The 69,346-nt window shown below is 39.8% G+C and overlaps 2 protein-coding genes and 1 non-coding gene across 3 annotated transcripts; 1 reads left to right on the top strand and 2 right to left on the bottom strand.

Annotated features, from left to right (window-relative positions):
- The first annotated feature begins 18,828 nt into the window (after positions 1–18,828).
- Positions 18,829–21,447, top strand: LOC104235304 (uncharacterized). The gene is made up of 3 exons (XM_009789039.2): positions 18,829–19,159; positions 20,864–20,976; positions 21,060–21,447. Exons 1-3 carry the CDS (start codon positions 18,894–18,896, stop codon positions 21,188–21,190), a joined length of 510 nt encoding a protein of 169 aa, XP_009787341.1. The 5' UTR covers positions 18,829–18,893; the 3' UTR covers positions 21,191–21,447.
- A 160-nt stretch (positions 21,448–21,607) lies between these two features.
- On the bottom strand, positions 21,608–28,674 carry LOC104235305 (cyclin-C1-2-like). The gene is made up of 10 exons (XM_009789040.2): positions 28,535–28,674; positions 28,341–28,447; positions 25,391–25,430; positions 24,830–24,874; positions 23,862–23,980; positions 23,626–23,740; positions 23,149–23,193; positions 22,851–22,998; positions 22,168–22,265; positions 21,608–22,071 (listed from the first exon to the last, which is right to left on the bottom strand). The coding sequence occupies exons 1-10, from the start codon at positions 28,564–28,566 to the stop codon at positions 22,065–22,067; spliced, it is 756 nt and encodes a 251-aa protein (XP_009787342.1). The 5' UTR covers positions 28,567–28,674; the 3' UTR covers positions 21,608–22,064.
- Positions 28,675–58,116: 29,442 nt separating this feature from the next.
- On the bottom strand, positions 58,117–58,223 carry LOC138872254 (small nucleolar RNA R71). The gene has a single exon (XR_011400721.1). It is a non-coding gene; the product is annotated as a small nucleolar RNA R71 (small nucleolar RNA).
- Between the last annotated feature and the right edge of the window lie 11,123 nt (positions 58,224–69,346).

The following is a 69,346-nucleotide window of genomic DNA, read 5'->3' as shown; positions in this document are numbered from 1 at the left end:
AGGGATAGTCAGTTGTATGCCAAGTTTTTGAAGTGAGAGTTCTGGTTGAGTTCGGTTGCATACCTGGGTCATGTTGTATTAGCAGAGGGTATTCAGGTTGATCCGAAGAAGATTGAGGCAGTCAAGAACTGGCCTAGACCAGCATCAGCTGCAGAGATCCGGAGTTTCTTGGGATTGGCAGGCTACTATCGTCGGTTTGTGGATGGGTTTTTATCTATCGCAACCCCGATGACCAGGTTAACCCAGAAGGGTGCCCAGTTCAGGTGGTTAGATGAGTATGAGGCGAGCTTTGAGAAGCTCAAGACAGCTCTGACTATGACACCAGTGTTGGTTCTGCCCACAGGTTCAGGGCCTTATACAGTTTATTGTGATGCATCTCGTATTGGACTTGGTGCGACGTTGATGCAAGATGGCAAGGTCATTGCCTATGCTTCGCGGCAGTTGAAGATTCATAAAAAGAACTATCTGGTTCATGATTTGGAGTTAGCAGCCATTGTTCACACGTTGAAGATTTGGAGGCATTATCTGTATGGCGTGGCATGTGAGGTGTTCATGGATCACAAGAGTCTGCAGTATTTGTTCAAGCAAAAGGAGCTAAATTTGAGGCAGAGAAGGTGGTTGGAGCTATTAAAGGACTATGATATCACCATCTTATATCATCCGGGAAAGGCCAATGTGGTGGCCGATGCTTTGAGTAGGAAGTCAGTTAGTATGGGCAGTCTTGCTTATATTCCGGTCAGTGAGAGACCGCTTGCTTTGGATGTTCATGCTTTGGCCAACTAGTTCGTGAGGTTGGATGTTTCTGAGTCCAACGGTGTGTTAGCTTGCACAGTCGCTCGTTCTTCTTTATTGGAGCGTATCCGAGATCGGCAGTATGATGATCCTCATTTGTGTATCCTCAGGCACGGTGCAACACGGAGGTGCCAAGCAGGTTACCTTAGGAGATGATGGAGTTTTGAGGTTGCAGGGTCGAGTTTATGTGCCTAATGTGGATGGGCTTCGAGAGTTGATTTTAGAGAAGGCCCATAGTTCCCAGTACTCTATTCATCTGGGTGCCGCGAAGATGTATCAAGATTTGAGGCATCATTATTGGTGAAGAATAATGAAGAAGGACATCGTTGCATATGTGGCTCGATGTTTGAATTGTCAGCAGGTTAAGTACGAGCATCAGAAACCTAGTGGTTAGTTCTAGAAGTTTGAGATTCCTGAGTGGAATTGGGAATGTATCACTATGGACTTTGTTGTTGGACTCCCACGTACTCATAGGAAGTTCAATGCAGTGTGGGTTATTGTTGATAGGTTGACCAAGTCAGCACATTTCATTCCTGTGGCAGTCTCCTACTCTTCCGAGAGGTTAGTTGAGATCTATATCCGGGAGATTGTTCGTCTTCATAGTGTGCCTGAGTCTATCATTTCGGATCAAGGTACGCAGTTTACCTCCCATTTTTGGAGAGCAGTTCAGCGAGAATTGGGCACATGGGTTGAGTTGAGCACAACGTTTCATCCTCAGACGAACGGGCAGTCCGAGCGGACTATTCAGATTTTAGAGGATATGCTCTGAGCTTGTGTCATTGACTTTGGAGGCTCATGGGATCAGTTTTTGCCTTTAGCAGAGTTTGCCTATAACAACAGCTACCAGTCGAGTATCTAGATGGCTCCTTATGAGGCTTTGCATGGTAGGTGGTGATGGTCGTCGGTTGGATGGTTTGAGCCGGGAGAGGCTCAGTTGTTGGGTACGGATCTAGTACAGGATGCCTTGGACAAGGTCAGGATTATTCAGGATAGGCTTTGTACAGCTTAGTCCAGGCAAAAGAGTTATGCTGACCGCAAGGTTCATGGTTTGGCATTCATGGTCGGTGAGCGAGTATTGCTTCGCGTGTCGCCTATAAAGGGCGTGATGAGGTTTGGGAAGAAGGGAAAGCTTAGCCCTAGGTTTATTGGCCCGTTTGAGATTCTCGATCGAGTGGGAGAGGTGGCTTATAGACTTGCGTTGCCGCCGAGCCTATCAGTCGTGCATCCAGTGTTTCATGTATCCATGCTTTGGAAGTATCACGGCGATCCATCTCACGTGTTAGATTTCAGCACTGTCCAGTTGGACAAGGACTTGTCTTATGAGGAGAAGCCGGTAGCTATTCTAGACCGGCAGGTTCGTCAGTTGAGATCGAAGATTTTTCCTTCTGTTCGTGTTTAGTGGAGATGTCAGCCCGCTGAGGCATCGACCTGGGAGTCCGAGTCCGATATGCGGAGCCGTTATCCCCATCTTTTCCTTGAATCAGGTACTTCCTTCTTCTGTCAGTTCGAGGACGAACGGTTTTTTTAGAGGTGGAGGATGTGACTTGGGCGTATGCCCGGAATCGAATTTCGAGGTCCCAAGCCCGAGAAATGAATTTTTGAAAGAAATTGTTTTCCGAAATTATTTATGAGTTTTGGAAATGAAATATGTTTAAAACTTGATGGTATAGGGCCAGTATTTTGGTTCCGGCGCCTGGTACAGGTATTATATGTGATTTAAGATAAGTCTGTGAAATTTGGTAAGAAACGAACTTGAAATGATATGAATCGGACCTTATTTGAGGAAATTGGGAAATTTGAAGTTCTTAAGAAATTTCATGATTTTGATGCTAAATTCATAGTTGTTGATGTTATTTTAGTAATTTGAATGCACGAGCGAGTCCGTATGATATTTTTAGGTTAGTGTGCATGTTTGGTTTGGAGCCCCAAGGGCTCGGGTGAGTTTTGGATAGGCCACGGGGTGGATTTTGGACTTGAGAAATTGCAGATTTCAGCTGATGCATTGCAGGCCTGCAGGCTTCGCATTTGCGAAGCCTGGCTCGCAATTGTGAGTTCACAAATGCGAAGGCTATGTCGCAAATGCGAAAATAGCCCAGGCCATCCTACCTCGCAAATGCGAGGGATTTATCGCAAATGCGATCCCCCCCCCCCTAGTTTTTGCCAGTTGTCGCAAATGCGACATATTGTTCGCAATTCCCACTTTGCAAATGCAAACTTAGCAGAAGTTTGGGTTCGCAATTGCTAACCCTGGTCGCAATTGCGACATCTGCAACCTGCAATTTTATAACTTAGCCGAAAATCTTTCATTTTTCACACTCTTTCAAAACCAAAACATTCTTGCACGATTTTTCAAAGACAACTCTTCTTCCAAATCGATTGTAAGTCAATTTTAACTCATTTTATTCAATTATTAACATCTTTTCACATGATTTCAACTCAAAATCAATGATTTTCATGGGGAAATTGGGTGTTTTGGGTAGAACCTAGGTTTTCAAAAATTGGGGATTTGGACCTCGATTTGAGGTCTGATTTCAAAATAAATTATATATTTGGGTTTGGGGGAATGGGTAATCGGGTTTTGGTCCGAACCTCGGATTTTGACCATGTGAGCCCGAGGGCGATTTTTGACTTTTTGAGTAAAACTTTGGAAAACTTATTTTCATACATTAGCATTGATTCATTTAGCGTTTATTGATGTAATTAAGTAACTTGTGGCTAGATACGAGCAAATTGGTGGTGGAATCAAGAGGTAAAGCGATAATTGAGACTTGAATTATGTTCGTGGCATCGAGGTAAGTGTTTGGTCTAACCTTAGCTTGAGGGATTAGGAGTCGTGTCTTATTTGCTACGTGGTAACTGTGGAGTACGATGTATAGGCATGGTGACGAGTATCTATACGTCAGTGTCAAGCATGCCCGTGAGTCTTGTATTGTAATTGTTATGACACGTTGTGGTTTATTGCATTTCATGTGAGGATTATCACTATTGTTCCCTTGTTGGGATGTTATTATCATTATTGTTCCCTTACCGGGATGTTATTATCATTATTGTTCCCTTTCTGGGATGTTAATTGTCATATTATTGTTCCCTTGCCGGGATATTTGTTTTGATATTATTGTTCCATTACCGGGATGTTGTTATATTGCTCTTGTTCCCTTGCCGGGATTCTTTTGTGATTGTTGTTTATTTGTAAATAGGATCGGGTGGCACACCGCCACGAAAATATATAAAATGGGAGCGGGTTGCACGCATGCAACAAGATATATGAAATAGGAGCGGGTTGCACGCCTGCAACAAGATATATGAAATGGGAGCAGGTTGCATGCCTGCAAGATATATGAAATGGGAGAGGGTTGCACACCTGCAACGTGATATATGAAATGGGAGTGGGTTGCACATCTACAATGAGATATGTGAAATGGGAGCGGGTTTCACCCCGGCAACGAGATATATGAAATGGGAGCAGGTTGCACGCCTGCAACGAGATATATGAAATGGGATCAGGTTGCACGCCTGCAACGAGATACATGAAATGGGATCGGGTTGCACGCCTGCAACAAGATGTGAAATGAAAGTTAGTTCTTCATTTGTTTTCCTTATCCTTGTTAATAATTGGATTTTGGTTTCTTTATATTTCTCTTGATATTCTGTTGTTATCTGTTATTCCCCGAAGCATGTTTTTTCCCTCCCATCTTTACCTGTAACTATCTGCTTTATATTTCCGCTGTATATGATTTAACTGCACGAGTTTATTAGGTAGTCTGGTCCTAGTCTCGTCACTACTTCGTCGAGGTTAGGCTAGAACTTACCAGCATATGGGGTCGGTTGTGCTGATACTACACTCTGCACTGTGTGCAGATACTGATACTGGAGCGCTTGGACTACAGTGAGGGTGCTGTCTTCAGTCCATACAGGCGACCCGAGGTAGTCCTACAGATGTCCGCGGGCCTTGGCGTCACCTCCTATCTTTCCTTATCCTGTTTCCTTTACTTATTTCAGAAATAGTGTATCTTTTATCTTTCAGACTTTGTATGTAGTATTTCTTAGACCGTCTGTGAAACGGTGACACCAGTTTTGGGTTGTCGATGTTCAAGCAGTTGTATTGGATACATATTCAGATAGTTCATTGCTTTTCTTCTGCTTATTATAAATTCCGTTGTCTACACGTAATTGCTTTAAAATTGTTAATGAATATAAAATGGGTAAAAAGGTAATTGGTTCAAACAGTCGGCTTGCCTAGCTCACATTAGTAGGCGCCATCACAACTCCCGAGGGTGGGAAATCTGGGTCGTGACATTCATATCCTAAAATTTCAATTTATAAACTAAAATTTCAATATATAAACTAAAAGTCTAATTCATATCCTAAAATTTCAATTCATACACAAAATTTTTAATTCATATCCTAAAGGTTCAACTCATATCCTAAAATTTTAATTCATATCCGCAAAATTTCAACTCATATCCAAAAATTCCAATTTATAAACTAAAATTACAATACATAAACTAAAAGTTCAATTCTTATCCTAAAATTTCAATTCATAAACTAAAATTTCAATTCATATCCTAAACCCTAAATTCTAACTAAACTATCAAGATAATACAAAGTATAATTCAAATATAACTAAACTAAATTCAACACTAATTAAACTAATTAGTTAATAAAATTAATTAACAAAACTAATTAAAACAAGACCTAAACCCTAATCCTCAATAAAATACAATGTTCAAAGAATTGATACACTAATTGAAACAATAAACTACAATACATCAAATGTTGTAACACACACACTAGAAATAACAAAGATTGAAGGTTATAATTCTAACTTTGGTTTTTTTTAGGATGAGAAGGAGAGAGAGGGGCAGCAGTGGTGGTGGGCGGCAAGGCGGCAGCGAGCAAGGGGGCAGTGGTGGCGCGGGGTGGGGGATGGGATTTGGGTGAGTGAAATAGAGAAGGAGAGGGAAAGAGAGAGTTGGGGAAATTTTGAGGAAGGAAATAAGAGAAATGGGGGAAAACCCGTTTTTGTCTCTAGAATTAGGAAAAGCGACCAACTTTGGTCGCTATTTTTGGTCTGTAAATAAATTTTGACCGTTTGACCAAAAATAGCGACCAACATTGGTCGCTATTTACAAAAAAATTAAATTGAAAATAGCGACCAAAGTTGGCCGCTATTTAAAAAAAATTATTTTTTTTCTTTTTTGGTTTTTAAATATTATAAGCTATAAAAAATTATTTTTAGCTATAAATATTTAATTTAATTAACTAAAAATATTATAAATAATTATTAACTATGTAATTACTTTTAATAGATTATAATAACATCTATGTAAAGTAATTTTTTAAGTTATATTTAAGTATATGAGTAATTCCATACACATGCATAAACTATATTGTAATTTATGATCAATCTTATACATTACTACGTACGAATAATTAATGAATTGATAAACCAATATAATATTGTTTTATTAATTGATATAATAGTATTCATTATTTGTATTATAACAGAGTTAATGAATTACATTCATTCATCACTAGGTTATAAGTCGATGAATCAATTATAACATATTAATTGATATAAGCCGAGACGTTTTGTTTTTAATATTCAATGATGCATCTGAGTAGGTTGCAAGTCAATGAATCAATTTACAAGTGTATAAATCCCTAAAATAACCCGACCATGTGTTACTAGCATTATATATATATATAGACACAAACATGCAGACACTTCACTGTAATACTATAACGTATATATAACTTGTTATAGTATATGTTAGTGTGTGTATATCTATAAAACACACACTTCGTGCTGTTTTAACTACATATATAGCATGTTATAGTATATGATACTGTATTCATTATTTGTATTATAACAAAGTTAATGAATTACATTCATGTATATTTGATGAAAAATTATATATATTAATTAAGATTTTAACAAGTCTATCAATCCCTAAAAGAAGGTTCTTTTAGGGATTGATTGACTTGTCAAGATCCTAATTAGTATATATAATTTTTCATCAAATATATCTGTGTGTAAATTGATTCATTGACTTATAACCTACTCAGATGCATCGTTGAATATTTATCCGTGTGTGAATATATATATATATATATATAAACATGAAGCGCTAGGAAAACATGGTCGGGTTATTTTAGGGATTTATACACTTGTAAATTGATTCATCGACTTATAACCTACTCAGATGCATCATTGAATATTAAAAACAAAACGTCTCGACTTATATCTATCTATCTCTCTCTCTCTCTCTCTCTCTATTTATATATATAACACGCTTCATTGTACAATTTTAACTACAAATATAGTATGTAGAGTATATTTTAGTGTATATTCATCTCTTATATTACAAAAGTGTTAACGGATTACATTTATATTATTTAGATAGTAAATATAAAAGTGATTTTTAATTTTGACCAATGTTGACCTGAAAAGAGACCAACTTTGGTCGCTAATTATCTAGAAATTAAAATTAGCGACCAAAGTTGGTCGCTAAATTTAAATCAGATTTATTTATATTTTATATAATATTTAAAATAATTGTAATTGTTAAACGTTAGAGCTGGGTCCCAGATTAGCGACCAAAGTTGGTCTCTATCTGCTTCCCTTTTGTAAGCGACCAATTTTGGTCGCTAATTTTAAATTATATTTATTTATATTTTATAATTTTTTTAAATAATAATATAATTATTAAAATTTTATAACTGGGTCTCAGATTAGCGACCAAAGTTGATCTCTATCTGCTTCCCCTTTCGTAAGCGACCAACTTTGGTCGCTAATTTTAAATTATATTTATTTATATTTTGTAATTTTTTTAAAATAAAAATATAATTAATAAAATTTTATAACTGGGTCTCACTTTAGCGACCAAAGTTGGTCGCTAATTTCAATATTTCTTTGACCAAGCAAGTGTGACCTGTCCGGTCAACATTTTGACCACATTATCGACCAAAAAGCGACCAACCTTGGTCGCTAATGTATTTAGAATAATTATTTAATAATTTTCTCCAATTTAGCGACCAACTTTAGTCGCTTTTCTTGACAGACCAATTTTGGTCGCAAATTGTTAGTCATTTTTTTCCGGATTTTTAATAGTGTCTCCCCTCAATCTTTTGCATTCTTCATTGGTTTTCAAAAGCAAAACGTATGCATTTTTGTGTGTTTTGCTCCGCCAATTGAGTTCGCCGAAGTTCTGTGATTTGAAGTGCCACTATCACAGAATAGTTATTCCGTTCTATCCTGGGAGGAATTAATTGTAACCTTAAGCAACTATGAGGGGATTAAATTCCTTAAGGACACACAAGGAAATTGCGGGCTCGGAATTTTTTCTGTTTTGTTTTCTTTAACTAACGATTTTCTAGTTTTCTGATTTTGAATACGGTGTACTAACAAGCTTAGGGAATTTAATATTCTGTATTCATCTTACTTTCTAGTTTGGGAGACTAAAATCATACTGATTTTCTGCTCCCGTTTTGGATATTAAAATCTTCGGATTTTCTACTCCAGTTTGAGATTAAAGTCTTTGTGACTTTCTACTCAATTCGAGATATAAAAACTCGGTTGTTTGTACTCGGTTTGAAGATATAAAAACTTCACCGAGATACTACAAAATGACAACAATTACAGAACAACAAAATGGTTCTGTTGGAATGACTACTACTGCAATGGCTACGACGTCTTCAAGTCGCACAACACCTGCACCGACGATGACATCGACAGAAAAGCCCAAATTTTTTTCGGCATGGACTTCAAATGCTGGCAGTAGAAAATGTTCTTCTACCTGACCATACTCAGACTGCAGCACTTTATTAGCAAGGACGTTCCAGTCTTGGGAGAAGAGACTCCGGTTAATGAGCGATTTGTGGTCACGGAGACATGAAAACATTCTGACTTCTTGTGCAAAAATTATATATTGAGTTGTTTGGAAGATGGCGTGTACAACGTTTACAGTGTCATGGAGACTTCGAAAAAATTGTGGAACGCTTTTGAAAAGAAGTACAAGATGGAAGATGCTGGACTAAAAAAATTTGTTGCCACAAAATTCTTGGACTTTAAAATGGTTGACAGTAGGTCTGTCATAACTCAAGTTCAAGAATTACAAGTCATCATTCATGACCTCCTTGCCGAAGGTATAAATCGAATCAATATTAAAAATATTGATTATATTATTAATCCTAAATTTATGATTGTAGGTATGGTCATAAATGAAGTATTTCAAGTTGCGGCATTTATTTAAAAGTTGCCTCCGATTTGGAAGGACTTTAAAAACTACTTGAAACATAAGCGCAAGGAGATGACATTGGAAGACCTTATTGTTTGCCTAAGGATTAGATAGGACAACAAGGCTGCAGAAAAGAAGTCTCGTGGGAATTCAACAATAACGGGAGCAAATATTATTGAGGAAGCTTCAACGAGTAAAAAAAGAAAGAAGTCGTCTGGACCAAAGAATTACCTAAGCAAAAAGAAGTTCAAAGGTAATTGCTACAACTGTGGAAAGGTTGGACACAAGGCTGCTGAACGCCTTGCACCAAAGAAGGACAAGAAGAAAAGTCAAGCAAAATGATTGAGAAGAATGATGAAATAGACAATTTATGTTCCATGCTTTCAGAATGCAACCTAGTCGGAAATCCTAGAGAATGGTGGATTAATTCGGGAGCAACTCTTCATGTTTGTGCTAACAAGGAGTTGTTTACTTCTTATGCTCCGCTTGACCCAACGAGACAGTATGGCAAATTCTGCTATTGCAAAAGTTGAAGGAACGAGCAAGATAGCTTTGAACATGACTTCTGGCGAGATTGTGACTCTAAATGATGTCCTTCATGTTCCTGAAATACGGAAGAATTTAGTCTCGACGTCACTTCTAGTCAAGAATAGCTTTAAGTGTGTTTTTGTTTCCGACAAGGTTGTAGTTAGTAAGAATGGAATGTATGTAAGATAAGTTACCTTAGTGATGGTATTTTCAAACTTAATGTAATTGCCATTGATATGAATAAAATTTCAGCTGCTTCTTACTTGCTTGAGTCAAATAATTTATGGCATGAACATTTAGGCCATGTCAACTTCAAACTTTGCGAAAAATGATTAATTTAGAAGTATTACTTAAGTTTGAATGCAATAACTCGAATTATCAAATATGTGTGAGTCAAAGTATGTTAAGCATCCTTATAAGTCAGCTGAAAGGAATTCAAATCCTTTAGACTTAATTCACACAGATATTTGCGACATGTAATCAATACCATCTCGCGGTGGGAAAAAGTATTTCATAACTTTTATTGACGACAGTACTAGATATTGCTATATTTACTTACTTAATAATAAAGATAAAGCAATCGATGCATTCAAGCAATACAAAAATGAAGTTGAAACTCAACTAAACAAAAAGATAAAAATGATAAGAAGTGATAGGGGCGGCGAATATGAATCTCCTTTTAAAGAAATATGTTTGAAAAATGGCATTATTCACCAAACAATTGCTACTTACTTACCGCAATCTAATGGAATTGCGGAAAGAAAGAATAGAACGTTAAAGGAGATGATGAATGCCTTGCTAATAAGTTTTGGTTTACCTCAAAACTTGTGGGTGAGGGAAGCTATTCTTACAGCTAACCAAATACTGAATCGAGTTCTCCATAGCAAAATACAATCCATTCCATATGAAAAATGGAAAAGGAAGAAAACTCAACTTGAAATATTTTAAAGTGTGGGGGTGTTTCGCTAAAGTGTAAGTTCCTAAAACCAAAAGGGTAAAGATTGGACAAAAAACCGGTGATTGCATTTTTGTAGGATATGCAACAAATAGTAAGTCATATCGTTTTTTGGCTCATAAATCAGAAAATCCCGACATTAATATTAATACGGTAATTGAATCGGATAATATTGAATTCTTTGAGAATATTTATCCGTATAAAATAGAATGTGAGTCGTCTAATGAAAAATCTAAGCGACTTCGGGAAGAAGCAAAGGAAAGTACTTTTGATGAGAAAAATCCAAGACGTAGTAAACGTCAAAGGACAACTACTTCCTTTGGACCAGATTTTCTAGCATTCTTATTGGACAATAAGCCTCAAACGTTCAAAGAAGCAATGTCTTTCTCGAAAGCACAATATTGGAAAGAGGCAGTCAATAGTGAGATATAATCCAAATTAAGTAATCATACTTGGGAATTGGTTAATCTTCCTCCGGGAAATAAACCTTTGGGTTCTAAATGGATTTTCAAAAGGAAAATGAAAGTTGATGGTACTATTGACAAATATAAGGCAAGATTAGTTATTAAAGGGTTTATACAACGACAATGTCTTGATTACTTTGACACATACTTGCCGGTAACAAGGATTAAATCTATCCGGGTGTTAATAGTGTTAGCCATCATATATGGCCTTCAAATCCATCATATGGACGTAAAAACAGCCTTCTTAAATGGAGATTTGGAGGAAGAAATCTATATAGAACAACCTGAAGGGTTTGTGGTTCCCGAAAAAGAAAAGAAGGTGGGTCGACTTGTTATGTCACTTTACGGCCTAAAACAAGCACCAAAACAATGGCATGCGAAATTTGACCAAACAATGTTATCAAATGATTTCAAGATCAATGAGTGTGACAAATGTATTGACATTAAGAATACTCCAAATCAAATAGCCATTGTTTGTTTATATGTGGATGATATGTTGATAATGAGTCACGACATTGCTAACATAAATGCTACTAAGCGCATGCTTACTAGTAAGTTTGATATGAAAGACTTAGGAGTTACCGATTTAATTTTGGAAATTAAGATCCTTCATAATCCTCAAGGTCTAGCTTTGTCTCAATCTCATTATATTAAAATGGTTCTTGAAAAGTTCAAATATATGAACTTTAAAGAAGCAAAAATGCCAATTGATTTAAACCATACTCTTGTAAAGAATAAATGTCAAAGCAAATCTCAATTGGAATATGCTCGAGTGTTGGGAAGTTTGATGTACATTAAGAATTATACACGACCTGATATAGCTTGTGCAATAAGTAAGCTTAGTCGATACACAAGTAATCCCAACCAAGCTCATTGGATAGCAATGAAACGAGTTTTGGGCTATTTGAAATATACTCAAGACTATGCATTGCATTACAATAATTATCCCGCAGTTATTGAGGGATATAATGATGCAAATTGGATCACCGGATCAACAAAATCAAAATCCACAAGTGGATACATTTTTACCATTGGTGGAGGAATAGTGTCTTGGAAGTCGTCCAAATAGACATGCATCACTCGCTCTACAATGGAGTATGAGTTTATTGCTTTAGACAAGGATGGTGAAGAAGCTGTATGGCTCCGGAATTTCTTAGAAGACATTCCATTTTGGCCCAAATCTTTGGCACCTATATGCATACATTGCGACAGTTAAGCAGCAATAGGAAGGGCTGGGAGCATTATGTATAACGGGAAATCTCGTCATATTCGACAAAGGCATAATACCGTTAGACAACTACTCTATAGTGGAATTATCATAATTGACTATGTGTGACGACCCGACCCGTCGTCTTATGAGTTACCGCCTCGTTTTCCCCATTTCCTATTTCTTTATGCTTCATTATCAGTGTTGGGTGTGAACGAGTTGATTTGGATTGGTTTTAGTAGGAAATGAGACACTTAGTTTCTTTAAGGAAGGTTATTTTGGAAAAGTCAACCGGACGTTGACTTATGTGTTAGAGGGCTCAGATTTGAATCCCGATGATTCAGTTAGCTTCGGGGGATGATTTGTGACTTAGGAGTGTGATCGAAAGTAATTTTGGAGGTCCGGTGTAGAATTAGGCTTGAATTGGCGAAATTAGTATTTTGGCAAATTCTGGTTGATAGGTGAGATTTTGATCCGAGAGTCGGAATAGAATTCCGAGAGTTGCTGTAGCTTCGTTAGGTGATTTGGGATAATGTTGTTGAATGGTCGGGCTTGCCTAGAAGTGTGTTGGGCGCCATCATGACTGGGGTTGGGGTCGTGACAAGTTGGTATCAGAGCCTAGGTTAATTGGTCTCACGAGTCATGAGCCGGTTTAGTAGAGTCTCGCGGATCGGTACGAAGATGTTTGTATTTATCCTCAAGAGGCTGCAGAACCTTTAGGAAAACTTCACATTCTTGAATTCTTATCGTGCGTCCTTGATTCATCTTGAAAAGAAACTTTTGAAATTCCTTCCACGCGTTCGTATGCACGCATGGGCGCTCAGTATCAGATGTGCCTCGATGGCTTGTGATTCCCCGATCGAGGGGCGAGGTGTTATCTCTGTGAGTTTATGGTGGGCCAGTCTAGAGGACTTGAGGTTGGATCTTTGCCTATGGCGGGAGCGCCGAGGTGCTGATTGTGTGAACAAGTGTTTTTGAACTTATATGTTCGGTAGTGTCCCTGTTAGTGGAAATGATGGTTGTGGCTATGTGATGAGTATGTTAGTACTGCGAGGCGTATCTATATGATTTGGAAGCGACGAGAAGGGTCTGCTGAATGATGGAAAAACTAATAGATGCTTGAAGTCCATCGTGATTCAAGTTATAGCCCGAGTTATGGGCGTGTGAAGAATCTTTTCATGTCTCCTAGTTGGGAGTGAAGTAAATTTCATGTTGCGGTATGAGTACAGACTCAGGAAGATCAAGTGACTACGTAATGCTTATGGCGGTGGAAGGTATGCAGAAATGTTAGTTGGGGGCAAAACAGGTGGGTCATCTCCTGCGGGGTGTTCTAAAGTTGTGTTATCCTTATGTTATCTATTAGAAAACCTCAATTGCAAGTGAATAAAATGTGTTGAAATCTAAATTGGATCGCCTAGAGAGTGGGCTTAACTGTTGTGTGAGTGAATGCGAGATTTGCAGAAGAGTTAAATATTCTAAATGATTTGTGTTTCCACAAGCTTATGAAGGATCGAGTTTAATCTCAATATGGTATTGAGGCAACAATGGAGTATATGCGTTATGAGTATAGTATGTTGTGATCTATGGCTTCGAGCCAAGTTGGGGAGCTTGCTATTGGTTAGCGGATTGTGCGGTTATGTACTATGTTAGTTCTGATTTGATGCATGCTAGTGAATCAGTTCTGGTTGTGGAAATTGGGCCGAGAATGGCACGAGTGAAGGAAATTTTTTGACAAGATGTCATGAGCTCGAATGAGCAGGAGATAAGTTTCGATGTTTACGGTAAGTTGGTATTGTCTTCAGCGTCACCTAAGATCAGTGTTTTGTAAAAAGGGTTTTGCGTCCTGGTTAATAATTCTTGATCGCTCTTTAGCGTTAGTGCGACCGATGGTTTGGATGTACGCTCCAGATATTGTTGTGGTAGGTTGTGGGAGTGTGTCCCACGGGAAGATTATATAAGTGTGGCATGTGATCACTTGATTGATTAAAGATGTAAACCAAATATGAAGTTTGCAACAATGTGATGTTGAGTATTGTTTTCTATATGCTATTTTGTATGCCTTGCTTCCTGTTTTCTAAGGAAAGTCCATATTAGTGCGTGGGATTGGTAATTCCTTCCAGAGTTCGTTTTCTTTTTTTGTATCGCGTTCGAATTGGTAGCCTGTTGGCATATTGGGGCATCATATGCGGCTTTTGATTATGTCTGTGGTGGCTTATTGCCTGAGCAGTTCGTAATGGGTGAGACAAGATCATTGAATTCGAGATCAGTGCAATCTAAGTATATGAAGTAAATTAAGGGGTTAAGACCATTGTTTGGTTCAGAATGAGGTGATAGTTCTTGACAGAAGTATAGACCCAATGAATTTTTGATTCGGCAGTGTTATGAATTTATACAGATCTCATCCATCGTATCGGTATTGCAAGAATTTGAACAAGACCTATGTATGTCATGCTGAGCATGGGATGTGTAATGATTTTTCTTCTAGATGGGATCAATGGAAGTTCTTGACTTGTTGAGTACGTAAATGTTCATGGTTCGGAAAAGAGGTGAAGTCCTCATGTTACCTTAGGATGGTATGGTATATGTGATATGTTGTGAAGGGTTAAGATTTGCGTGTGTAGGGTTACAGTTCAGTTCTGAATGGAAATTCATAACATTCTTAGGCGGTACGGGCAGCTTTAGGTGATTAGAGAAATGAGCTTCAGATGATTAGGGTGAATGATCTTCAGATGATTAAGGAAATGGTATTGCTAATTGGAAGTGATTTGATGAGAGTATATGTCTCAGAAAAAGGTAATGTGATTAAACTGATGATATTTTGGTAGTATTGTGGCATGTTCTTGGTGGGTCCATTGGTGGTATTCGGGTTTGCTTGGTAGCACAGGGAAATTTTGAGTATCTATCGTGGAATGATTGGGTATCAAAGGTGTGCATGTATTCGCACGGTGGAAACTGGAATCAGGTGTGATGATTTGTGTGCTATATAGAGTTGGAGACTGGGAGTTCTTATGTACAGGCTAGGTTGTGGTGGTGGATCATGTGTATTCGGCACCGTTTAGCGGAAATCAGGATTTGGAGGCTCGAGTGGATATTTGTTTGCTGGTATGTTAGATTTTGGATGTGATGTCGGAATTCAGACTGGTTGTCTTAATGTTGAGTGATTTTGAACTATTGCACTACGGGCAATACCGAAAATGCCACGGGTTGAGTGATGAAGTGCATTGGATTATGTTATAGCAGAATGGTTTATATTTCAAAGGACCAGCGGACGGTTGGGAAGGATTGCTTTCTTAATTGGGCATTCGTGATGGATGTCAGTTCAAAGGTTGCTATCATTAATTCAGTTCTAGTGTTGGGGGACTTTTCAGATGAGTTTCATATGGCTAGGCATATCACCCGGCGAGGTTGTTGATTTCGGTATTAATTTGGTGCCGGGCACCGGATTGTCTGGCTCCGATAGGAGTTGTAGTAGTGGAAGTCGAGCGGGATGAGTAATTGGGAGTTGCTCGGTGAATAACGTACCAGTTATATTCTATCAGGTTTGCGTGGTGTGTGTTATTTGTTTCACCATGGGTGTAATGATTTGCTTTGGCTCCAGACATCAATTGAGCATGGTTGTTGATTTCAAGCATAGTGACTTGAGGTGTTTCCTGTGGAGTAGTATTTGGATAGGAACGCGCGTTGCAGCAAAGCTGTGTGGAAATATGACATTGCGGGTCAAATTTGTGTGTCCTGTTTCTATGATGTGAGACAGGGTCTCAGCCTTGTGTTGTGGCAGTACTGGTGAGTTTGAGGTACAACTCTCTCAGTTGAGTCATTTTCATGAATTGAGTATGTTCGGACCGTTTCTTATTGGTGCATGTATTATGCAAGTTGTGGCTTAGGCATGTATTGATGTGTCACGTCACCTGAGTAGTGTGTTTGGTCAGAAGAGATCGTTGAAATCATTAATGAATGCGAACGGATTCGATTTCAGTATGTGTGATGGGTAAATATTGAGGTTCGGTTCAAAATTTGCTATGGTAATTACCAGGAGAGAAATGACTTCATGAATGGTTGACATAGGAAATGGTTATGATTTATTGCGTGTTTCCTTTATCATTGGCAGTATGTGAAAGTGTTGGAATGAGGCTTTAGTTGTTAAGAGGTTTCCTATCGATATTCGATTATTATGTGCAGCTACTGTGAATAGAAATTATCATTTCGAGTGTTTGAGTTATGTGGTATATCAGATAATTGCACCTGATGTTGCAGGTATGGGTTATTACAGCGGGTTCGGGCTTATTCTGAGTATGGATGTGAAGTTCTAATCTTGTGTATGATTTCGGAAGGTGCAGTGTGGTTCTATGGTTTATGGACTAGATGGATTGTGAAATTTCAGCTATGTTGTGTTATCGGACCTATGCGAGATAGGGTAGTGTGGGATCACCCACGGGTATATTCTTGGTAAAGTCGTTCAGCTATTGGTTGGCTTCTAGGACAACTCTGGGTACGCTCGAGGACGAGCGTTTGTTTAAGTTGGAGAGGATGTGACGACCCGACCCGTCGTCTCGTGAGTTACCGCCCCGTTTTTCCCATTTCCTATTTCTTTATGCTTCATTATCAGTGTTGGGTGTGAACGAGTTGATTTGGATTTGTTTTAGTAGGAAATGAGACACTTAGTCTCTTTAAGGAAGATTTGTTTTGGAAAAGTCAACTGGACGTTGACTTATGTGTTAGAGGGATCAGATTTGAATCCCGATGATTCGGTTAGCTTCGAGGGATGATTGTGACTTAGGAGTGTGATCGGAAGTAATTTTGGAGGCCCGGTGTAGAATTAGGCTTGAATTGGCGAAGTTAGTATTTTGGAAAATTCCGGTTGATAGGTGAGATTTTGATCCGAGAGCCGGAATGGAATTTTGAGAGTTGCTGTAGCTTTGTTAGGTGATTTGAGATAATGTTGTTGAATGGTCGGGCTTGCCTAGCAGTGTGTTGGGCGCCATCATGACCGGGGTTGGGGTCGTGACACTATGTAAAGTCAAAAGATAATGTATCGGATTCGCTTACAAAAGGCCTACCTAGAGAGGCAGTTGAAAAGTCATGAAAGGGAATAAGGCTATGGCCGAGGACAAGTCACTGTGACGGTAACTCTACCTAGAAGACTGGAGATACCAAGATCTAGGTTCAAGGAGATCAAACAAAGTCATTAGTGACGGTTTAATATTGTCAAATAAAATTTTGGTCCATTCTCATGATGAAAACAATGTTTAGTACCAAGGATAAAGTGTTAGGGCTTTTTAATGGTTTCTAAGGATGATACGGGGTATATCATATAGTGTATCTACGGGATAACACGTTTAGAAATCACCTATGTAAGTGTGAAGTATAAGCTGCTTCAAGGAGAATTCTGTAAGGCCAGTTCTCTAAGCACTTATGAACCAGGTGCTGTTCATGGTTGAAAAGAACACAACAATGAGAACCAAAGATGGTTTAAGGGTTGATTATGTGACTTATGATTGTCTAGGCATACACCAAAGTTCGGCGGTTCAAAGATATTATATCTACCGATTGACCGAGTATATCCGACATAAGTTCACTACGAAAAGTTCAAAGGGAAACATACTTATCCAGATACGATTAATCCTTACTTGCGAATCACACAGTTTTTTTCATGCATATTTATTTCAGATAGCCATTCCGCATTCATGTGGGGGATTGTTGGGTTTTGTTAGTAATAACAAAAGAGGTGTGAATGGAAAATAGCGGGAAAAGAAATGGAGGGAAATAAAATTTTGAATTAATTCACTTTACTAATGCACTTTGTCCCTCATTGGAAGAAGGAAAGAAAATCTTTGTGCTTATATAGAGAAACACATCTTCTAGCTCTTAAAGAGTTAAGAAGAGGTAGTGCCTCGCACCGTCATCATTGTCGCTCACTCGGCTCGGCTTCGGCTTCGGATTTGGTCAATTGACTCTCCCCTCATCTTCTGCATTCTTCATTGGTTTTCAAAAGCAAAACGTAATGTTGGTTATGCTCCAGCATTGTTCCTAGTTGGTTTAGATTAACTAGGTTCTAGGGAGGTTAGGTTTTATGTCCCCCTCCTTGTTGTACTAATTTTCCTTTGAGTTATTAATATACAAGGTAGGGGTCTAGGACAAACCCCCCCACCACCACATGAGATGAAATCCTGGGTGGATGGATTGAATTAAAAAAACGAAGCATATTTGGTGATTTGCTCCGCCATTTGAGTTCGCCGAAGTTCTGTGATTTGAAGTGCCGCTATCACAGAATAGTTATTCCGTTCTATCCTGGGAGGAATTAATCTGTAACCTTGGAAAAATTCTCAGGGGATTAAATTCCTTAAGAACATACAAGGAAATTGTGGGCTTGAAATTTTTTCTGTTTTATTTTCTTTAACTAACGATTTTCTAGTTTTATGGTTTTGAATACATGTACTAACACTATTTACAGATTAGTACTTATTTTGTCCTAAAATTTTAAACTATAAATCTTAACTTCAGGACAATCCGGAAAATTTGAACTGAAAAACTGAAATTGAGGACACACGACACACTGACTAGTTCTTAAATAGCAGCACTTTAGAGTGGCTGCCTAGTGTCATTTCTACCAGTATATTTGGGCTTTGATTGTGTAGCCCAGCCATGGGGCCCAATACCATGACCCGAAATAAGGAAGAAGCCGAGCGGAGTACAGCCCCAAGCCATTAATGGAGAAAAATTCTTCAGTCGGTGGCGAGCCATGGAGTCATCATCCGCTTCATCATCATCATCATCATCATCATCATCATCATCACTTTCAGATATTACATAGTTGTCCATTACACAGCCACATGTTGCAACGGAACAATCATGTTCCAACATGCCCACTTTTCACTCCTTATCCGCAAAACCCAGAACACTTTTCACCTGCTATATTGCCGGACGATTTGAACCCGCAGCTTTCTGAGCCTAATGAAAATTTTACTGACTCGAGGTAACTTTTCCCCTATGTCCTTTTGTTCTTCAATGATGAATTTAATGCTTCGTTGTTCTCTGATTGAAATTGAGCTAATCTGAAGATTGAATTTTTTGCACGGCATGAAATTAAGTTGTCTACATGTTTCTAATGGTGCTCGTGAAGCAGTAGTTGCTACACATTGTACTTCGATTTTGTGATTATCTTTGTAATGCCATCCTTATTTGTTGAGAATAATTCCATTTATTAATTCCTAGTGTTTTTACCTGCTTTAATCATGATTTTCTGCATAAAACAAGTTTTAACATGAGTACTACTGTATATGCAATGTTGTTTAGAGACTGGAAGTTGGGATGTTTCATGGCCACCTTTTGTAGGAAGAGTCTACAAGTGTAGGATACATTTTTCTCCAAACATAGAATTTTTCTACTAGTCTATGGGAAGGACCAATTTTTTTTTGCAGCTGCAATTAAGTGGTGCTTCAGTGATAGTAATGGTAATGTAACAATACATTTAGGTAACTTAGATGGAATTTTTCTACTAGTGTATGGGAAGAACCAATATTTTTGCAGCTGTAATTAACTGGTGCTTCAGTGATAGTGATGGTATTGTAACAATACATGTAGGTGACTTAAATGTTCGTCGATGTGCAAATTTGATCATCTAACATAAGTACTCACTCTTTCTGATTCTTTTTTTTTTTTCTAATAAGCAAGAAAAGAACTATAATCTTCTGTTAGTTAATGTTATCATAAGCTTATGTTTGCTTACCCACTGACAGAGAACCTCTGCCACCCTAGGGTGCAGGATGTTAACCTTTTGATGGTGCACTATTTTGTACTATTATCTTCTTTTTTTTTTTAACCTCAGTAGCTAATGTCAGTTAGAGAGCAGTTAGATGCAACAAACAGTTTGTTTTTGTGGAGATCTCAGATGAAAAAAGAGGAGATATGTAGGAGCATCAACTGCTCCCTCCAGCCATATGCATCACACGTCTGCCTTCAAACTGTGCTTGCTGTCTTCCCCCTCTGGCTTCCCCCCGTTCCTCTTCCATTGTCCTGAAGAGTCTTTCCACTTGTCCCTTTCCACTCCCATACCCAATTTCTTGGCTCAGGACCACATCCGCTCTATCACCCGCTAAATCATTCTTCTTTATGTATAAACTCTCCTGGAGTCCTACATCGTCCTACAGAATGCAGCCATCTCCAAGCGAACTTAATTTTCTCCTCCCCTTAATAGAACATCTTAAAGTCCATTCTAAGTTTCAAAAAGTTCTATCAACTTCAGAATTGCACATGCTCAGGGTGGCTGCATATGGTAATCTTGAGTTGATTTGGGCTGAATATGGTGATTGACTATCAAGCAAGAGGTGCATGTGTGTAAACTATGCTGCCGAATAGTTATATCTGTTCAAACCTCTGTTATCTTAAGAAAATCTTGAAGAAGGGGAGTTTGTCCATCCTAAACACTGAGAAGTACTACCTGATCCAACTTTTCTGTGTCTTCAGTTTTATTCATGAAAAAGGGGTGAAGGTTTTTTGAATCAAGTAGGTGTTGTAGACAATGAGCCTAAACCTCACTGGCATCAGTGGCACGATCCCTTTCTTGTATCCATTTAGAACTTCGATTTTGAGATGTTAATGTTGTCTTAGAGCTGTCAATTTCAAGGCTTTTAGTTTCACCCTGTAGTTTTTAACTAGTTCTGTCGCTTTTCATCTGAAGAATGATGCAAGACGAAGACCAGGATTTAGAAGATGAAGAGGACGAGCCCATGTTTGTCCTTACAGATGAATGGAGGGATTTCTTTGCTAAATCTGAAGCTAAAAGGAGACTAGGTGATGATTATACCCCTTCTCTTTTAGCTGTTCTACTTGCGTTAGAGGTAATTAGTTGACTAATGTATTTGATTGATATGCAGCAAAAAAGCAAGCTAAGAAGAAAGTGAAGAGTAAGAACGCTGATGGGAACCCACCAGCACCAGCGACTGATTGTAAAGTGAAGATCGAATCTGCTGTATGTCCAGAGGTCAAGTCCGAGAATGAGCAATGAAAAAGGCCTTCCATTATGATGCACATTACATACAACCGGGATAAGCCTTTTTGTAGTTTTTAGAGTAAACGTCAAGATATTTTGATTCTAAGTCTCAAGAATTGTGTCTTGCCTTGAGAAAATGTTTAATTTTGACTATCACCTGGAGAGGCAGCCCGAAGCTGATGTAATAAGCATTTCCCGATTGTATCATCCTTGTAATTGTGCCTTTTAAGGAAATATTATCATGACTTCCTTGATTGAGGTACCTTTTCATATTTCTTGTTAGTTGCAGTTGCTGTCCTCCCAGAGCTATTTACAAATTTTTGCTTAGTTTTTAGTTATCCACAATAGTAAAACAACAGAGCAAGCAAGCCACCTTTTCTTCCAGGTATTTTTTTAACTTCAAAATATGGCAAGATTATGAATAGCTGAGTCTCTGAAAAGGTGCCGAACTTTACATTAGTAAATGCAAAGGAACTTAAGATATCATACAGCTCAAGCAACACACATTACTGAGTTTAATATTTTCATGCCTTTTACCTTAAGGTGGCGTTGCATCAAATTCAACTTATTCCTATTACATGTGGTTGCTGGTCCAAAGCAGCCGCACCTTCTTTCCTTTTCGTCTCCTCGAGAAATCATGCAGGGGTGAGTTTTGGGCGGATTTTGTGAGTTCCACTTAACCCATTGCTTCCACCTCAACTATGTCTACATATGAAAAAAAAAAAAAAAAAGGCAGCCCGACACACAATAAGATCACACTAATTTTGGACCCACTGAATTTGTCTCTGTAATCAAGCTTGTCATTTAACAACGCCGATGCTTGACTTCCCACTCTTGAATCTCTTAATTGGAAGTTGCATTGGAAGCTGTTGGCCATTGTGCAAATTGTTTAACACCTGGGTCGAAAAAAGAAAACAAGTTTTACATAAGAGACCTCAAGACAACAAAGTTGAGATAACGGGAGGCTAGATCACTGCCACAGTATCAACTACCTTCCAGCTAACTTGCTCATTGCAGCATTTACCCTCTCATCTGAGATCGATTTATGGCTGTCATAAAAATCTAGTATCTCCATTGCTATATTTTTCACCTGTCAACATTGAGAAATTGGTTAAACGATGATGCTAGGAAGAAACTTCATCTAGGATAGTCAATCTCCAAGCTGTTTAAACTCGTCGGAACATGGCAGGTTGTTTGAGCAACAATCTGATTATTATATCATGAATCAGTGCCTTTGAGACATTTTGCATCACTCACCTAAACACCAGATGTAAATCATTTTGACGTGTGACAGATCAAGTTTTATTTAACCATAGACTATCTTATCAACCTGTTTTACCACCCACATTTGACATAACGAAGTACATATGACATGAAGCAAGTTCTAGGAGTTGAGAAAATCCTAAAACAATATAGAACAAAATCAATCCTCTCTTATCTTCTTTATGGTGACAAAAGTACATCTCTACATGACAAGTAAATTATGAAAACTTGGGTAGAAAATAATGTCAATTCACATACCAAGAAAAAACAAAATAAGATAATGTCATGTCAAGCTAAAGGTTATCCGTATCAACTTTGTAATATAGGAATCTGATTTTTAAGAGATAGTCTACGGCGGTCTTTCCTGGTTATATTTCAAAACACAGGCACAGATTTGAGTTTGCATACATACCACATTCATATCAACTCGAAGCTCCTCAAACCAGGCAGTAGTTTCTTTATCTTTCAGCACACTTGCAATATATATGCAGGCTAAAGCAATCAAATGTGGCGGATGTATGAGAATTAGGTCCATCTTATAGGTGTCATTTACAAGTCCCCTGGAATTTAAGTAGAATTCCAGACTTATCAAAACAAAACAAGAATGTAGATTTTTGGAAATATCTATTATGGGACGTCATATTTTGCAGTAATCTGGTGAATTTCACAACTGGAAATCAAAGATATGAAGGCCTCTGAAAGTTTCTTACCAAGTCAATTGAGTTGTATCGCTCATGCCGGCATCCTGAAGGAACCTGCCAATTGAGTTAAAAATCAAGTTATACTGAGAAAAATTGATCATCTACACAAGGAAGATTATAATTTGATTGCTTGGAGACTGCAAAAACACTTTAACACACAACTATCTACTCTAGTCTTATCATTCATATCCAGAACTCCTTCATTAGTGAAATAGTGAAAATACATGAACCAAGTTTAAGATTCTATTTTTCTGCTGCATGTTAGGGGTGCAAGCTGTGGCCTGAGAAAGTATACTTAAATGCGGAGACCAATTACTATTACGGAAGTACGGAAACCTTCGGCAATAATTTGCTTTGGGCATAGGGGGGAGGAATAAAATTCTTCTTCTCAAGAGGAGGGGGAAGGAGGGTTATCGGGAATCATTTGGCAAATGGATGGTGATTTTTTCTTGTTTTGAATGTTAAGATAATCTACAAGATACTTACTGTGATAATGAACGATATGGATGATATACAACTAAGTAATAGTTTAGGGCTTCCAAAACTTTCATCTCCATATCAAGTATGTCTTTTATTTCATACTTATACTTCTCATCCGAATCTGCATAAGCAATCAGTAAAATCAACATCTTCTATTACAAATTAACTAAATTCGGTATTCCGTGTAGTAACAATAGGATACCATAATAGTACTTGGTTATTGTAATCACAGTGGTACTTACATAATTTCTTGATGTAAAATACAAGAAGTCGGGCCTGCACAGTGCTTTCTTCTGCTTTTGATGCCAAATACAAGCAAGTTGGAGCAACCAGACGAGGATCATACTCTGTCATACTTCTCCTACGGACAAGAAAACAGATGATTAGAGAGAATGGTTCAAGGCGAAGCAATAGTAGGCCCCTAGAATATAAGTGCGACTTTAAAGGTTTCAATTTTGAAACGGAAAGGATATAGAGTCCAAATTAAAGAATTCTCCTTCCAATTAGAATGACTTGGTCCTGGATTGCTATTCCAAGAAACAGTTAACACATGGATTCAGAATACAAATAAACAATTGGTCCAACCTTTTTAAGATAACTTTTTGTAACACAGGAAGGTATATGACTTCTTCACGGTTTGTCATTTATGTGCATATGTGATATATCGTACACATATCTCCATTTTCTGTAAGAATAGCTAAAGTGGTCCATCCAATAACCTTTCTGAATCAGCTTATTTATTTAGTTTACTTAATTTCTTCAGGATATAAAGTCATTTTCCGATAATGTGTTTCTGCCAGAATATAATGAATCACGATTTGAGTGGCTGCAGCTGGTGATTGCGTATATCTGTGAGGAAATGCTTAGGAGAAGTGACTCTTCAGACTTTCTCTCACTGACTGCACTGAGTTTTTCCATTAAGTTCTACATTTTGTTCGCAGGACTAATTCACTTTTCCTCTTTTATGATCCATTTAAGCAAGCCAAAGAATTTACGCGATATCTTTAAGAACCATTAGCTGATCAAATTTCATTGGTTTAAAGCAATATGGATTTGTGTCTTGTTGGTGGCTTGTTGAGTTAAAACATATAAGTAGTTTACCCTTCACAGTGACACCCTGAAGGTACAATGAATAGTGTACTTTCCTGATTAGGTAAATGATTTACAATAAATAGTGTAATGTCCTACTATCAGGGATAGCACGATATACCTGACATATACGCGTCTCATGTACGTAACTGCGGTAGCAACAACCCTGTAAATTAACCACATATTAGATATCTAGATTGCTGGAAGCAGCAACAAGGGATTTTGCATTATTCAGTTTCATGCTTATTTTGAGCTGTCGCTAAAATTTCTCCTTGATGAAACATTTAGGATAAAATATCTCTCAGTACCCTTATGTGAAAGTTAAGCAGATACACATAACAAACACTCAGGTGGTTTTTTTATTTCTTTTGAGAAAGAACAGTCAGGTGAAATTCTCCACCTTATTCGCATCCAACCAATGGAATAGATAAATTTACACATAAAAATAGAGAAGTATATGTCTTCCTTCAGGAAAATTAGATGTCTAAACAAATATTGACCATGTCTATGGTAACAACATCAAATAAACATGTTTTGCTCAAACCAAATAGCACTGCAATTTTTCAGCTAACAGAGAAAATTATGCTCATAAAGAGACAACTATGATGATGAGAGAGAACATAAGAAATGTTTATTACTTATAATAGAAAGTTTTATAAGCAGATGAGCATAGAAAACAGACCTTTGTCGCACTTTCACATTTTGAGCCAATCTTGCAACATCTGCAAGGGAGCAGAGAAATTAACAAGAAGGAAAAAGTTATTTAAGTTGTCAAGTGCAAGTTTATGATTGATAACAAGATTCTGCAAGTCAGCCAAAGATACCAGACATATATACATAAAAGAGAAACAAGTAAAGCAGAATTCTGAGAAATTTGAAGTCATGCAAATATGATGAGGAAAGGATAAGTGGCACTCAAGTGGTATACAGAAGGTTTCAATTATTTCTGTAATGTGTAGATATGCCAGACAATTGAATTTAACTGCAAGTACCAGTGTGTACATCAACAAATTTGCCATGTCATGTAGAAAGATGCATATTTTTAGTACAAGATTGATATAGGAACTGAGTGCTAAAAGACCAGTATTACATAACAACAACAACAACAACATCCCAGTATAATCCCACAAGTGGGGTCTGGGGAGGGTAATATGTACGCAGACCTTACCCCTACCCCGAGGGGCAGAGAGGCTGTTTCCAGGAGACCCTCGGCTCAAGAGAGCAACAAGAGACAATATATTAGTACTATCAATAGACTCATAGTAAATAACATAAAATACATAACATAAAATAACAAAATAACAACAATATAAGAAATATAGGAAATACGAAAAGGATGTAAGGTATACTAATATCAACAGATACAGCCCTGCATCAGTAGCTGATCAGTAGCATCCTAAGTCTAACTCCTAAATGGCTAGTCTCCCTCTAGTGCGTTGTAGTAATATTCACAAACTTCCCCCTAACCTACAACCTTAATGCTCGACCTCCATAATTCCCTGTCAAGGGTCATGTCCTCAGAAATCCTAAGTCGTGCCATGTCCTGCCAGATCACCTCCCCCAATACTTCTTAGGTCTCCCTCTACCTCTCCTCGTGCCCACCACAGCCAGTCGCTCACACCTCTTCACTGGTGCATCAGTGCTCCTCCTCTGAATGTGCCCGAACCATCTGAGTCTTGCTTCCCGCATCTTGTCCTCCATGGGGGCCACACCCACCTTCTCTCGAATATCATCATTCCTAATCTTGTCCATCCTTATATGCCCACACATCCACCTCAGCATCCTCATCTCTGCTACTTTCATCTTCTGGATGTGTGAATTTTTAACCGGCCAACACTCGGTCCCATACAACATAGCAGGCCTAACCACTGCTCTATAAAACTTACCTTTTAGTAACGGTGACACTTTCTTGTCACACAAGACTCCCGTTGCTAACCTCCACTTCATCCACCCCACCCCTATACGATGTGTGACATCATCGTCGATCTCCCCGGTCCCCTGAATAACTGACCCAAGGTACTTGAAACTACCCCTCTTAGGGATGACTTGAGAGTCGAGCCTCACTTCCACTCCTGCTTCCGTCGGCTCGACCCCAAATTTGCACTCGAGGTATTCCGTCTTCGTCCTGCTCAGCCTGAAACCTTTAGACTCAAGGGCATGTCTCCAAACCTCTAGCCTCTCGTTGACGCCGCGTCGTGTCTCGTCAATTAGGACTATGTCATCAGCAAATAGCATGCACCATGACACCTCCCCTTGAATATGATATGTTATGGCATCCATCACCAGGGCAAATAGGAAAGGGCTGAACGCAGACCCTTGGTGCAACCCCGTAACAACCGGAAAATGGCCGGAATCATACATGTCTTTAATCACCCTAATGTAGTCAACCGGGACCCCTTTAACCTCTAGGCATCTCCATAGGACCTCCCTAGGAACCCTGTCGTACGCTTTCTCTAGATCGATAAACACCATGTGGAGATCCTTCTTCTTATCCCTGTATTGTTCCATCATCCTCCTAATAAGGTAGATAGCTTCTGTGGTAGATCGCCCCGGCATGAACCCAAACTGGTTATCTGAAATAGACACCGTCCTTCGCACTCTCATTTCTACCACTCTTTCCCAGACTTTCATGGTATGACTCAATAATTTGATACCCCTATAGTTGTTACAGCTCTGAACATCGTCTTTGTTCTTATACAACGGAACCATTGTACTCCACCTCCACTCTTCAGGCATCTTATTAGTCTTGAATATAACATTAAACAACCCAGTAAACCATTCCAAGCCTGCTCTACCCACACACCTCCAAAGTTCAACCGGAATTTCGTCTGGCCCGGTAGCTCTGCCCCTCCTCATCTTACGGATTGCCTCCATGACCTCATCGTCCTCAATGTCCCTACAATAACTTAATTCATGGGGGCTGTTGGCATTCCTCAATTCACCTAGCACAATATCCTGATCCCCTTCTTCATTTAGAAGTTTATGAAAGTAGGTCTGCCATCTCCTCTTAATCTGGTCATCCCCCATCAAAACTTTGCCGTCATCATCTTTTATACACCTCACTTGGTGCAGATCCCGAGCCGTCCTCTCTCTAACCTTAGCGAGTCGGAATAACTTCTTCTCCCCTCCTTTGTTCCCTAGTTCCTCATACAGACGAGCAAAAGTTGCCGTCTTAGCCTCCATTACTGCCATCTTCGCCTCCTTCCTGGCTACCTTATATCTCTCACTGTTCGCTCTCTTCCTAGCTACCTTGGGACAAATATTTTTGTTCTATTGGATTTTTGTTACAAATGTTTCATTGTGATATCACAATAGATAAGATGAATCAGAACTTTTCCATTTCTGTTGCCTAAAATTTCCAATCCCACGGCTACCAGACAGTCTACTTCAGCAGATATAATAATACAGTATCTGCAATTCTGCATATTGGAACCCTTGCAAATTCAAATTAATTAGAAAAGCTGTATACTTTATGTCAATTTACATTAATAATTAATCAGAAAAGCTGTATACTTTATATCAATTTGCATCAGTAAAATCTAATTTAAATAACTCCACATACACACACACAAAAAAAAAAAAACCAAAAAAAAAAAACGCGCGCGCGCACACAAAAAAATTGTGGGAATTACAATTGGACATATGCAACTTGACGAGCTTGAAATCATCGAGAGTGATTCCTCTATCTTTATCTAGCTGATGCACAACGTCTACTTCTTCAGGATCCAGAAGTTCTTTGCTGCAAACAACGAAAAACTATTTATTAATTAAAAAAACAAAGAAATAAGAATGATTGAAGAGGAAATATGGCAAATTTTTGACATACTATTGAGATGAAGTCCAGAAATTGGCAGCCATGTGATGAACTGAGGAACACCAAGAATTGGAAATTGGGTTTTAGCTAACTTAACTGGTACGAATTCGACAAGTTATCAGTTATAAATTCACATCAATGAATCGAGGTTATTTCTGAGAGACGAAACAAAACAAAAAAGAAAAAAAAGAAAAAGAGTCAACGTGAGAGGGGAGTGGAGAGAGAGCCACTAATTAGAATACTCTTTAGCCGCTGTTTAGAATATATTTACTCTTTAGCAGTGCTTAATAAGTTTTTAACGGCCCGAACAAAAATACCCTTGTACTAAACACACTATTTACGGGTTCGACCGAACCCAGTAATTTTTATTCAAACCCTCTATTTATATTAGAAAATTTGATAAATACGTACAAATTATTAATTTAGAACCTAATAACTTAAAAGGATTATAAGCTCGAACTCATAAGGTTCAAATCTTAGCTCCGCCTATGACTAGACATGGGTGTTGTTTAAATATTAAGGACATGGTGTCCTTAACTTTATGAATGTTGTGTAAATATTAAGGACAAAGTGTCATATATTTGCACCTTCCATTGTTAAACTTTAGGAAATCATGTCCTTAACTTCATATGTGCAGTATAAATGTTAAGGACATAATGTCATTAGCTTTATGTGTGCAGTGTAAATGTTAAGGACATAATGTCCTTAACTTGTATTTACACCTTCTGTTGTTAAACTTTAGGACCTCATGTCCTTAACTTCATATGTACAGTGTAAATATTAAGGACATGGTATACAACTTCATGTATGCAGTGTAAATGTTAATGACATAATGTCCTTAACTGTATGAGTGCTGTGTAAATATTAAGGACATACTGTCCTTAACTTCATGAATGTTATATAAATATTAAGGACAAAGTGTCATGTATTTGCACCTTCCGTTGTTAAATTTTAGGACATCATGTCCTTAACTTCATATGTGCAGTGTAAATATTAAGGAGATGGCGTCCTCAACTTTATCTGTACAGTGTAAATGTTAAAGACACCATGTCCTTAATATTTATACAACACTCGTGAAAAAAAGGTAAAAAGATCTTTTCGTATTAATTTTAATAGAGTAATAGCTATTTTTGCTTAGCATTAAAAATACTGGACAAAAACTAAATGCCATATTAAAAAATGGTTATCACGCACCATTTCTACTCAACATAAGCTCTCTGATTTGTTGAATGTTGGGCTGAATAACTATTAGTTTGGGATCTTTACATAAATAGCCATGATGGACATGCTGGAGAATCAGTCTATAGCGGGAGGGGAAATGCACAAATAATTATTTTTAGGGCTATTGTTTAGCGATTAGCTAGTACGTTTTTTATCCTGAAACTTTGAACTAAAAATTTAAATTCAGGTTCACGACATTTGTGTCCCAAAAAATTTAATTGCAAAATTAAAATTCAAAATACTTTAGACTAATTCCTAAATATCAGCGCTTTAAAATGGTACCTAGTGTCATTTCTACATAGTAGTATATATACGGTCAGAATCGAGTTTCCCTAATTTTTGTATGGCTAACCGGAACCGGGATGGCAGACCAAGGCTCGACCTCACATTGCATCGAACCATGGTACGGAGATGGATTGTTAAGCTCATGAGTCGATGATCGATCGAGATCGAGACCAGCCGTGATCGAGACCGAAGTGAGATAGAGACCGAGCAAGATCGAGGGAAGCCTGCTAAACCGAATAACAAAAGGCCGAGATATCCGTGATCGGGCAAAGATCGTGGTGGGAATCTTAGCACGTATCAAGTCAAGACCGGACATCTAGCCAATCATGGGATTTCCTTTTGTATTTAGAATTGTACCATAAGTAGAATTTCTCTACTATATAAAGGAGGTTCTAATCATTTTGTAATGGTGATATTCACGCATAACAAAGCAATACATTACATTTTCTCTCTTAAGCTCCGTTGTTCAGGTCATACTCTTTGTTAGCATACTCTGTTGGTTCGAGGGCGATCTAGATCGAAGGCCATAACTGTTCATTATATTGGTTTGCTTTATTTTACAGTTAATTTCTAACATTAATTCTTATATTTCTCAATTTGTGCCAAGTGAAATCGCATATCCTTAAAACTACTTATAAGTTTAATTGTTGTCCAATTTTAAAGGTAAACAATTTAGCGCCCACCGTCCGGCTGCTGACCCAATCGACATCAGTTCACATGTAGCCATCAATGGAAATGTGACCATCGATCCCAAAATCAGTGTTCGCGGGTGTACCCAATCAGCTACTCAGAGTGTGTATAGCGGTGTAGATGGCGGAATTAGCCTACGGGTAATCTTCGAAATGTTGCAGGCCTAGCAGGCAGCAATAGCTCAGCTCCAAAATCAAAACCACACGCCGAGCAGGGTCGAAATTGAGTCGTCCCAAGAAATTGTGCACAAGGTCGAATCAACTTCGAAAAAATCGAATAAGAAGGAATCAGACACAAATCCCGCTATCCTAAAAATGCTCGAAGATTTGACGAAGCGGATCGAGACAGGAGAAAATAAGATCGAGGAAAATGATAAGAAGGTGGAAACCTATAACTCCAGGGTCGACCAAATCCCGGGGGCACCTCCGATATTGAAAGGACTAGATTCTAAAAAGTTTGTGCAAAAATCCTTCCCCCCAATTGCGGCTCCGAAGCCAATCCCCAAGAAGTTTCGCATGTCCGAGATTCTTAGGTATAACAGGAAGAATGATCCAAATGAACACGTCACCTACTATACCTGCGCCATCAAAGAAAATGACTTATCATAATTTACCTCCTAATTCTATTGATTTGTTTGTTATGCTTGCAGATTGTTTTGTAAAGGTGCAAGCTAGAGCCATTAAGGTTGCAACAAGAAAGGACCTTTTCAAGGTAAGGTAGAAAGATAACGAGATGCTCAGAGAATTCGTATCTCGGTTCCAAATGGAGAGAATGGATTTTCCACCGGTCACCGACGATTGGGCTATTCCAGCATTCACTCAAGGTCTCAACGTTCGGAGTTCCATAGCTTCATAGCAGTTGAAGCAAAATTTGTTCGAGTATCCAGCTGTCACTTAGGTCGATGTATATAATCGATATCAATCGAAGATCAGGGTCGAGGATGATCATCTGGGGACTCCTTCTAGGTCAGTTTATCCTAACAGGCCCGTGGATAGAATCAAGAGGGATATCGATCGATAGCCAAGGTCAAATAGAGATCGATATCAATCGTATAACAGAGATCATAGAGGCAGCAGGTTTGGACGAAATTTTGCACGGAATGAGAGGAAAAATGATCAAAGTCAAAGTCCACAGGGACTCATGAGCAAGGGTGGTTTTGACAGGGATGCCGGGCCCAAAGAAGCTCCACTATTGTCGGAATATAACTTCAGTGTAGATGCATCAACCATCGTATCAGCCATCGAACGTATCAAGGATGCTAGATGGCCTCTACCTCTGTAGACCAATCCGGCCTAGAGAAACCCCAACAAAATATGCAAGTATCATGGCACCCATGGTCATAAAACAGAAGATTGTAGACAACTAAGGGAGGAAGTAGCCCAATTGTTCAACGAGGGGCACCTTCGAGAATTCTTAAGCAATCGGGCCAAGAATCACTTCAAAAATAGAGATTCAAACACACAGAAGGAGAAAGAAGAGCCACAAACGTGATTCATATGATCGTTGGAAGGGTCGATTTTCCTCAAGAATCGGTATTTAAATGCACCAAAGTGACAATCACAAGGGAGAAGAAACTCAGGACTAATTACCAGAAGAGACCTTGTCTTTCAATGACGAGGATGCAGAAGGGATCGAACAACCCCACAATGATGCACTGGTAATATCTGTCCTTATGAGTATAATTCAAGTTAAACGTGTTTTGATTGATCTAGGTAGCTCGACCAATTTTATTCGGTCAAAGTCGTAGAATAGCTCGGCCTACAACACCAAATTTGTGCCCGCAACTCGAGTACTTAGTAGCTTCAACATGGCAAGCGAAACCACCAAAGGTGAAATTATTTTGCCAGTAAACGTGGCCGGGACCATCCAAGAAACAAAGTTCCATATGATCGAGGGTGACATGATGTACAACGCACTTCTCAGAAGGCCTTAGATCCATAATATGAGGGTAGTACCCTCGACCCTTCACCAAGTTCTGAAGTTCCCGACATCGGAGGGAATCAAAATAGTGTACGGGGAACAACTAGCAGCCAAAGAGATGTTCGCAATCGATGAAGTGATACCGATATTGGCACTTTCATCAGTAAAGGGATCAGATTCAAAGGGAAAACAGGAGGCCAAATAGCAACCACAATCATCAGCCTCGACCCAATCGGAGGAGCATGGAACTTATGAGGATGATGACTATATGATACATCGATCCTTCATAATCCCCGATGATTTTGACTCCACAAAATTAACGGTTGAAGAGCTAGAACAAATCGTATTGATCGAGCATCTGCCCGATCGAAAGTATACCTGAACACGGGGTTAACCCCTGAGCTCAGGAAAAAACTTATTCAATTTCTTAAAGCTAATATGGATTGTTTTATCTGGTCCCATCTCGATATGACAGGGATCCCACCGGATATCACTACTTATAAACTAAGCTTGGACCTGAAGTTCCTCCTGGTGAAACAAAAAAATGAGGCCTCAATCCGAGGTAAAACATGCTTTCATCAAAGATGAGGTAACCAAACTTCTTAAATAGGATCCATTCGGGAAGTAAAATATCTCAAATGGTTAGCGAATGTAGTAGTAGTCCCTAAGAAGGGACACAAACTTAGAATATGTGTAGATTATAAAAACCTTAATAAAGAATGCCCAAGGATTCTTTTCCTTTGCCTAACATCGATTGTATGATTGATGCCATAGCCGGCCATGAGACTCTCAATTTTCTCGATGCCTACTCCAGGTACAACCAAATACAGATAAACCCGGAGGACTAGGAAAAGACCTCGTTTATCACTAAGTATGGCACCTACTGTTATTATGTAATGTCATTCAGACTAAAAAATGTTAGGGCAACCTATCAACGCCTAGCAAATCGAATGTTCGAACAACAAATAGGGAAATCTATGGAAGTTTATATTTAGGACATGCTAGTTAAGTCCCTGCGAGTAGAGGACCATTTGAAGCATTTGCAGGAAACTTTCGATATACTGAGGAAGTACAATATGAAGCTCAACCAGAAAAGTGCGCGTTCGGGGTTGGCTCGGGCAAGTTTCTTGGCTTCATGGTGTCCAATCGGGGAATTGAGGTCAACCCTGATAAAATCAAAGCTATCGACACGGTCCTAGATAATGTAAAGGTCATGCAGAGGTTAACGGGGCACAGAGCCGCCCTAGGCGCTTCATTTCGAGATCCTCATATAGGAGTCACCTATTCTTCTCACTGCTTAAGAAGAAGAGTAATTTTGCATGGAACCCAAAATGCCAGCAGGCCTTGGAGGAACTAAAGCGGTATTTATCGAGCTCACCACTGCTTCATACCCTGAAAGTGGACAAACAACTTTACTTGTACTTGGCAGTCTCAGAGATAGTAGTAAGTGGAGTCCTGGTCTGAGAAGAACAAGGTACACAATTCCCTATCTATTATGTTAGTCGGACCTTAGGTGAGGCCGAAACTAAGTATCCTCATTAAGAAAAGTAAGCGTTCGCTTTGATAAGCATCTCTAGGAAATTAAAACCATATTTTCAATGTCATCCCATAATGTTGTAACAACGTATCCCCTTCGAAATATTTTGCATAAACCCGAGCTTTCGAGGCAATTGGCCAAATGGTCGTGGAACTCAGCGGGTACGATATTGAGTATTGACCCCGAACAACCATCAAGTCTAAAATCTTGACAGACTTCACACCGACCCTAGTACCCGAGGTTGAAAGAGAATTGTTAGTCAATTCGGGTACATCTTCGGGGATCTGGACCTTCTTTACAGACGCTGCTTCGAACGTAAAAGGGTCCGGACTCAGCATCGTGCTAAAATCGCCCGCAGGTAACGTGGTTAGACAATCTATTAGCACTGTAAAATTGACTAACAACGAGGCCTAATATGAGGCCATGATTGCAAGTCTCGAACTAGCCAAAGGCTTGGGAGCAAAGGTGATCGAAGCCAAATGCAACTCCCTCCTCGTTGTGAATCAAATTAACGGAACCTTTGAAGTTCGGGAAGAACGAATGCAAAGGTACTTATACAAGCTACAAGTAACTCTACGCCAGTTCAAAGAATGGAATTTGCAACATGTGCCACGAGATCAAAATAGAGAAGCTGATGCCCTCGCAAACCTAGGCTCATCAGTCAAAGACAACGAACACAATTCAGGGGCTGTTGTACAACTCATGAGGTCAGTGGTCGAAGAAGGCCATGCTGAGAAAAATTTCACAAGCTTGACTTGGGATTGGAGAAACAAGTACATAGATTATTTGAAGAATGGAATACTTCCTTCAGATCCAGAGGAATCGAAGGCCCTGCGTACGAAGGCAACCCGATTTAGCTTGTCCGAAGATAGAACTTTACTCAGGAGGATGTTCGACAGTCCGCTAGAGATATGTCTGGGACCGGGTGATACCGAGTATGTTTTGAGGGAAGTCTATGAAGGCACATGTAGGAACCACTCGGGCACCGAATCACTGGTTCAAAATGTAATCTGAGCCGGCTATTACTGGATTGATATGGAAAAGGATGCAAAGGAGTTTGTGCAAAAATGTGATAAATGTCAAAGGCATGCTCCGATGATTCACCAACCCGAGGAGCTGCTGCATTCAGTTTTGTCCCTATGGCCGTTCATGAAGTGGGGGATGGACATCATCGGCCATCTTCCATCATCACCAGGTAAGCCTCAATTTGTTTATTTATGGCTGACTATTTTTCTAAGTGGGTTGAAGCACATGCCTACTAGAATATCAGGGAAAAAGAAGTCATCGACTTCATTTGGGACCATATCATATGTCGATTCGGGATACCGTCTGAAATTGCATGTGATAATAGAAAACAGTTTGTCGGCAGCTGATCGAGGCCAACCCTGTACTACTACAAAGTAGCAAGAGTGGTCGAAGCAACTTTTACCCGAGAAGGTCGGAATCGATTTCCACAGGGAGCTAGAGATTGGAGTTGAGCTTCTATCTAAATTGGAGTTGCGTAGTTGTTCCTAATTGCACTTTTAAACATAGTTGGTTTTGATATTACTTTAATTTTATACTACGAAGATGCTAATTGAGCTAAGTTAAGCTAAGAGTAAACTATTAAAGGTTGTCTAAATGGTTAAAAGGCACTAGCGAAGTGACTTTCTCCTAGGTGGATACTTGACGGGTTCTCGAGTCTAAGTCTAGGTTGTCATATTTGAGGATTACGATATATCCATTACACGATTCTACTCACCTCTATACCTCTAGGTAGTTCGAGTGATTTTGCCCTAATTGACTTTCTCAAGACCAATTGGGTATGATAATTTGTGCAAGCAATAGAGGTTCAAGTCGGGTATTACTATCTCTAGGTTTAACCCTTTAATTGTGGCTATCGATCTCTTCAATACGCCCCAATTCCTTGTTGGACCAATTTCATAGACTTAGGCTCTTTTTCTCAAGAAGAGGCAAAGTCAACTAGGCATAAACTAGTATTTGCAACCACTAATTCAACATTTAAACCATAAATTAGTCCAAATATCAAACACACATAAACATTCAAGCCTTAAAACACAAGACCCATCAATTACCCATACTAGGTTTGAGCCATAACCCTAGCTTATGGGTCTAGCTACTCATGATTATAGAAGAAAACAAAGAAATAGTTGAAGAAAAACCCATAATATTTAATTACTAGATAAAACTTGAAGATTCAATGATGAAACTAATGTAAAATTACTCAAAATGGTAAAAGAGCACTATTCACGAGCGCAACTGCTGTTTAGAATACAACTGATGACCTAAAAATGGGAAAAGAAATTATTTATACTGGGCCAAAAATTCTGGACAAAATACCCCGGCGGGACTAGTGCGGACCGCACAAAATCGAGTGCGGCCGCATTAAGGCTCTTGACTGAAGCATCTACTCTCTGAACTTGGCCACTGCGGGTTGCACAAAATGCACCGCGGCCGCAGTGGCTTCTGTTGCCGCCCGCACAAAATGGACCACGGACCACATTGTAAATATTCCTCCAACTTGGCACTCTCTGAACTTGGGCTTTGCGGACCGCACAAAGTCAAGTACGGAGCAATGAAGTTAATGCGATCCACATGAAATGCTTCGGCCGCATTACTTGGCTGCCTGAAATGAGCGCTCTTTGAACCTCCTCTTTGCAGACCGCACAGAATGGAGTGCGGCTGCATTGGTCCTGTTATACTGAGGTTGGACTTGTTCTTGGTACTTGTGCATGTTTCACTCCTTTTTGAGTTGGTTTTGACAAATTGTCACCTTGTTGACCAAACCCTCGAATCAAGTACAACATGTGAGCCTTTGGGACTATTTTGTACACATTTCTAATCAAAACTTAAGTAAGAAGGAGTGTAAAATGCATCATAATTCCTAGTTATCAACTCCACCAAACTTAAACTTTTGCTTGTCCTCAAGCAAACAAAATAATACCCACCCCATAAGAGTAAATCCAAGAAAATTCAGCTGACCTAAAGTGACCTCATCTAGCATCAATTGGGACTAACAATTGCCCTCAATTCAAATGAATCATTAACAACATTCACTCTTTTAGACACCATGGATTTAGTGCGACACAAGAGCATCAAGAGTTGACTCAACACATCAAAGAAACTCTTTCTATTACTTTGGTCATTATGGAACCCAAACGCGCACATCCTCGACTCTCCCTAAGCAAACCTCACCTTTAAGATCGTAGCACTCAGAATGAGGTTAATGGAAATACACTCATCTCTCTCAAAGAAAAGTCACAAGTCCGGCTCTAAGTACCATATGCTTGCCCCTTATGTGAGTCACTACTAATGTAAGCTTCATTCAACTCAAGATCATATAGGGCTTTTGTGGAAACATAGTGAAGGCTTTTGGTTCAGGGTAAGAAATGTTTGGTCTAAGTAGGTTCCATCTTCCCTTTAGCACTTCTTTTGCTTCATTTTGGCACACATTCACTTGACTTTTTAAGTCATTTCACTTCTTTCTAAGGGGTTAGAGAGACACACTATCACTCTTTCTTGTTCATTTCAAGTCTTTTCTCCTTTCTCAACTTTCCACACCTTTCATTCTTTACTTTTATTGAATCCCTTCATTCTTTTCTACATTGAACATTCTTTTTGTCTTTTTGATTTTCTTTCTTTTTCATTGCCTTTCCTTTTCTTCATTTTGTATCTTTTACCACTTTGTTGCAATCCTCATCTCTCCCCCCAAACTTATAGTGTTCAAGATATCATTCGGATCAAGGAGAGCCTATAATCACGTCTCAAGTCAAATTACACTTAGGATTTCACCTAGACAAACATTCAAGGCAAGTTCTAGACCAATGGCTCGGGACTTGGATTTGTAATTCAAATTCTTACCATACAGCTATGGGATTGCTAAAGACACAGAGTCGGGGGCCCATAACAACTTTAGATAAGATTTGAGCACACAATGGTCCCAAAAAACCACTTGATGATTATCGGCTAACACAAGAGTCTCAAGGTCACAACTTTCACCATCCTATACAGAACGATTTATTTTTTACCATTGGATCAAAGGCAAATGTGTTAGGCCCAAGTGAAGCTTTGCTTGAGGCACCCTTACCAACTAACTACTGAAAAGCAAAAAGAAAACAGACTCAAACCCTTAAGAAGGTTGTTATGCCATCCATCATCGGGAAGAGCCACCCGGTTCACACAAATTCCACCTTTGGAAAGAACCGTGGCATTAAGAAAACCAAAGGCTTATTGCAAAAACTCAAAACAAGAAGCTACGAACATAAAATAAGAAGCTAAGAAAGGAAAAATACGAAAAGTAAAATGAATATGTACAAGAAGGGATTTAATCGAATATACAATAGGGGGAATGAATATATACATAAGAACGTTACTTTTATATACAGACCCAAAGTAAAAAGTACGAAAAGTACAATGAAATGCTAAAATTATATATATACCAAAGATAAAAAGTAAAGAAAGCATAAAATACTATCATATGTACAATCATCCAAATATCTAAATAGGCTACCCCCTCAAATGAAAGCTGACATTGTCCTCAATGCTAACTAACCAAAATAAGCACAAAAATAGAGGAGAGAGGATAAAGAAACTCCCTATGGGTCCTCCGTCTGCATGGGATCCTGAGTCTAGGTCCCTAGGTCCTCTGTCTGCTCGGGAAACTGTGACTGGCTCTGCTAGGACCTGGGCCTGGACCTAGACTGAGTCCTGGGGCTGGCTGGAGGAACCTCCCTACGGGTCTTCCAACTGTATAACCGCATCATCAGACTGGAGAATCACCCTATTCCTCTTGGGTGGCCTCTCGGACTCCTACTGTGGCTGGGGCTGCACTGTTGGTGCAGGGTCATACAATAGCAAATCTAAAGGTAGGTGATCTTCCTTCAACCTCTCAACCTTGACCCGTAGCTCCTTCACTAACTCTTTTGAAGCCCGAGTCTTCCTCATTTTCTTCGCCTCCCTAGGAAGTTCCTTGAGTGCCTTTCCATGTGAATCAACAACGTCCGTAAGCAATTTTTGGTTCTCTAGGATCTTCTTCTGGTTGTCCAGAAGCTCCTTGAAAGTGTCCTCAATGGACTGTGGGACCTGTGGAGGAGGAGGTGCTGACTGAGCTGCCACCGTGGTAGATAGTACAGACAGCTTAGAAGTAGCTGTCTGCATCCAATTGTTGATGCTGGCGAGGGCCTGGCTCAGGTGATGGGCAATCAATGGGTATGCGGTGGAGGAGGGTATCTCTGGAGCTATAGAAGGGGAAGGACCTGGGGCCATGTTTGCTGAGGCGGAAGGAGGCTGAGTAGGAGTCATTACCACTACTGGCTCTTCAGACTGGCCAGTCGAAGTAGTGGCTTTGCCCTTGAAGTGCTTGATCTTAGGGTTGTCATCACCCTGTAGGCTATACCATGAGAAATGTGCCTTCGCCTTCACTTTCATATCAAACTTCTGCTTTTCCACATCTAGGATGGTCAGGAAGTTGGGGAAGGGATAAGATCTGTCACATTCATTCACTACCCGTGTAATAACCCAGGACATCACATTCCCGACGTTAATCGGGTACCCCGCCATGATAGATGCTACCAAAATCGCCCGGTGAATAGGGAGTGAGTTGTTGTGGGTGGTGGGGTCTAGCCTGCTGCACACAAATTTCTCCCACCCCTTAGCCTCAAAATTCAAAGTTCTCCTCAAGATTTTCACTCCCGTAGTCAACCAATCGGGGGTGGTACTTGGGATTACTAGGTACTCTGCCAACCAAGGACGAGCTTCCTCACCCAATTCCATCTTCTCCAAGTACAAGGACTCATCCTCCTCCGTGAAGACCAGGTAGTCATTTATGGTCTTGCCTTCAAATTTCACCTTCAAGTTCCGCACTTTGGTGACTGTGGTACCCTTTTTGATGTAGGCCACATTTATGTAGAACTCTTTAACTAAATGCTCATTGGCGTCCTCCACATGGCCTACGAAGGAGTCCCATCTAGCTCTCTGTCTGAACTGCCTCAACACATTAGAGTTGTGCGGCAATAGGTCTCGAGTGATGATTTTACGCTCATGTATTAATTTCTTCTCGGGCCACCACTCTCTAAACTTGTGGTATGCAACCTTACTCACAAACCAGTCCTGCCAGGACTCCGAATTTTTAGTCCTCTCTACCCTACCTACTTGGGGCTCACCCCCTTCTACTTCTTCCCCTTCTTCAGCTACTGGACCCTCTCTGGATAGTGAAGTTGTATGAGAGATAGAGTATTTATTTGCACTGCCGGCAGCTGAGCCCTCAGACGACTCAAAAGATATACGTACTGATGCTTGGGCAGTAGGAGAGCCTGGAGGTGTATCCCTCAACCTGTTCCTCTCCAGCCAGTCAGGAACATACTCGGGCACGGAGTCTGAAGATGCCTCCTGGGAAGGCTCATACTCACTCCCCGACTGGTCAATAGCTCTGTCTGCAGCTCTTATGATCCTCCTTATGTTCTTTATGTTTTGTCGGACTTGTGGGGTCAATCTTATCATTCCTTGTCCCCTACCATGGGAGGACTCTCCTCTTCCTGATTGTTTACCATCTTTGCCTCGTGATTTCACTATTGTTTGCAATCAACATTTATTTTTGCTTTGTTAGTATTAGTAGAAACAATGAAACTCAGAATTGCAGGAAAAATAATGCAGATAGTTAAAAGTTGCAGACTGTGGACTGCACAAAATGAGGTGCGGCCGCAAAGAGGCTACCCCGGACCGCACAAAATCCATTACGGTCCGCACAGATGTGGGGTTCAGACTACCCGCTCTCTGAAACTATGCATCGTGGACAGCACAAAATGGCATTGCGGTCCGCATTGAGGCACCACGGTCCACACAAAATCCATTGCGGCCGCAATCCTCAAATGTCAGTATTTAGAACCTAGTACACTGTAGTCCGCACAAAATGGCATTGCAGACCACACAGGGGCACCGCAGACCGCACAAATTCCACCGCGGTCCGCACTGAGTGCCCAGCATCAGCGCCAACCTAGGGTTCAAGTTTTGCTCATTTTTAGTCCAAATATTTACCTATTGATAATACCCTAGGTGTTGCCTCAGTGTTTTAACTAATTATTCCTAAGTAAAACGGAATTTAACTAGCCTATGCGACAAGACTGAACGAAAACGGGAAGGGAAGGAAGAAGAACTGAGAAAAATAAAAATTCAAAGAAAACAACAAAATTAACAACTGAGAAGGAATTAATGTTATCACAAATGAGATTTACTGAAGATTGATGTGTCTTAGCAATTAATTTCGTGCAATGAGTGTGATGACAGTACTTTTTTGTTTTTAGGCTTTGAGAGTAAAAAGATCGAAAAGTTTGAAATGAGGACCTCAGGTCCTATTTATAGAAAAAGGTCCTGGTCCCCAGCTCACCTACCTACCGCGGACCGCACAAAATGTCACCGCGGCCCATGGTGCTCAGAAACATGAAGCAATAAAAGATTGGCCACTGCGGACCGCAAGAAATCTAGTGCGGCCACAGTGGACCACGACGGACCGCATAAAATGCAATGCGACCGCGGTGGAAAACTTCAGAAACTTCCTACTTTTGTCAAATCACTTCTGCGGTCCGCATTGATTTCTTGCCCCCACACAAAGGCCTTTGTGGTCGCACAAAATGAGTGTGCTCCGTACTGCAAACTTCAGAGAGTGATCATTTTTCAACTTGTTTTCCTATACTGCATCAACACAATCCTACATCATCTCACAACCAGTCAGTCCAAAAATAAATCTTACACTACAAAGAAAATCAAAGAAAACAAATAGAAAGATACATGGGTTGCCTCCCAAGAAGCGCCTGATTTAACGTCGCGGCACGACGCAGGTTACCATCAAATCACTTGAGATGAAGAAGTGCCACCGCATGGCTGTCATCAATCTTGCCTAAGGAATGTTTGACCCTGTGCCCATTCACTCTGAAAACCTCACCATTTTTGTTCTTCAATTCAAGTGCACCAAACGAAGTCACAAACACCACTTCAAAAGGTCCACTCCATTTTGACTTAAGCTTTCCCGGAAACAGACGTAACCGAGAATTGAACAAGATAACCAAATCACCCACTTTGAACTCCTTGCCACGAGCATATTTATCATGAAGGTGTTTCATCTTGTCCTTGTACAAGAACGAACTGGAGCAGGCATGGAATCGGAATTCATCAAGTTCATTAAGCTACTCCACACGAAGATTTGCTGTCACATCCCATTCACGATTCAGTTTCCTCAAAGCCCACATGGCCTTGTGCTCTAACTCAACCGGTAGATGGCAAGCTTTCCCAAACACCAACCGATACGAAGACATACCAATCGGAGTCTTGTAAGCAGTCCTATAAGCCCATAGAGCATCATCCAACTTCTTTGACCAATCGGTCCTATTTGCATTGACCGTCTTTGACAATATACTCTTGATTTCCCTGTTTGAGACTTCAACTTGGCCACTCGCTTGAGGATGATAAGGAGTAGAAACTTTGTGGTTAACACCATACTTTGCAAGCAAAGTGTCAAAAGCTATATTACAAAAATGAGACCCCACATCACTTATGATTGCACGGGGAGTGCCAAACCTTGTAAAAATGCTCTTCTTGAGAAACGCAACAACACTTCGGGCCTCATTGTTGGGTAAAGCCACGGTTTCAACCCACTTTGAAATATAGTCAACCGCCACAACAATGTATGTGTTCCTACATGAGCTAACAAACGGGCCCATAAAATCAATGCCCCATACATCAAAAATATCAACTTCAAGAATGGTATTGAGAGGCATCTCATCTTTCTTTGAAATTCCCCTCGCTCTTTGACATTAGTCACACCTCTTCACAAGTTCACTTGCATCTTTGTACAAAGTTGGCTAATAAAACCCACAACTAAGAACTTTGGAAGCCTCCTTACCCCACTATGATGGATACCATAGGGAGAGGAATGACAAGCCCCCAAGATACTCAATTGCTCTTCCTCCGGGATACACCTTGGGATCATACCATCTGTGAAAATCTTGAACAAGTACGGCTCATCCCAATAGAAATCCAAACTATCCCATTTGAGCTTCTTCCTTTGGTTAGAAGAGAGCTCACACGGGATTATACCAGTCACAAGGAAATTAGCAACGTCCGCAAACCATGGCATACCATTCACCGACACCGAAAGGAGTTGTTCGTCGGGAAATAAATCATTGATCTCTAGGCCATCACGAGGTCTCTCCTCCTCTTCCAAGCGGGACAAGTGGTCCGCCACTTGGTTTTCACTACCCTTCCGGTTCACAATCTCCAAATCAAACTCTTGAAGTAACAAGACCCATCACATCAGTATAGCTTTGGAATATTTCTTTGTCATCATGTATCGGAGTGCGGTATGATCAGTATGGACTATGACCTTGGTACCCATAAGATATGGCCGGAATTTCTCCATTGCGAACACAATAGCCAAAAATTCTTTCTCGATCACCGTGTAGTTCATTTGAGCATCATTCATTATCTTGCTCGCATAGTACACCGGATGAAACATTTTGTTCACTCTTTGACCCTAAACCTCCCCAAACCACAACATCGCTCGCATCACACATGAGCTCAAAGGGTAAGCTCCAATTAGGTGTGGTAATGATATGAGTGGTGGTAAACTTGTGCTTGAGAAGTTCAAAGGCTTGCATACATCTCTCATAGAACACAAACGTGGCATCTTTTTTCAATAGCTTACATAAAGGGTTCACTACCTTCAAAAAGTCTTTGATGAATCTCCAATAGAACCCCGCATGCCCAAGAAAACTTCTAACTCCACTGACAGAGGTAGGGGGAGGGAGCCTTGAAATCACATCAATTTTTGCTTTGTCCACCTCGATACCATGCTTTGAAATTTTATGCCCAAGAACTATGCTCTCTTCCACCATAAAGTGACATTTCTTCCAATTAAGAACAAGATTGATTTCTTCACAACGGGCCAACACTCTATCAAGATTTTTCAAACACTTATCAAATGAATCACCCATAACACTAAAGTCGTCCATGAATACCTCCAAAATATCTTCCACCATATCGGTGAAAATGGCCTTCATACACCGCTGAAATGTAGCCAGTGCATTACACAACCCAAAAGGCATCCGAGAAAAGGCAAAGGTGCCATATGGACAAGTGAATGTGGTCTTCTCCTGATCTTCCGGAGCAATCAAAATTTGGTTGTATCCAGAATACCCATCCAAGAAATAGTAGAAGGCATGCCCAACAAGTCGGTCTAACATCTAATCAAGAAAATGCAATGGAAAGTGATCCTTGCGGGTCACTGTCATGCCTAAACCTTAGGAGGCATGGCTGGCACCCGGTGCCGCAATGGCCTGAGCGAACCACTCTGTAACTCATTCATTTCTTTTGCAACTATCATGGACCAACATGGCCACAACTCGTAACGAACAATCGTAAGTGGGCAAATGTTATATCCATGAACCTTCGTTCATAAAACATGAATACATATGGGCCGTAAAGGCCTCTAACATACCGTACATAATAAACTAGTGTCTACAAAACCTCTAAGATTATTTGACATAAAATAGGACAGGGTACCGGCCTACCCATAAGTCTGTAGCAAAACTTTGACACGATGACTCATAAACTCGGCTACACTCCGAATAAGGTGGAGTCTTACCGATCCTTCGCTGAAGCAAATCTCGTCAACTATGAGGGATCGTATAACTAATTATCTATACTTGCAGGCATGAATGCAGCATCCCCAACAAAAAGGCATTAATATGAATAATGTACTGAGTATGTAAGGCAGAACTGAAATATAACAATAAGTCAACATTAATTAATGACATATAAGAATCAACCTACATCTCTAAAGCGCCACCATATATTCATACTTGCATATATAATATTTCGTTTTGAGACTATTATTCATATCATATGATGCATGACTGCCCAACTGATCAGTGGTAACTGCCCGACCGGCCGTAGCGCGGTGGTAAATGCATGACTGCCTGTGAAGACCCGACCAGTCGTCTCATGAGTTACCGCTCCGTTTCCCTCTATTTATGCTTCATTATGCTTTGTTATCCGTGTTTTTCGTGATCAAGTTGAGTAGTTTGCATTCAAAGTGGATTTGGTAAGAAATGAGACACTTAGTCTCTTTTAAGAAGGTTTAAGTTGGAAAAGTCAACTAGATGTTGACTTATGAGTTAGAGGGCTCGGATGTGAGTTCTGATGGTTCGTTTAGCTTCAGGAGGTGATTTATGACTTAGGAGTGTGATCGTAATTGGTTTTGGAGGTCCGGTGTAGAATTAGGCTTGAATTGACGAAGTTAGTATTTTGGCGATTTTTGGTTGGTAGGTGAGATTTCGATACGAGGGTCGGAATGGAAATCCGAGAGTTGTTGTAACTTCGTTATGTCATTTGGGATATGTGTGCAAAATTTTAGGTCATTCGAACGTGGTTTAGTTAGGTTTTTGATCGAAACGTATTTCGGAAGTTTTAGAAAACTAGGCTTGAATCTGATGTGTTTCAGGTAATTTGATGTTGTTTGAGGTGCTTTGATGATTGGAACAAATTTGAAAAAGGTATTGGGTCATGTTGGCGCTTTTTGTTGAGGTCCCGGGGGCCTCAGGGTGAGTTCGGACGGTTAATGGGAAGATTTTGGACTTAAGAGATCTCAGGAGTTGCTGCTTCTAGTATTTCCGCACCTGCGGATTGTGGACCGCAGGTGCGGTGCCGCACATGCGAAAGAAGAGCCGCAGAAGCAGTTTGGGAAGAATAGCCAGGGACCGCAGATGCGGCTCGTGGACTGCAGATGCGGAACCTAGCCCCCTAAGTGATTTCTGCAGATGTGGAGGAATTACTGCAGAAGCGGTACCGCATGAGCTGTGGTGGGATGGCAAATGCAAAAACTCTTGGGCAGAAAGTTTATAAGTCATTTTATCCGCAATTTTGAGCCATTTTTCCTCCATAGTTGAGTATTTTGAGAGCTTTTTGAAGGTGATTAAAGAGGGATTCAAGGAGAATTGATTGGAGGTAAGATTTTCGAACCTAAAACTCGAATCTATTGTGAAATTAACCTAGAAATTCTTGGAACTTAAGCTAAAAATGGAAGAACTAGGGCTTGGGATTTTGAACTTTTGAATTGGGATTTTAAGGACCATTTGAGGTCGGAATTGAAAACTTTTGGTATAAATAAACTCGTGGGGTGATAAGGAATCTAATGATGTAAAAATTTCTGAGTTTCGAGAAGTGGGCCCGGGGCTCGGGTTTTGCTAATTTCGGGATTTTTGATATTTTTCGATTGTTTTCGCTTGGGCTTTGTTCCCTTAGCATATTGTGACGTATTCGTTCTAATTTTGGATAGATTCGACGCGCGTGGAGGCCGATTGGAGGGGAAAAGACGTCGCGAGCTAGAGTTTTAGCTGGTTCAAGGTGAGTAATGATTGTAAATGATGTTCTGAGGGTTTGAAACCCCGGATTGCACATCGTAGTGCTATATTGAGGTGAGACACGCACTGGATGATGAGCATGGAGTCTTTTACTACTAGGGATTGAGACTGGTCCGTCCCAACTGATGATTTTACCGTGTATTTGACTGAAACTTATTTGTTATCATCATGATTTGGGCTAATTGCCATATTTGGGCTTCGTGACAACTATTTTAACCCTTCGGGGATTTTGACTGATTTTTCCTCACTATACTTGTTAAAAATCATATCCTCGGTCATGTTTCTATCTGTTTTATACGATTCGAGCCGATTTTATCATACTATTCCTAAATGAGAGGAATTTGTGGGCTGAGATCCCTATCTTCTATTATTGTGCCCGAGAGGCTGTGAGGTTAATGACTAAGAGGGGTTGAGAACCCAATGGTGAGGATATTATATATATTATGGATCAGGCTGCACGTCGCAACAATACTTATATGGATAGCGATCCACGCCGCAACAATATAGTGCTTAGGTTGTAGGAGCCCCTCCGGAGTCTGCACACCCCAGTGAGCACAATCGACTATCTATATGGATCGGACTGCACGCCACAGCGATGTACGGATCGGGTTGCACGCCACAACAGTTATTCTGATTTATGTCATTATGAGAGATATATGGGTTGAGACCTGAGAATGAGCACTAAGTGATGAGAGTGAGCCCGAGGAGCTGATACCGTTCTGAGTGATTGTTAGTGTGTTCGAGGGGCGGATTTCTACTTGTTATTTACCTGCTAAATTACCTGTTTTACTTGGTTTAAAGGAATTTCATTTGACTTCTTCATGGATTTACTTCTTTAAGTGATCTTACTGCTTGATATAGAATTGCTTTGTGCCTTTACATGTTTTCTTGCTTTCAGCCATTATTTATGATTATTACTCACTGAGTCGGAGTACTCACATTACTCCCTGCACCGTGTATGCAGATTCAAGCATCGCAGAGTCCGCTCCTGAATGCTGATCCTTCCGCTCCAGGCAGTGTTTTTCGGAGACTATGAGGTAGCTGTTGGCGTCCGCAGCCCCCGTGCCTCCCTTATCTTACTATTTTTATGTTCTTGAACTTCTGTATCGGATTTCGTATCTAGTAGACTAGTATCCGTATTTATTAGTTGCTCATGACTTGTGACACCCCGGTTTGGGCTGTGTCGCGATGGCTTTTACTGTTGTTATCGTTAATTCCGCAAATTATGGATATTATATCATGCTTTAGAACTGTTTATGATATTTAACTGTTTAAAAGAGGTGTTCTGTTTTTGTCTGGCTGGCCTTGTCTTCACGAGAGGCGCCATCACGATCGGGTTCGGGAATTGGGTCATGACACTGCCCGACCGGCCATAGCTCGGTGGTGAATATGTAACTGCCCAACCTGTCGTAGCTTGTTGGTAAATGTGTAACTGCCCAACCGGCCGTAGCTCGGTGGTAAATTAATATGCATGTCTGCCCAACCGGCGGTAAATAATGATACGTAACTGCCCAACCGATGGTAACTGCCCGACCGACCATAGCAGGGTGGTAAATACATGAAGATGCATGTACATGTATCACTATATTATAAACATTAACTTCTCCATCATATACCATACACAACTTCATTCAACATTTTAATCATATACTTCAATAGGGACTTAAGAACATACTTAGACATGCTTGAATATCATTTTATAAGAATGAATAATGTAGATATCCTTAACTATTAAGGGTAGAACCACTTATGGAATAGTATTATGTTTATGTATCGTTATTCGGATCATGCCAAAAGAAAGAAGAGATAGCCTTAATATACCTGAGTCGATTTTCTTGACAATCCATCTCCACGAACTATTCGAAGACAGTGCATATATTCTTTTGGACTTGGATAGCATAGCTCAAACTCTATCAACTACCTCAAAAGTCGAACCTTACAAAAAGAGAAAAAACAGCAAAAATGTCGCAAAGACAATTCCTAACAAATATTTAAAATAAAATACACATATCTCTTACATGTAAAACAAAGATACTTAATAAGAGAAAGAGTTGTAACTATAAAAGAAACTTGTGGCATCATATTTAACTTTACTTGTATTCGACAAGAATAGAAAGAAGATAATAGTAGTACTGAGATGAGGCAAAATAAGTTCCACGGTTCTTTTTTTTTTTCAAAGACGAGGCCTCGTTAACATGGAAAGGATCTTCAACTCAACATAAACTCCATCTTTTGCAACAAGAAATGGCTATATATTATTCTCAGAAGTTTATCTAGTGCACCAAGTGATATCTTTAAGTGATAAAACAAATAAACTTCCCATAACAGTGAATCATTTTTACATCATTAGTATTTCCGCAAGCTCATCCCTATGCAACTTTCTTTCTACTGTAAACATGTTAAATGAATGATGACAGAGCAGGCACTCTAATGAAGCTCGTCCCTATATAATCTGTCTCTCGTATGAATAACTTTAAATAGGGAATTTATCTAAGATCAGTGGTACACCTTTACGTCCTTGTTTTTCCACCTAATTATATGTAAACACCATGCAACAACTGCCATTACTTTGGCAATAAGCAGACACCATTGAAGAAAAATGTTTGCTTGCCTTTTTTTCCAAAAAACAATCTTGGCAAAAATGCAAATAAACATATTTAACCTCCCCTCCAAGTAGGGCTGAGCATAATTTGGTAAATACCGAATTAGCGTACCGAAACCAAAAATTTTGGTATTTGGTATACGGTATTTTGGTATTTGGTTTAAGTTTTTAAAAAAATTGGTATTAGGTATGGTATTTGGTATTTTAAAATAAAATACCGAAATACCGATACCGTACCGAAATATATATTATATTACGCAAAACACATATTATCAATTATAACATAAATATAAAATATCTAAAATTTTACTTTCCTTTATTCTCAAAGTTCATCAATTAATTCTAAACAATTAACAAGACATTTCTAATGATCAAATATTTTTTTATGTACAATTTTCTCTATTTGGGTCGATATTTTCTAGTTTTGGACAAATTTTTTGTTAACAGACATTTTCAGTTTTGTATTTTTGAGTACTTTAATTAAGAATATTAGAGTGTATGGCTCTATACACTAGTTAGTATTCAAACCGAATAAAATGAAGTTACCGAACCGAATAAACCGAAACCGAAAGGAGAAAAACCAAACCATACCGAATTTAATTAGATACAATACTGATATAGAATTTTAAAAAATCGAATAACGAAAATACCGAACCGAAATATCTAAATACTGTAAGTACCGACCAACGAACACCCCTACCTCCAAGGTAAGGAAATATCTTGCAAAAGATTTTGAAAAAAATTTAAAGGGATTTTTGAATAAATATTTCAACACTTTTATGAAAACAAACTCCACATCCTTGAAATTTCACGTTATGAATGAAAATGATTCTTATGTCTTTAAGATATAAGGATTCTCTTTCTAAAATGATATGTAACTTAGGTCATAACACTTGTCCTGGTCATGCCACCTGCTCTAAAACTATTAAGAGTCATTAGTTTAAAGAAAGAGTGGTTGTCACGTGGGGGTAGGGAGGGTTAGTCTTATCCACCCATAACTCATTAATTAATTATGTAATGACCCGTTACCCGGTAATTAATTAATTATCCACATAATTAAGAATTATCTCAAATTACTTAAAATACTACTTATTTTTAACACACTTTATACATCATACTAACATAGTCATGTGGTATATTATTAGCCCATAAATACAAGATATTATAGCTTGGATCGTATTTTATTCCAAATTGTCAAAGTTCGACGCAACTCAATTTCTCCAATTTGCTTATCCTCTCACCTCCACGAATTTACTTATAACTTGTTTCTAATACCATAAATACTTACAATCTCGAAAATAGTCTTGTCCTTATCGTAAAGTACTATTATTAAACATTAAAATATTAATAAATCATGGTACCATATAAAATCAATACATACACCATTATTTTATTAAAACATCCATATAAAAATACGTATATTTTCTCAACTTCTAATTTTCCCAATCTCATATAAAGAGTACAAATTTTCATAGGCTTAATCTTAAAATAGTAAAAAGATGATCTTCTTTTCTTGTGAAAAAAATAATTCATACCTTTACAATAAAGAAAATCTCATAAACATTTCTCATATTATGTGTATAATTTAAAACATATTCGAAAGTAGTAATATTAATAATTATATAAAAATTATATATATATATATATATATATATTTAAAATATATATATTAAAATTTTTAAAAAATGTTCCACTCGAAATACCACATCAAACATATATAACGGTGTCAATGTTGTTAAATTTAGGGGGTGTAACAGTTACTTTATTCAACTTGCGGTAGTCCATGCATACCCTCCAATCGGTGATAGTTCTAGTAGGAATCAACGTATTTTGTGAATTTGCAACCACGGTCATGCCACCCTTCTTTGGTACACATTGCACCGGCGAAGTCTAAAAGCTATCAGAAATGGGGTACACATCCCCGGCATCCAACCACTTGATCACCTTTTTTTTCACAACTTCTTGCATTGCCTTGTTCAACCTCCTTTGATGTTCCAAGGAGGGCTTTGCATCATCTTCCAAAATAATCTTGTGCATACAGAATGCAGGGCTTATCCCCCAAATATCATCCTAAGTCCATCCAATTGCCTTCTTCTGCTTTTGGAGCACCGCCAATGTGGCATCAATCTGCATGTTAGTAAGACAGGAGGAAAGAATAACTAGCAAAGTAGAACTAGGGCCTAATAACTCATACCTGAGGTGTAGAGGCAACGACTTCAACTCCAACATCGGAGGTTCCTCAATTGAAGGTTCTGTTGGTGGAGTTTTCCTATTCTCAAGGTCCAAAGATAGTTTCCTAGGCTCATAAGAGTAAGAGCCCATCCCATGTAAAGCATTCACACACTCCACTCGGCCTTCATCCTCATTGACATCAAGATTCAACAATACGGCCTATAGAGGGTCTTCCACATTGATCATTGCACTGGTATCATCAACTATCACTGCCGTGACAAGGTCCACAAAAGGGCACACCTCGGAATTGTTGGGCTGTTTCATTGACTTGCACACATGAAAGACCACTTTTTCATCACCTACCCGGAAGGTGAGTTCCCCTACTTCCACAACAACTAAGGCCTTCCCAGTAGCAAGGAAAGGTCTCCCCAATGAGATTGGAACTTCATAATCCACCTCACAATCCAAGATCACAAAATTAACTGGCAAGATAAATTTGTCCACCCGGACAAGCACATCATCAATAATACCCAATGGTCTCGTCATCGTTCTATCCGCCATTTGCAATCTCGTGGAAGTCGGCCTCGGTTGACCAATACCCAAAGTCTTAAAAATTGAGTAGGTATCAAGTTGATAATTGCCCCCAAATCACATAGAGCCTTGGCAAAGTCTGTACTCCCAATGGTGCAAGGAATGGAGAAAGCACTAGGATCTTCAAGCTTCGGGGCCATTGAATGCACTATTGCATTAACTTAGTGGGTCATCTTTATAGTTTTAGAATCCACAGATTGTTTCTTTGTCACCAAGTCCTTCATGAATTTAGAATAGCCCGACATTTGTTCAAGAGCCTCCACCAAAGGCACATTAATGGATAAGCTCTTCATCATATCAATAAACTTTTTAAACTGATTCTCATTTTTTTGCTTTGCGAGCCTTTGAGGAGAAGGTGGAGGTGGCCTTAGCAAAGGAGCCTTGGCTTTAGGCACAACCGGCTCCGGCATGTCTATTAAGTGTTCCCTAGACGGGTTTGCGTCATTTTGAGTTTCCACCTCGGCATCTTGAATATCAATCCTCACTTCTTAATTCACATTCGCATCAATTACATTTTCAACCATCAAAGGAATTTCATCTTCTTGCAACTCAACTTCATCACTCAATTTGTTTTTGTTTGGAGGCATTCACATCACCGCCTCTCCCACTTCTTGTAGTTACCGCCATAACATGATTGTTCCCACCCTTCGGGTTAACTACCGTATCACTAGGTAGAGCCCCCTTAGGATGAGTATTCAAGGATTGGGAAATTTGGCCTAATTGAACCTCCAAGTTTCTAATTGAAGTATTGTGGGAAGACAACTAAGCATCAGAGTCCGCATTATTATGGGAAGACAACTGAGCATCAGAGTCAGCATTCTTTTTCATCATCTGTTCAAACATCATCTCAATTCTCCCCATTTCATTGTTAGAGGAACTCTAATATTGGGATAGAAATGGGGGTGGATTGTTTGGTTGTTGGTACATTGGGGGCCTTTGAAAGCCTTTCCCCCGGTTTCCTTGATTGCCATTGTTCCAACCTCCCTGATTATTGTTACCACCCCAATTGTTGTTGTTGCTATTCCAATTACCCTAATTGTTCTGATTGCCCCAATTGGAATTTTGGTTGTTGTTCCCCCAATTACCACTACCTTGTTGTTGATTGCCCTAATTGCCTTGGGTTCTCCATTGTTGTTGGTTGGAAGAATTGCCCCTTTGGCCTTGATAGTTGTTCACGTATTGCACCTCTTCATTCTGCCCATCATAACTATCATCTTGGAATCCACCACAATTATTGTCAAATTGCTCCGAATTCCCTTGAATCTGTTGACTCTCTATCTTCTTTTGTTCACTAGCATGTTGACACCCTCCATGACATTCACTTGGCGAGGATTTTGAACTTGTTACAACTGTGCCTTTGCTAGTTGGTTCATTGTAGTTGTTAGCTCAGCTATAGCCTGTCCATGGTCATGTAGCTCTTTGTGCAAATGAGTGACTGTGGGGTCACCCTGGGCCACATTGACTCTACTTTGCCAAGCGGCGGAAGTGTCAGCCATCTCATCGATAATGTCACAAGTCTCATCATAAGTCAGCTTCATGAAGTTGCCCCCAGCAAGTTAGTTCACTATGCACTGGTTTGTTGTGTTAATGCCCCAGTAGAAAGTCTGTTGGATCATTGCCTTAGTCATATCATTGTTAGGGCATTCCTTTTCCATTGTTCTATAGCGCTCCCAAATCTAATGTAATGGTTCGGCGGGCTCCTGCTTGAAATCCAAGATCTCATCTCTCAATGCTGCCATATGCCCCGGTGAGAAAAACTTTGCAATGAACTTGTCCGCTAACTCATCCCAAGTAGTGATGGAATGGTTGGGAAGTCGCTCAAGCCAATCCAATGCCTTTCCTTTAAGTGAAAATGGGAAGAGTCTCAACCGAAGTACATCCTCAGACACATTAGTTTGCTTGCTCCCCCAATAGGTATCCACGAAACCCTTGAGATGTTTGTAAGCATTTTGATTGGCAGCGCCCGTGAAATATCCACGCTGCTCCAGCAATGTCAGCATCACATTGGTAATTTGAAAATTTCCCTCCCGGATTCGGGGTGGCACAATTGCACTTGCATAGCCTTGGTTTGGAAACACTCAGGGAGCCACCCTTGGAGGTGGCGGAGGAGGGTCTGGAATATTGGTATTGGCATTGTCCTGGCGGCCTCTACGTTGTCCTTGAGGTACAAGAGGCACCTTATCATCTCCGACATCATCTACCTCCTCCCCCGCAATCACATTTCCAAGAGGGTCATTGTTGTTTGCTGCCATTTTGCACCTGAAGTTGTGAAAAAAACAAATTAGTAACGTAGAAGGAAAGAAGAACAATACACAAACTATTTAGATAGATAGCCAAAACCGTTAGCTCCCCGACAATGGCGCCAAAAAGTAATCGATGCCAACCCTGTACTACTACAAAGTAGCAAGAGTGGTCGAAGCAGCTTTTACCCGAGAAGGTCGGGATCGATTTCCACAGGGAGCTAGAGATTGGAGTTGAGTTTCTATCTAAATTGGAGTTGCGTAGTTGTTCCTAATTGCACTTCTAAACATAGCTGGTTTTGATATTACTTCTAATTTTCTACTACGAAGATGTTAAATTGAGCTAAGTTAAGCTAATAGTAAACTATTGAAGGTTGTCTAAATGGTTAAAAGGCACTAGGGAAGTGACTTTATCCTAGGTGGATACTTGACGGGTTCTCGAGTCTAAGTCTAGGTTGTCATATTTGGGGATTACGATATAACCGTTACACGATTCTACTCACTCTATACCTCTCGGTAGTTCAAGTGATTTTGCCCTAATTGACTTTATCAAGACCAATTGGGTATTATAATTTGTGCAAGCAATAGAGGTTCAAGTCGGGTATTACTATCTCTAGGTTTAACCCTTTAATTATGGCTATCGATCTCTTGAACATGCCCCAATTCCTTGTTGGACCAATTTCATAGACTTAGGCTCTCTTTTTCAAGAAGCGCTAAAGTCAACTAGGCATAAACTAGTGTTTGCAACCACTAATTCAACATTTAAGTCATACATTAGTCCAAATATCAAACACCCATAGACATTCAAGCCTTAAAACACAAGACCCATCAATTACCCACACTAGGGTTGAGCCACAACCCTAGCTAATGGGTCTAGCTACTCATGATTATAGAAGAAAACAAAGAAATAGATGAAGAAAAACCCATAATATTTAATTACTAGATAAAACTTGAAGATTTAATGATGAAACTAATGTAAAATCACTCAAAATGGTAAAAGAGCACTATTCACGAGCGCAGCTGCTGTCTAGAATACAACTGATGACCTAAAATGGGAAAAGAAACTATTTATACTGGGCCAAAACAAAATACCCCTGCGGGACTAGTGCGGACCGCACAAAATCGAGTGCGGCCACACTAAGGCTCTTGACTGAAGCATCTGCTCTCTGAACTTGGCCACCGCGAGCCGCAAAAATGCACCGCGGCCGCAGTGGCTTCTATTGCGGCCCGCACAAAATGGACCACGAACCGCATTGGAAATATTCCTCCAACTTGGGCTTTGCGGACCGCACAAAGTCGAGTGCGGCCACAATGAAGTCAATGCAGTCCGCATGAAATGCTTTGCGGTCGCATTGCTTGGCTGCCTGAAATGAGCACTCTCTAAACCTCCTCTTTGCGGGCCGCACAGAATGGAGTGCGGCCGCATTGGTCCTGTTATACTGAGCTTGGACTTGTTCTTGGTACTTGTGCATGTTTCACTCCTTTTTTGAGCTGGTTTTGACTAATTGTCACCTTGTTGACCAAACCTTCCAATTAAGTACAACATGTGAGCCTTTGGGACTATTTTGTACACATTTCTAATCAAAATTTAAGTAAGAAGGAGTGTAAAATGAATCATAATTCCAAGTTATCAGCAGCAAGGTGACCAAATTTCTCGAAGGCCTCAAGATCAAAAGGATCTTATCAACACCTTATCACCCTAGTGGAAATGGGCAAGCCGAATCAACCAACAAAAAAAATCATAATACAAACCTCAAGAAAAGGTTGACCGACGCCAAAGAAAAATGAAGAAAAGTCCTGCCCGAAGTCCTTTGGGGGTATCGCACAACTTCGAAGTCCAATACCGGGGCTACCCCGTTCTCTTTGGTTTATGGCATCGAAGCTTTAATACCCGTCGAAGTTGGGGAGCTGATGTGTGGCTATATTATATATTTTTAGTACATTACTTACTCTATATTTAGGTGCTTTAATGCTAAACTACACTATATTTTTGTTTAATTGAGTTATTTTATGTGTAGGTACATTGGAGATAAAACTGTGAGCAAAACGAATACTTTGGAAGAAAAAGTGTAAATGAAGCAGTAAACAGGAGAGACGAGCTTTGTAGCTGGCGTTAGAGCATGTGAGGCAAGGCATTTTTCTCGCCACAGAGCAGGCGCCGCAAGGGATATCGCGAGATGAGGTGCGGTAGAGAGCTGGCGCCGCGAGGCTTTAGGCGAGCTGGAGCCGCACGGTCTATAGCAAGGGCATTCCGGATTTTAAAAGCATATTTCATATCCTTGTTGGGTTTGGACTTGGGCTATTTCATTTATGTCTTTTCCTATATATATAAATAGTCATTAAATACAACTTTTGAAGGAGTTCGGTTACCAGAGGTAAGAATAGCACGTGGAACAACCTTTGGGGGAAAGAATCATCGAGTTCTACATTCCTTCATATTTTCTTTGTAATTTGATTATGCAAAGTACTTGGGAAATTGTTGCTATGAATATGAGTAGATAAACTTCTATTCTAGGGTTTGATGGAACCTATTGAAGGATGATTTCTCTATTGCGTTTAATATAAATTCGCAATTTACTTTTCTCTACTTGTTCAACTATATTATTATTGTTGTTGGTTGAAGAGCCCTCAATTGACTATGTATATTTAGTGTATACTGCTTGAGAGAGAGTACACATTGAGGTATTTTTTGAATAACACCACACTTAACGTATTTGAGAGATCAGTATGGAGGTTTTAAAGGCGGTATTAGAGATAACGAAACCTTGGTGCGATCATAGTGAGCGGTAAATTAGTGCTAGCTAGCATAGTTTGAGAGAATATGTCTAGTAAATTGTGGTAATTGCTCGAGAGAGAGCTACACACTCAAAGTACTCACGATCGGTAGAGAATACTTGGGTGACTTTATAGGAACCGTAGTGGGGAATATTCCGACAATAGAGGAAATCAAAACCCTAGACCTTTCTATTTTTGTCTACAACATTTGCTTTGTTAGTAGTAAAATTACTGCTTTCTAATTACCTTGCTTTAAGTTAGTAAACAATCAACTCATTGGTCTATATTTTTGAAGGTTGAATATTTGGATTCTTACGAAACTAGTGGTTGTAATTAATAGGTTAATTCTCTATGGGATTCAACTCCAGACTTGTAAACCGAATTATATTTGCAACGACTGCTAGACCTCTTTAGGAAGCATAGTTGGGTGGGATCAAATTTTGGCGCCGTTGCCGGAGAATTAATGGTGTTACTAATTACGCCTAAAAGAATTGTTAGAATTCGTAGTTTATTCAACTTTCTCGACTTGAAACTCTAACGTTTTTAGTCTTGTGTATTACAGGTGCATGCCGAGAAACTCCTCAAGAATTAGTGAATTGTACGAAGCATTACCGGATTCTGAGAAAGTTATTCAAGGCACGAAACCAAGCAAACAAGAAAGACAAACAACAACAAAAATCATCAAAACGAATCGAATTAGACATGGGTGATATAATAGACAACCCAAACAACAGAAACAATGGGAATGACCCAAACAACCAGGGTTGGTACCTCTTGTGCCAGAAGCAGCCTTATATGATTGGGCACAACCCACCGCTGAAAATTTGGCAACCGCAATTGCAGTCCCTCAGATACAAGCAGAATCATTTAAAATCACAAACAACATGCTACATTTGTTGTAGAACTAGGGACTGTTCTCGGGGTCTTACATTGAAGATCCTTAGCAGCATCTTAAATATTTTCTGTCGATTTGTGTCACGCAAAGGCAAACAATTGTGATACCGGAAATAATAAGGATTTTGTTGTTTCCATTCTCAGTGACTGGAGAGACTCAGACTTGGCTCAATTTGCTCCCTATAAACTCCATTACAACTTGGGAGGAATAAGTGAAGCAATTTTTGAACAAGTCCTACCCACCCAATAAGACTACCAAACAAGTTGATGAGATATTGAGCTTCAGGCAGAAACTAGCTAAAACATTGCAAGAAACGTGGGAGAGGTTCAAAGGTATGCTGGTTAAGTGTCCACACCATGGCATTCCAGATCAGATGTTGGGGCAAAGGTTCTACATGGGATTGGCAGACAGCTTGAAGGCCAATGTTGATGCTTCAGCAAGTGGCAGATTTTTGAGCAAATCATTCAGGGAATGCAAGGTCTTACTTGATAAAATGGCTCAAAATTCAAGATGGATGACAAAAGACTCTACAATCACTCCAGCATTTCACTCAGTGGCTTTGCACCCAAACAACTCTATAGCCGAGAATATGGCCACTCTGATGACGCAAATGGGTATCCTCACCAAGAAGATTGACGAATCAGGCCAGAAGCAAGTACACATAGTTGACACGACTAATGGAGGCTTATGTACACCATGTATTAACCAACCATATGTATGCTCATGGAGTGGTAAAAGTGACAACCAGAACTATCAAGAAAATATGAACTATGTCGGCAACTATAGAGGACAAATGCAAGGTCATCAGAATTGGGGGCAGCAGAATCAGCAGTATAGACCAGCACAACAACAGTACAATAATGGCAATAATCCTGGAGCTATGCGACCGCAAGATTAAGTTGTGTCGTACCAAAGGCAACAGGGATAGCAAAATTAGCAACTAGCTTATCAACAGCCTCAACAACAACAACAGATAGTGAGATAAGATGATAAGTTGTCTGAAATTAAAGGAATGCTGCAACAACTGATTGGGTCCAATGAAAAAATGCAAGAGAAAGTCGAAGCACATAACTCTGCGATAAAAGGCATTGAGATTCAATTAGGTCAGTTATCCATGGCTCTGAATAATCGTCCCCAAGGAACATTGCCTGGAGACACGCATGTCAATCCAAAAGAGCAGGGCCTGAAGCAGCTTATGGTGGTAAGTCTAAAAAATGGTAGCGATCTTGATATAGAGCAAGAAATTTCTCGCAAAAGCCTACCAACTGAGATACTTGTGCCAGTACCAATTGAGGTAGATGATTCAACAAGGTTAACAGAGGTGATAGTACAACATGCACCAGCAAAATCAAGAGAAGAAAAAGAGGTTGCAAAGGAGACTGAGTTAGTGCAAGAGAAGGCATTAGAAACAGTGCCCGAGTAGGTTCAAACTCAAATCACAGGAAAGAAGTGGCCTCCAACACCTTTCCCATAGATATTGGCCAAATATCATAAGGATGAGCAGTATAAGAAATTCATAGAGATGTTGAAGCAAATCCAAGTGAACATTCCATTGATTGATGCCTTGAAGGAGATGCCTGGTTATGCAAAAAGGATGAAGGACTTGATGTATCGTAAGTTCGACTTTCAAGACTTGTCCAGTTACACTAACTCAGACATGTAGTGTTGTTGTGATGAGACATATAGCTGAAAAGTTATCTGAACTATGGAGTTTCACAATCCCATGCACAATAGGCAACTATGCTTTTGCGAAAGCACGATGTGATTTGGGGGTGAGCATAAACTTGATGGCCTTGGCTATCTATAAAAGGTTAGGCATTGGAAGAGCAAGACCCACATCCATGTTACTACAGCTAGCCGACTTAACGGTGAAGAGGCCATCAGGTTACTCGATGATGTACTGGTGCAGGTTGGAAAGTTTGTGTTTCCGGCAGATTTTTTCATTTTGGACTGATGAGTTGACGAGGAGATTCCTATAATTTTGGGAAGGTCATTCTTGGCCACTGGGAGAGCTCTATTTGATTGCAAAACTGGTGAACTAAAGATAAGACTGAACGATGAAGAGATAACGTTAAATGTGTATAAGTCTATGCGGCAACCCAGTGAGTATGCTAACTACTCTCTGATAGATGCTGTGGACGTAATTTTGGAGGAGGAAAATGAGGCTCTGAATGCTAAAGACCCTCTAGCAGCCTGCCTCATGAACCTAAAAGAGGTAGATGGTAAGGACTTGGCGGAGTGGGTTTTGGCCCTTGAAGGCCAAGGGTACTGGAAAAGAGAGCTCGAATTTGAGCCTTTACGCTTAGAAGAAAGAAAGACCCCTCCAGCTAAGCCATCAATTGAAGAGCCACCACAGTTGGAGCTAAAATCGTTACCGTCTCACCTTAGGTATGCTTTCTTGGGACCTAACTCAACTTTACCTGTTATTATCTCATCTAGTTTGTTAGATATGCAGGCAAAACAACTTTTATAGGTGTTAATAGAGTGCAAGACTGTAATTGGTTAGACCATTGCAGATATTAAGAGTATCAGCCCGGCATTTTGTATGCATAAGATTTTACTGAAATATGGGCACAAACTTTCCAGATAACATCAATGAAGTCTGAACCCCAACATGAAGAAGTGTTGAAGAAAGAAGTGATCAAGTGGTTAGATGCGGGAATCATCTTCCCCATCTCTGACAGTAACTGGGTCAGCCCAGTTCAGCATGTGCTAAAGAAGGGTGGAATGACAGTAGTGCAAAATGAGAACAACGAGCTGATCTCAACTAGAATAGTCACGGGATGGCGAATTTGTATGGACTATAGAAAATTGAACAAGGCCACCCAAAAAGACTATTTTTTGCTACCATTCATTGATCAGATGCTAGACAGATTAGCAGGAGGTCCCATTTTTGCTTCTTGGATGGATATTTGAGGTATAACCAGATCTCTATTGCCCCTGAAGATAGAGAGAAAGCATAATTCACCCGCCCTTATGGTATCTATTCCTTTCAAAGAATGTCGTTTGGCCTATGCAACGCACCCGCCACATTCCAAAGGTGCATGATGGCCATCTTTACAGATATGGTAGAGGCAATAATAGAGGTTTTCATGGATGACTTCTCAGTGGTTGGGAACTCATTCGATAATTGACTTATGAACTTAAAAAGAGCATTGAAGAAGTGTATGGAGACTAATCTGGTATTAAACTGGGAAAAGTGCCATTTCTGGTACATGAAGGTATAGTCATGGGGCACCTAGTGTCGAGTAAGGGCATTGAAGTGGATCGCGCAAAAGTTGATGAAATAGAAAAGTTGCCACCACCCACTTCCGTCAAGGCAATAAAAAGCTTCTTGGGCCACGCTGGTTTCTATAGGAGATTTATAAAAGATTTTTCCAAAATTGCTAACCCATTGTGTAAATTGCTTGAAAAAGATCACCCTTTTGTGTTTTCTGATGACTTCATGGTAGGTTTTGAGGAATTGAAGAAGAGGCTGGTGTCTGCACCTATCATAGTTGCACCTGACCGGGAGCAACCATTTGAGCTAATATGTGATGCAAGCAACTATGCAGTGGGAGCAGTTCTTGAGCAGCAAAAAGATAAAGTCATGCATCTAATATACTACGCAAGTAGTACCTTGAGTGGTGACCAACTAAATTATATAGTGATCGAGAAGGAGATGCTAGAAGTGGTGTTTGCATATGACAAATTCAGGTCATACTTGATAGGCTTGAAGGTAATTGTTTATACTAACCATGTTGCTCTCAGGTACCTAATTGAGAAGAAGGAGTCAAAGTCGCGCCTTATTCGATGGGTGCTACTGCTGCAAGAATTTGACTTGGAAACCCATGACCAAAAGGGAACAGAGAACCAAGTGGCTGATCACTTCTCTAGGCTGGAAGGAGTAGAGAAGAAGGAGGAGGTGGAAGAGATTGTGGAGACTTTCCCGGATGAACAATTGTTGGCCACGAGCCTTGAGGTAGCACCATGGTATGCATATATTGCAAACTACTTGGCGAGCGGTATTGTCCTATATGACCTTTCTTCCGTCCAAAAGAAAAAGTTCTTTCATGACTGTCGCATGTATTATTGGGATGAGCCTTATCTATTCAAGATTTGTGTTGATAACATGATCCGGAGATGCATTCCCGAGATAGACCAATCTTCTGTTTTGCAGGCATGTCATGCTTCCCCGTATGGAGGTCATTTTGGAGGAGTAAGGACATTTGCTAAAGTGTTAGAACTGGGTTTTTATTGGCCGACGTTGTTTAAAGATGCACACTTCTAGGTGAAAAGTTGTGATCAGTTCCAATGGACGGGGAATACCTCCCATCGACATGAGATGCCCATGAACCCAATTCAAGAGGTGGAAGTATTCGATGTATGGGGAATTAATTTTATGGGACCATTTGTCAGCTCATATAATAACAAGTATATATTTGAAGCGGTGGGCTATGTCTTGAAATGGGTAGAAGCCGTGGAACTTCCAACAAATGATGCAAAGGCACTTATTGGTTTCCTGAGAAAAAATATATTCACCCGATTTGGAACTCCAAGGGCAATAATCAGTGACGAAGGCACTCACTTCTGCAACCGAGCTTTCGCAAAGTTGTTAGAAAAATATGGTGTTCGCCATAAGGTGACCAGCCTATAGCATCCACAAACAAGGGGGCAAGTGGAAGTGTCGAATAAAGAAACCAAGAGTGTGTTGACAAAGACCGTGAGTGATACAAGAACGAATTGAGTGAAAAAGTTAGACGATGCACTCTGGACCAATCGTACCGCTTTTAAAACTTCAATTGGCATGTCTCCATATAAACTGGTATTTGGGAAAGCGTGTCACTTACCCGTGGAGTCGGAGCATAGAGCTTTGTGGGTATTGAGATAGCTGAAGCTCGACATGAAAATAGCGGGTACGAATAGAGTCACAGAGTTGCACGAGCTCGATGAATTTCGTTACCATGCTTTTGAGAGTACAAGGCTATATAAGGAGAGAATGAAGATGTTGCATGACCAAAAAAAATTCTTGAAAGAAGTTTTAAACCTAGAGACGTGGTAATGTTATACAATTCAAGATTGAAGTTGTTTCCGGGCAAGTTGAAGTCTAGATGGTCGGGACCATTCAGAGTAGTGCATGTGCTGTCAAATGGAGCTGTAGAAATTGAGTTTGAGGATGGGACAGATAGGTTTAGAGTCAATGGGAAAAGGTTGAAACACTACCAAGGAATGAGTGATGAAAAAGGAGAGAAAGATATGATACAATTGAACGAACCTCAGTATATGAGTGAAGCATAATTTAGAAAGTCTGTGTCGTGCCGCAACGTTAAATCAAATGCTTCATGGGAGGCAACCCATTGTACTATTGCATTTGTCATGCCGTGATATTAAATAAGGTGCTCGTTGGGAGGAAACCCAATACATAGTTAGAATTTTCATTTTGTTTTGTACGTTTCTATGTACTAACACGTTTTAGCTACATCTTGGTGTATGAACAGGTAATAGAGCCTTCAACTGAGCATTAGGCCATGCTTCGTCAAATCTTCAGCGCACTACAGAGCTCGCCTAACGAGGGTTCTAGCGAGGTGTGCGGTAGCCCTTGCATCGCCAGGTAATTTTTGAGCGAGGGAGCTTGCCTAGCGAGATGGGTCTCATGGGAACCCTCGCGTCACATGCTTCTCAGCTAGCGTGTGAGATCACCTCGCTAGGTATTTGGCTCGCCAAGAGCCTCGCGTCGCCAAGTAGGTTTTTTATTTATTTATTTATTCTAACTCTTCCACTTAAAACCTAACATAAACAGCACTAAAACACACGACAATAACATCACTGCCCGCCCATATTTCCCCCATCTCACAGCACACTCTCTTCTTAACTTGCACAAAAACCCTTCTACTGCCCGCCCCAACTTCACTTTCCCCTCCCACACAAACCTCATTTATGACAAGTATTCCTTCATACCTAAACATCTAAGGTATGGTTTCTAACTATATTCTCTGCCATAATTTCGAATTAGGTACAGGCATGCAATCAGTTAAAAATTTTGGGGTTTTTTTAATAGTAACAATGTGTTTGTGTGTCCCAAACCCATAAACCCCATAGGAATGGTATTTTTGTTGTGTGCAAAAGTGGTAGCACGGAATTCCCAAGCCAGTTTGGGAGGGTGAGGCAATACCTCATCCCTACAAGCGGTTCCATGGCACTAGTGCATGCTAAGTATTTGTCAAAATGCCTCAAAGGCATTCTTTATCCCCATTGGAACCCCAGTCTCCGGGATTGTAATCCTAGTGCTATGTCGTCGTGCACCACTTGGAATTTTAAGTGTGGGGTGGCTCACTGGTAGCTCTGTACTTCGAAATTGTAGACGGCATCTTTGTGACATTGCTTGAATTTCATGCTAAAAAAACGAGGTGAAGTCTGAGTAGCCTTGAAAAATTGTTGAACATCATGTGATGAACTCTTAAGTGTGGGGTCGCAATACCATGTTTTGAAATGTTGCAACACGTCTAAAACTGACTGATGCTCACTTGTGTAGGTAAAAACATGCCTCCCAAGAAAAATACTGGTAAAGGCAAAGGCAAAGCCATTGCTCCATCCAAAGCTAAGGCTCCCTCCGCACCTCCACCGAAAAAGATAAAGGAGGGGGGAAACCACATTAAGCCACGTTGAAGGACTGCAAGCAGTTGTAGCTATAGCAGCCACTCGTCCACAACCTTAGGGCCAACGGGAATTTGAAATTAAGAGCATACCCCCACATGTTAAGGGCTGGTACAAGCCTTGTCAGCCAAGACATATACATCCAGAATCTGTTGTTCATGAGCGTCGCCTAGAAGCCAAGTACCAGGCAATCTGGAGAGGTATTCATGATAAGGGTTGAGTTATGTGTTCATAAACTCCAGAGATATCAATGCCAATCTTGTGCGAGATTTTTATGCCGGTTTTGATCCAAAGGATCCTGAGCAGTTGTGCCTATTCGGGAAACGTTGATAGATTTTTCAGCCTCGACAATATACAATTTCTTAGGTGCGTCGGATGTTCCCCAGGAACACTTGGACAATTTCATCACCCGTCTTACATATCGAGAGCTGAGACACACTCTTTATGGTGTCAATTTTTTGATGGCTTAGGTTTGGGACAAGAAGACCAATCGCCATAGAAAATTCCCTAAGAAGAAAATGAAGGTAGAAGTGCAAGTGTGGTTGAAATTGATTAAGGGTTTGGGACAAGAAGACCAATTGCCATAGAAAATTCCCTAAGAAGAAAATGAAGGTAGAAGTGCAAGTGTGGTTGAAATTGATTAATACACAGCTCCTACCATGCAACCATGACACTCTTATTAGCCATGAAAGGACTTGCGTGTTATATTTCTTAATGACGGTCCAAAAGGTGAATGTGGGCCACTTGATCCGCTACTAGATGACCCAAGTGAGAACTAGTAAGAAAGTTGATCAAATTCCCTTTGCAAACATATTGACTTAGTACTTGAGACAAGAAGAGGTGGAGAAGGAGAAATCTTTCGATCACATCATTGCTCCGTCCCTACGAGTAATAGACATCACATGTGTCCGGGTTAAGGAGGAAAGTGCCACGACTTCACTAATATAGGCTGAGTGCAATGCACGTGATGACAACTTTATGGACCATTTATATGGGATGATAGACTTATAGCTTCGGATTGAGGGACGGCCGACCACTACAGCGGAGAAGGCCATCTTGGAGGATCATTTCCCGCTCAATGCTCATGTTCAGCAGCTAGTCGGACTTGGAAATGGCTACCGACTCCCAGAGGATGAGGATGTCAACACATCAGAGCAGTCTGAGGCCAAGCCAGAGCAGTCTGAGGATGATGATGAGGAGGAGGAGGAGGAGGAAGAAGTAGAAGGTGGGGAGTGGACAACTGCAGATGGAGACTTCAAGGATGAAGGCGATGACGAGGCTTGATCAGGGAGTTTTCATACCACCCTACTAGTTTTTTTGTTTTGTCAGTTTGTGCATGTACTGAGGGCATTGCATGAATTAAGGGTGGGGTGGTAACTGGTAACTTGTAGATACTAGTCTTGTTTATTAATCTTGTTTTTTTTAGTTAGTGTCATCTTTACTTTTTTTTAAAAGTAGAAAAATTGGACTCGTCCCGACGATGGATCTCTTAGACAGTTTTCTTGAGGAAATTAAGTCTAAAGAAAAAAAAGATTTTCTTTGGAGGTATTGTAGTAATTGGTTTTTCTTTGTGTCGCAGTTCTTTTCCAAGAGTTTTGGTTGAACCGGTTGTAGTTAGTTTTAATTTTTTAGGAGTAGGAACCATGGTGTTATGAATAGAATTGAAGCAATGTCTCTTGTCTTTGTTGTGCCTTTAGAATAGTGAGTACTCTGGTTGTGACGCTTAGGCTCAGTTTTTGACTCTAATATAAGTACCTTAAATCGTATAATCTTAACTTTGATCAAATGCTTTGACTAGAGTGTTTTGATAAAACCAATCTTAAGTGAGTTATGTGCCATGTGTGTGTGAGGTTTGTGTGTATTCTGTGTATCGCAGTTGATGTCTAGAACTTGCCCCATGTGTTTGCAAAGTGAAATAATAGTTTTGTTTAGTCTGAGAAGTGATATAGGCATTTCTTTGTTGAGCCAGATATATACAGTTTACCTGCCTAATTGTTATGTAAAGTAGTTAAACCCTTTGAGACTGTAATCCTGTTTCTTTGGCAACCACATGACAAGCCTTACCCCTTCTTTGAATTAACCAGCTATTTGAACGTTGTCGCCTCTCATAAGCACTTGAATATTATGAATTATGTAAAAGTCAATGTGGGGTGGTGGTCCGGCTTTTGAGTGGAAAAAAATAAAATAAGGAGAAAGGTGCGTTGCTTTGAAATTTTTAATATAAAAGCCACTTGAATTGAAGAAAAAAATATAATAGTTGTATTGTTGTGAAGAATATTCCTTGATGGTGGTGACTTTTAATGTAATTGTACTTAAAGAAGTAGTGGGTAATATACATTGATGTGAATGTGGAGTTTTGGTTTGACATAAGTATGGACTTGAATGTTAAAGTATATGTATTAAAGTGTTTAGGGAGGTGTAGTCACTCTTATATCCAAATGTATCCTATCCGTCCCGCAACCTACATTACAACCAATTAAAGTCCTACTTGATCCTAGACTGAATGAGCTCGATTAATAGAGTAGTACACTACAGGCAAACCTATGGTGCATCTTTTGTAGCATATGAATGTTATTTCTGAGATTGAGTGAATTATTTCTATACTGAGTTCCTAATTGCTCTTAAATGTATTATGGGTGAAACTAATCTCTTTTGTTGTATGAGGGCACTTGATTCATGAAGGAAAGGTAATGTCATTGACCTCTATGATAGAGTAAATGAGTAAGTTGTGAATAATGCATGATACTTGTGAGTCAAATCTTGAGGTGAGGATGTTACACCTTTGTGCTTAGTCTATTTTAAAGATTCTTGGTGTGATAAGTTAGGAGAATTGTTTAAAAAGGTCGTGTCTACATAAAGGGTAGTTTGATTGCTCAGGGACGAGCAACGTTTAAGAGTGAGGTAGTGATGTGTGACTATAATTATATATTTTTAGTACATTACTTACTCTACATTTAGGTGCTTTAACGTTAAACTATAATATATTTGTGTTTAATTGAGTTATTTTATGTGTAGATATATTGGAGATGAAATTGTGAGCAAAACAAATACTTTGGAAGAAAAAGTGTAAATGAAGCAGTAAGCAGGTGAGGCGAGCTTTGAATCTCGCATTAGAGCATGTGACGCGAGGCATTTTGCTCGCCACAAAGCAGGCACTGCAAGGAATATCGCGAGATGAGGCGCGCTGGAGAGCTGGTGCCGCGAGGCCTAATGCGAGCTGGAGCGCGCGTTGGAGCTAGCATCGCATGGTCTATAGCAAGGGCGTTCCGGATTTTAAAAGCCTATTTCATCTCCTTGTTGGGTTTGGACTTGGGCTATTTCATTTAGGTCTTTTCCTACACATATAAATAGTCATTAAACACCACTTTTGAAGGAGTTCGACGACCAAAGGCAAGAATAGCACGTGGAACAACTTTTGGGGAAAAGAATCATTGAGATCTACATTCCTTCATCTTTTCTTTGTAATTTGATTATGCAAAAATACTTGGGAAATTGTTACTATGAACGTAGCATTTCGCTACCGATTTTAAGAAAAGGAAGAAATGCAATAGAAATAGTAAAGAATTTAGATAATGAAAAAGGGATTCATTTTAGTCATGTTCTAATTACAATGATTGGAATCTTAAATAGTGTTTAGCAAAAAGAGCCAACTAAGGAATTGTAACAACCTATGTTACTAGTAGACAAGTGTACACCTTCTAGAAAGAGTAAAAGACTAGGAAAATGACAAAAGGGCTTAACTATATCCTATGCAACTTAAGGGCTAATACGTAAATAAAGAAACTATGGGGTTCTAATAAGCTGGCCAACTAATATTGAATTGAGCACATGTCGGATACGACACTCCACTCCCCTTAAGGAATTTTGATCAAGGATCAAAATCTGGAAACTGACTTCTTAGAAATGAATACTCCTCCCAAGTTGCTTCTTCAGGAGCAAGATTTGTCCATTGAACCAAAACCTCAGCGACTGCCTTGTTCCTCTTCTTTACCATTCGGCGATCCTGAATCCTCAAAGGCTCTGTCAAAATCTGCCCATTAGAAGTACAGTAAGGGGGATCCTGGGTTACAAAAGCTCTTTCCCCGACTTTCTTCTTCAATTGTGAGACATGGAAGACGGGATGGATTTTTTATCCCACTGGCAGCTTGAGTTCATAGGCTATAGTTCCAATTTTATGAATTACCTCATATGGCCCAAAGAATCAAACAGAGAGCTTTAGATTTTTGCGAACTGCTACGGACAATTGACGGTAAGGCTGCAATTTTAAAAACACCCCATCTCCCACTTGAAAGTTTCGTTCTTTTCTTTTACCATCAGCATACACCTTCATCCGTGCTTGTGATTTTGCGAGGTTGTCGTGCAATATCTTGGACATCAATTGGCGCTCCCTCAAGATTACATATGTTGCTTCCAAATTAGATTGGGCTATCAAATCAAATGTGGGATGTGGTGGATCATAACCGTATAAGGCTTTGAACGGAGTCATGCCTATTGTAGATTGGAAGTTGGAATTGTACCAAAATTCCACTAGTGACAACCATTTATTCCAATATGAAGGTTTATGGCATGTCATATATCGAAGGTAGATTTCCAAACATCGATTTAATCTCTCTGATTGTCCATCGGTTTGGGGGTGGTAAGCAGTGCTAGGCTTAAGCTGGACTTGTAATCCTTTGAATAATTCCTTCCAAAAATTACATACATAAATTGGGTCTCTGTCTGAAATAATTGAACTAGGCCTACCATGTAGCTTGCACACATTATCTAGAAACAGCTTAGCAATTTGGTTTGTATAATAAGGATGAGTCAAGTCAAAGAAGTGTGCAAATTTAGTATACATGTCGATCACTACA

The sequence above is a fragment of the Nicotiana sylvestris genome, chromosome 6 (genome assembly GCF_000393655.2).
Source record: "Nicotiana sylvestris chromosome 6, ASM39365v2, whole genome shotgun sequence".
NCBI classification, from domain to species: domain Eukaryota; kingdom Viridiplantae; phylum Streptophyta; class Magnoliopsida; order Solanales; family Solanaceae; genus Nicotiana; species Nicotiana sylvestris.
Note: the sequence above shows the minus strand (reverse complement) of the source record. Positions and strands in the feature narration are given on the sequence as shown.

Coding starts and splice junctions, on each gene's coding strand:
- LOC104235304 (XM_009789039.2), top strand. CDS start 18,894: ATGGAGAAAAATTCTTCAGTCGGTGGCGAGCCATGGAGTCATCATCCG. Junction 19,160..20,863: donor GAAAATTTTACTGACTCGAG/GTAACTTTTCCC, acceptor TTTCATCTGAAG/AATGATGCAAGACGAAGACC. Junction 20,977..21,059: donor TGAAGCTAAAAGGAGACTAG/GTGATGATTATA, acceptor ATTGATATGCAG/CAAAAAAGCAAGCTAAGAAG.
- LOC104235305 (XM_009789040.2), bottom strand. CDS start 28,566: ATGGCTGCCAATTTCTGGACTTCATCTCAATA. Junction 23,981..24,829: donor ATGAGACGCGTATATGTCAG/GTATATCGTGCT, acceptor TCTTGTCCGTAG/GAGAAGTATGACAGAGTATG. Junction 23,194..23,625: donor CCATATCGTTCATTATCACA/GTAAGTATCTTG, acceptor CTCAATTGGCAG/GTTCCTTCAGGATGCCGGCA.